The 60,948-nt window shown below is 33.6% G+C and overlaps 1 protein-coding gene and 1 non-coding gene across 2 annotated transcripts; both read left to right on the forward strand.

Annotated features, from left to right (window-relative positions):
* Nucleotides 1-23,778: 23,778 nt before the first annotated feature.
* LOC118347827 lies at nt 23,779-23,886 on the forward strand. The gene has a single exon (XR_004800974.1). It is a non-coding gene; the product is annotated as a small nucleolar RNA R71 (small nucleolar RNA).
* Nucleotides 23,887-40,988: 17,102 nt separating this feature from the next.
* On the forward strand, nt 40,989-43,057 carry LOC108994163 (homeobox-leucine zipper protein ATHB-21-like). The gene is made up of 3 exons (XM_018969282.2): nt 40,989-41,220; nt 41,330-41,649; nt 42,513-43,057. Exons 1-3 carry the CDS (start codon nt 41,127-41,129, stop codon nt 42,753-42,755), a joined length of 657 nt encoding a protein of 218 aa, XP_018824827.1. The 5' UTR covers nt 40,989-41,126; the 3' UTR covers nt 42,756-43,057.
* Nucleotides 43,058-60,948: the final 17,891 nt, after the last annotated feature.

The following is a 60,948-nucleotide window of genomic DNA, read 5'->3' on the forward strand; positions in this document are numbered from 1 at the left end:
TGTGTAAGGAATAGGCAAGCCAGCTCCCCAAAGCCATCTATGGGAGTGATGCCAATGACCCAAACCATACTCTCACCAGCCCCATCAAGGTCAGCGAGAAAGGCCTGCAGGCCACTTCTCTCGGGAAACCATGCAGAGTCATGTGTGCTCTGATAGTTTCCAAGCTTTCAAGGGGATCTTTAGTCCCTTTGTACATGTCCATGAGGGGCACATCCATTACCTCCTCGCTGTAAGGTAGGCCTGTCTTGTGAGCAATTAGTCTACTGATGACGATGTGCCCATCTTCCTTACCATCTTTTCATACTTTCCTTTGAGGTTACACAGCTCGTCCTGCATGTTTTTCCTTTCTTGCTCAGCATCACATCCTTATCCTGTGTTCCTAGATCCCACGTCCTCGTTGTTGATGGGTTCCATTTCATTTTTTGGCTTGTTGGTGGCTACTTTGAGCGTCTTGTTCTCCTTCCGGAGGGTCTCCAGCTCGATAGTTAGTTTTCCCACCAATTGTTCCATTGCAGTGAGCCTTGTTTCCATGTTTGTCGACGTCACTTCTTCTTGTCTCTGAGTTGTATGAGAACGAGTTGTCGCAGGCATACAAAGGACACGTGAAGTCTATAGAGATCACACAGACGAGCGTCACTGTTAACGTTGTGTTTTGCATGCCTTTGGGCCAGGTTCCAGCAACTCGGGTCTTCGGGAGGCCTTGGTGGTGGTCGGGGAGTCTCTGATGCCAAAATCTTTATATCTCTTTAATAGTTTATGCGTAAGTTTAGAGAGATAAGAGAGAGTTCTTTGTACCTGGGGATCGACTTTTGTACGAGATTCTCGGGTGGGGACTACCCATACGTGACTTTTAGGAACCTTTGTCCTTTTCACTGTTCATCTTGTCAGAATCCTTTAATGCGATGTAGCTTTCTGACTTGCTCTAACCTGCGAGCGTTCCATGTTATGCCTCTCCATGCATGTTGTCAGGAGATCGAGGATTCTCCAAATTTCTCGCCTACCTACCTGTGTAGGTTTTAGAGGACAGGTTGTCATCGGGATGGTGTGAGGGCGGCAAGTCCATTTGTCCCTACCGTTTGCTTTCTTTGCTTGTAGATTACTTCGAGGGTGAGTTTTTCTCGTGGGCCGTGTACTCTACAGAGAGACCCATTGACTCGTTTGGAGGAGGGTCTCAGGTCTCGATTGGGCCTGGTCAGGCTCTTCGTGGACTTGCTTTAAGGGCTGATAGGGAGAAAACCTCTTTACATCATGGTTTAATTAAAATTTAAAACCCATAAGAATTGAGAAAGAAGTACTAAAAGTCTAATCACATCCAACCATAAAATAATATAATATTTAATATAACATACAAATAGTATATCTAAGAAGAATAAATGTGAAATAGTAAGAGAGGAGGAGAGAAGAGGAGGAGATGGGGAAGAGTGGAGGAGAGAGGAGGAGGAGATGGGGAAGAGTGGAAGAGAGGAAGTTGGAGGGAGGAAGAGAGAAGAGGAGAGGAGGGAAAAAACAAGTACTAAAAAAAAATATAGAAAATATTCAGCTATTATATTACTTTTAGCAGTAATTGACAGTTAAAAAAAGTTCCTCATAATATGCATTGCAAAAATAATGTCACAAAAAACACAAAATAGATCAATAAAAAAATCTAAATACATTTACCAGGCTCTATAAAATATATAAACATAGCAATTATCTTTCGTTATCAATTTTTACAAACTTTGTTGCTACATGTCTAAAATCGCATCCGACATGGAAAACCTGAACTATTGGACAATCCTACCGAACCACAAATTTTCCAACTAATGGAATAGAATGATTAATCTACAAGTAAATAAAACAAATGTAGAGTTAATGAAGGAAACGTTTGAACTTCCACATTATCAAAACAATATAATGTAAAATAAATTGAAAAGTTCATGAAAACATTCCAATAAGAGACATAAAATACATGTTGATTCCTTGGACAGAATACCACAATTAGCTTGTCATAATATAGCTATTGAAGGCTGTCATTGAAGAATATATGTCATCAGTTAAAAAAGTAATAGTAGGAAATTAATCATGTAATCTATCATCAAACTATTTACTTTTTTTGTTTAAATGAGGAATATAATTTCGAATAGAAAACCTAGATCAACCTTTCTTCATCCCTTCATATTTGCACCATAATGAATGTGAATGAAGGGCTAAATAAATAGTATTTTATAAAAACAAAATGATGAGTACAAAATGTCATCTATAGACCTAGAGAACTTTTACCTCCATTGGATCATACATGAAGACCTCCTCAATAAATTAAGGTTTGCAAATTAAAATTTAAAACCCGTAAGAATTGATAAATAAATACTAGAAGTCTAATCACATCCAATCAAAAATAATATAAGATTTAAAAATATAATATATGAATAGAAGGAAGAAATGTGGAGCAGTAAGAGAGGAGAAGAAAAGGAGGAGGAGAGGAGGAGGAAGCGAGGAGGAGAATTAGTGGAGGAGAGGAAGAGAGGAGGAAGAGTTTGGAGGGAGGAAGAGAAGGAAGAATGAAAGAGAGGAAGGGTGGAGAAAGGAAGAGTGGGGGGAGGAAGAAAAAAGGAGAGGAGCAAAGGAAGAGTGGAGAAGATAAGGAAGAGGAGGAGGATGTGGACTAGGATGAGCATGAGCAAGGGAGGAGGAGGGAGGATGAAGAAACCTAGTAATAAAAAAAATATAGGAAATCTTCTGTTATTATATTACTTTTAGCAGTAATTGATTGTTAAAAAAATGTTTCTCATAACATGCTTTGGAAAAATAATATCTCAAAGAACACAAAATAATAAAAAAATCTGAATATGTTGACCTGACTCTATTAATACACAAACATAGTACATATCTCTTGTCATCAATCTTTATAAAGTTCGTTGCTACATTACTAAAATCGCATCAACCGGCATGGGAGAGAATCATACAAAACAACAAATTTTGCAACTAGGGCATAAAACTTCTAACATAACATACCTGTTATTCCTTGGGCAGAATTCTACAGTTAGATTAAAAAAATGTCATTAGATAAAAAAATTATAGAACATAATTAATCTTGTAATTTTCCATCAAGTTATTTTTAACTTTGCCGTCTAAATAGGGATTATAATTTCAAATAGAAAACGACAATATAAATACCTAAATCAATCTTTTTTTATCATTTCATCTTTGTATCAAAATGAAAGGTATTCCAGAATGAAGGGCTAAGACCTATAAATAGTATTTTATACAAACAAAATAATGAGTACAGAATGTCACTTATAGACCTAGAGAGCGTTGGCCTCCTGGGGATCGAAGCTAAAGGCCTCCTAAACAAATCCAACATACAACATACAAATCTAGGAGGAAGATATGTGGAGTGGTAAGAGAGGAAGAGTGAAGGAGAATGAGAGAGGACAAAGAGTGGGGGAGAAAGAGAGGATGAGAGAATGAAATGAACAGAGGAGGAAGAGAAGAGAATGAAGAGTGGAGGAGGAGGAGAGGATGAATAGTGGTGGGAGGAAGAACTATGGGGGGAGAGGAGGAAGTCTAATCACAACCAACAAAAAATAACATAATATTTAAAAATAAAACGTACAAACAGTATATCTAGGAGGAAGAATTGTGTAGTAGTAAGAGAGGAAGAGAGAATGAAGGAAGTGAGGAAGAGAGGGGGAGACGTAAAGTGGAGGGAGGAAGATAGGTGGAGGAGAGAGGAGGAAGAGAGGAGGAGAGGTGGAGAGGAAAAGTGGAGGAGAGGGAGAGAGGAGGAAGAGTGAAGGGAGGAAATAGAGGAGAAAAAGAGGAAAGGATGAGAGGAGGAAGAGAGGAGGAGAGAAAGAGTGGAGGGAGGAAGATAGGTGAATGAGAGGAAGAATAGAGGGAGAAAGTGAGGAAGAAAGGACGAGTAGAGGAGAAAATGAAGAGAAGAGTATAGGACAGTAGGATGAGGAGTAGGAGGATGAGGAAGGGAGGAGAGAAAAAACTAGTAGTAAAAAAAATATCGGAAATCTTTTGCTATAATATAAATTTTAGCAGTAATTGACTGTTCAAAAAAAGTTTCTCGTAAGTTCCTCACAATGCAAAAATAATGCCTCAAAGAACACAAAATAGCTCAATAAAAAAAAACCTAAATACGTTTTACCTGACTATAAAATACAAAATATAGCAAGTATCTTCCATAATCAATCTTTACAAAGTTCATTGCTACAAACTAAAACTGCATCAATCGGTTTGGAAAACGTACATTATTAGACAATCCTAAAGAATCACAAATTTTGCAACTAATGGAAAAGTATAATCTACAATGAAATATAATAAACTTAGAGTTAATGAAGGAAAATGTTTGAACTTCCACATTATAAAGACAATAAAATGTCAAAAAAAAAGAAGGGAAATCCTAGAAAAAAACCCAATAAGAGACTGCCTGCTGATTCTTTGGGCATAATACCATAGTTAACTTATTATAATATATTTATTGAAAACTATCAGTGTAAAGTGTGTAACTACCCTTCATCATTGAAGAATACGTCATCAGATAAAAAAATAATAGTACAAAATTAATCATGTCATCTACCATCAAACTCCTTTTACCTTTGCCGTCTAAATGAGGATTGTAATTTCGAATAGAAAATGACAATATACATCTAAATCAACTTTTTTTCATCCCTTCATCTTTGCATTAAAATTAAAGGTATTCCTGAATAAAGGGCTAAGACCTATAAATAGTATTTTATACAAACAAAATATACAAAATGCCATCTATAAACCTAGAGAGAATCTGCCTCCTTTGGATCAAAGTTGAAGGCTAGCCACTAGGTTTATCCAATCACAGTTGTACATGCCTAAAACCTCCCTCCTTAACAAATGTCAAAGTTTGGAAATTAAAATCTAAAACGTAAGAATTGAGAAAGAAATACTAAAATTCTAAAAACATTCAACAAAAAATAATATAATATTAAAAGTATAACATACAAATAGTATATCTAGGAGGAAGAAATGTCGAGGAGTAAGAGAGGAGGAGAGAAGGAGGAGGAGGAAGGGAGGAGGGGAGGAGGAAGAGTAGATGAGAGGAGAAAGAGAAGACAAGAGGAAGAGTGGAGAGAGGAAGACAGGTGGAAGAGAGGATGAGGATGAGGAGTGGAGGAGAGAGCAAGGGAGGAGGAAGAGTGGAGGGAGGAAGAGAAAACGAGGGAGGAGAAGGATGAGGAAGGGAGGAGGAGGATAGGAGGGGGGGGGACTAGTAGAAAAAAAAGGGAATCTTCTACTATGGTATTACTTTTAGCAATAATTGACAGTTTAAAAAAGTTCCTCATAATATGCATTGAAAAAATAACGTCTCAAACAACACAAAATAGATCAACAAAAAAATCTGAATACGTTTACTTGGCTCTATAAAATACAGAAACATAGCAAGTATCTTCCATCATCAATATTTACAAAGTTCATTACTACATTGCTAAAATCGCATCAACCGGTATGAAAAACCAGCACTATTAGACAACCCTATTGAGTTACAAATTTTGCAACTATTGAAAGAGTATGATTATTGAGTTACAAGTTGTCAATGTAAAGTGTGTAACTACCCTTCATCATCGAAGAATATATGTTATCAGATAAAAAAGTAATAGTATGGAATTAATCATGTTACCTGCCATCAAACTAGTTACCTTTGTCGTCTAAATGAGGAGCATAATTTCAAATAAGAAACGAAAATATCAATACCTAAATCAACATTTCTTCCTCCCTTCATATTTATATTAGAACGAAAGATATTCCTAAATAAAGGACTAAGACCTATAAAGAGTATTTTATATATAAAAAAATAATGAGTACAAAATGTCGTCTATAGACCTATATAGCGCCTGCCTCATTTGTATCAAAGCTGAAGGCACTACTAAATCTATCCAATCAAAGTTGTACATGCCTAAGGTCTCCTCAACAAATCTCAAGGTTTGGAAATTAAAATTTAAAACCCGCAATGATCGAGAAAGAAATACTAAAACTCTAATCACATTCAAGTAAAAATAATATAATATTTAAAAATATAACATACAAATAGTATATCTAGAAGGAAGGAATGTGTAGTAGTAAGAGAATAGGAGAAGAGAAGGAATATGAGGAAGAGGAAGAGATAAGGAGAAGAGGAAGAGGAGATGAGGAGAGGAAGAGTGGAGGTAGGAAGAGAGGTGGAGGAGAGGAGGAAGAGGAGTAAAGGAAGAGAAGAGGAAGAGTAGAGGAGGGAGAGATGAGGAATGGACGAGAGGACGGGAGAAAGAGTGCAAGGAGGAAGAGAGGTGGACGAGAGGAGGAATAAGAGGAGAGGAGAAAGAGTGGAGAGAGGATGAAAGGACGAGAGGAGGAAGAGTGGATGACAGGAAGAAGATAGGAAGGGAGGAGTGGAAGGAGGAAGAGAGGTGGAGGAGAGGAGAAGAGGAGGAAAGGAAGAGAGGAGTAAGTGTGGAGGAGAGAAGGAAGAGGAGAGAAGATAAGGAAAAGAGGAGAGGAGGAAAAGAGGAAAGGAGGAAGAGTGGAGGCGTGGAAGAAGCGTGGAGGAGAGGAAGAGTGGAGGGAGGAAGAGAGATGGAGGAAATGAAGAGTGGAGAAGAGGAGGAAAGGAAGAGAGAAGAATATGAGGAAAGGAAGAGAAGAGGAAGAGTGGAAGAGAGGAGGAAAATAGGAGAAGAGGAGGAGAAGAGTGGAGGGAGGAAGATAGATGGAGGAGAGGAGGAAGAATTGAGGAGTGGAAGAGTGGAGAAGTGGAGGAAATGAAGACAGAAGGAGAGGAGGAGGAGGAGGAGGAGAGAAAAAACTTGTAATAAAAAAAATTATAAGAAATTTTCTACTATGATATTACTTTTAGCAGTAATTGACTGTTAAAGAAAAGTTTCTCATAATATGCATTGCAAAAATAATGCCTCAAAGAACACAAAATAGATCAACAAAAAAACATTAATACGTTTACTCACTCTATAAAATACATAAACATAGCAAGTAGCTTCCGTCATCAATCTTTACGAAGTTCGTTGCTAAAATGCTAAAAACACATCAACGGGCATAAAAAACCTGCATTATTAGACAATCCTAAAGAACTACAAATTTTACAAATAATGGAAAAATATGATTAATCTACAAAGAAATATAGCAAATCTAGAGTTAATGAAAGAAAATGTTTGAAGTTCCACACTATCAAGGCAATATAATGTAAAATAAAATGGAAAGTTCCTGAAAACAATCCAATAAGAGACATAATGCTTCTAAGACAATATATCTATTGATTGTTTGAGCAAAATATCCCAGTTAGCTTGTCATAATATATTTATCAAAAGTTGTTAGCATAAAGTATGTAACTACCATTTATCACCGAAGAATATATGTTATCGGATAAAAAAAATAATAGTACAAAATTAATCATGTAATCTACCATCAAACTATTTATCTTTGCCGCCAAAGGAAGATTATAATTTCGAATAGAAAATGACAATATAAGTACCTAAATCAACCGTTCTTCATCACTTCATCTTTGCATCAAAATGATGTTTAAAGGATGAGCCAGAAGTTCTCACTGCTGAAAGATTCTAAAAAAGGGTTTAACAAAAATATGAAAGGATTAGAACACTTGTAATTAGTAGTTACCCGACAATTTATCTCTAGAAAATGGAATTAGTTTTTAACTGTATTGCTTTTTTGCATGACTACCTAACGTAAACAAAGTTCACTGAGCTTAGTGAGGCTCTTCACAAAAAAAAACAAAAGGAAATCATCTTTTAAAAATTAAGAGTCTCATATGGTTTCAACCAGAGGAGGCAAACGGCAAATATACTTGCAATTGACACACTTGCGCATGCAGAATATTTGGAGTTAAAAGACCATAAGCCCCCATCCTGTTCCAACTTAAGAGGAAAATTCCAAGGTGTCAAACGAGGAAGCCTATATAAATTTTCAAGCATATAGAATTATCCTATCAGATGAGGTCATGCACAATTACTAAAACTAGGTGTTTATTTGAGCAGTTGGTTTGATATGATGTACACTAATCAATGTATGCAGAGTTTGCAAAAGCAGACCCAAACCTGTCAACCAATGATTATATTCATTCAAATTTATATTCACATATCTCAAGCACACCCAACTGTTCAATAGCGTCATCTACATTTGAAAAAGTTAATAGATTGATTTCCAGGACCTATATAAAATAAAAGTGTTACAGTGGTTGAAAAGAGCAGCAACTATCCAAATGGAAGTTAGATAGCATTAACAAAGAAAGCGTGAATCAAAACCTTTGTTTGAAGGAAACTATGTTCAGGAAGATTTGGCTTCAAAACATCAAATAGAAAAGTCGTTGCCTCACCAATCAAGTTCTTCTGTTAAAACCACAAAGAAGAAGTTTTGGCTTCAACAAGATTTCTTATTTGCTCCAGTTTCAACTCGTTTGTTTTCACAGATGCGATGAGTTGAGATGAAAGTTTAAAGTTGAATAAAATATTCTTAAAATATATTTTTTTAATATTATTTTTATTTTTAGATTTAAAAAAATTGAATTGTTTATTTTATTTTATGTGAGAATTTGATAAAGTTGTAATAATTAGATGAGATTAGATGAAATGAGTTGAAAATAGTTGTAAACGAGTAATTACTAAAACAACAAAACATACAAACACGAAGAGATATAGTCCAATACCTGAGGATTTGAACGAAGGATTGTCTGTAGAAGGAATGGTTAATCAGGACTGTACCCAGCCTAAAGGAATAAAGAAACAATGACATGATCAGACCATGAAATAAGTATACAAAAATAAATGACAAATAATATAATAATAACTGCAATGCAATCAATCACAATAGCAACAATAAAGAAAAATATATCTTCACCTGTTTTGAATATATTAAAATTTTATCAAATCCCCTCTGTTCAGCAAAAGCAGCAACGACTTTTGAAGTTGCTCTGGCTTTAATGTATATTTTCAATGCGAGATCATTATCCAGTCTACAATGGAACATAATAGCATAAACACAACAAAAATAAATAAATAATTTCAAATACGGCAGCATTGGGATAAGGTAAATGAGTAACTCAATAAATTCGTTTCAGAAGTGTCTTTCATATATGTGAATCTCAAATTGCACATCAAACCTTCACGAGATCCCGTAGTTCCTCTCTGCATTCCAGCTTATCCTCTGCCAAGCAATTCTCCAAAAGATTCTTTTTGTTTTGGTTTACAACAAGGCACGATAATTCCAACGACTCAAAAGAATTGAGCGTTCCTTTTGTTAGAAGTGTCCCGAAATATTGCAACAGAGGTGGCGTCTGCTCAGCTTGGACAGGAACACTCTGCAACAGAGCAAGATACCAACTTTATATGCCGAGGTTCTTACAAGAAATGTTCCATTCAGGAAGGAAACATGAACAAAAAACTCTTGGCAAATACCAAGATTTCACCCGAGCTCAATTCAAATATTTGCCTGCTCGTTCACATATTTGCAAACAAGTAACATGCAACATAGATGTTTGCTCCTACAAGTATGTCTTATTCAGTAACTACCAAAAAATGCATAACTAAACGCCCTCAAGAAAGAGAAGCAATCCCTTTTTTTTTTCAACGGTAACAATCTTATGTAGCAACATTCAATTCCAGCAAAAGAAAGATCCAGATACACGATGAATGTCAAACTGGACAACAGAGACAGTGAGGAGAGATAAGGCCAATACAATCAGTGCTTACAGAGATCCTGAATGGCCAGAAATCAAATGAAGACAACTTGACGTGGATGAAGAACATTGAAGCTATGAAATATTAGCAGCTAACGAAATGTGTTTGATTGAAAAAATATTTTGAAAGGAAAGATGTGTTTGATTGGAGAATCAACATGTAAAACGTGGAGTTTGGCAACTGTGTCCAGTGTTCGGAGGATTCCTTGGGGGCTCGGCGGCAAGTTCTGCAGCTTCTTTGTACTTTGTTTGGGAAAATAGATCATGGAAACGTTGGACAACTTGAGACCCAAAACCCGAGCATCGCCGGATTTTCAGTATTATAAGAAGGCACAGAGCAATAAATAATTCAAACTCTAAGCATATATTCACATACTAGCAGTTAAAGAATAAAAACATGTAATTAAAAAGCATATTACCATTCAATATATGCATTACAAACATCATTTATACTATGATTGTGAGACCCCAGGTTCTAAAGCATAATGGCAATAATACACGTCCATATTCCCACATCCACATTGAATATGAGACAGGGATACACTATATTCCCAAGAATAGGGGTTCGCTAACCTCAGGAACCACAGCCCAAAGCATCATCTTTTTTATTCTTGGGATGTAATCATACTACACTTGTTAATCGTAACAAAAAGAGGGTCAACAGTAAACATCATTAATAAATCACATCAATCTCTGCTCTTATTAAAGGCTAGGCAGCACTGGTATGCCTAGGAAATCTACAAAAGTAATTAAAACTGTTCAATACTTTGCAGTGAAGGAGACTTTTTAGGAGAAACATGTATAAAGAGAGTGCCTTGATCATTAAAAAAACCAAATCTTTCAAGCATTATCAAATCACAAACTGCAACATGGTTGCATAACTGCATTAAATAACTATTGATTGATTTTAATTTTATCTGCTGAAAATTTTCAAACTAGCAGAATGGGTACTATAAGGTGGAAAAAGAATCAGCTTACAAGCTGCTCGGCTCCAGGAAGATTCCCTCTTTTGGCAAGATTGACAGCAAGCTCCAAATTGTTCAACTGTAAATGTAAATAGACCCCCATTTGTAAACAAAATAATTATTCTTCCATAATAAAACCAACAAAAATGCATGCTTGTGAGTATACCTGGCCACGACAAATGGTACAATTGTTTGATCATTTACTGTAGCCAATAACACCTGTCCATGTGTATTTGTGGGATATCTGTGAATTAAAAAGTTCATGACTATCAATTTTGCAGCAGTTTACTGAAACAAGTACCAAAAAGTAGAGACTTTGATACCTGCATTGCAACTGGAAAGTCTTTGGCAAAATCTGGGGGGAACAAAAGATCTGCTTGTTTCTTTCTAAAAGAAGGCTTCCCTACCATAAAAAATGTAAATTCATGTAGTTATTAAGGATGCAAGAAAAAAAAAATTTGGTTGTTAGGATGCAAGAAAGTTGCAGAAGGAGAAAATGTGAATACATATTAATGATAACCATAACTTCTGTAAACTAATACTCTGCCTCCAGGGTTCCCTATAGGTTTTGTAAATTAATACAGTCTACCTCCAGGAATCCCACTTGATACCAGAAATGTTTATGAATCTCAAGCTTACTTCCTATAGCCATAAATTTGAATACGCATTTGTTTTTTGTTTTTTTATACAATTGATCTTTTAGTGTAGGGCCTAGGCGACGTGTGGAGATCCAGTCCATCAGATTTTATGCAATTTATACTGAGTTTTACAACCAAGATACCTATTTCCAGTTTGCATGACAGAAAACCAAATCCATTACTGACTTTACATACATACATATATAAAGAACAAAAATTTCCCTGGAACAGAGAAATCTATAGGTATGTATATGGAATTTGGAATGTGGTCGTTAAAACCCATTCCAACCCATGTATACATTCGGTGATATCAATGTTCCTCTCTAAACATAGCTCTTCACCACTCCATGGAAATAGCACACGAAGAACATATCACATGTAATTTTACGGAAACCAGAACATTGAATAGACAGAGAAAATGAAGGCATTACTAGACAATTCTACCTATGTCACTAAATACAAAAGGAAGAGCAAACAACCAAAAGGTAATTGGAAGGAAATACCTGGCTGTGCACCATAGTCCAAGATAGCTTATAAGGTGTTATAAGAACGACAGGCAAAAGAGAGAGCGATTAAATTCATCAAGAATTTAGATAACAAGCATAAGTAGAGTAACACCCCGATTCCAGAGCCCTCCATGGCATGGTAAAAGGCTACTAGCAACTAGAGGATACGGGACATGCCTTCGATGATCACCCTGAGCATCAATAAATGTCATCCACAAAGAATAATGTAGCGAAAAGAGCTCCAAGAGGCCGACCTTAAGGTCTCCTTCACAGCCATTACAGTTGCCGTCTTTCTTGAGCCCAAACTAAAAGACTAAATATATAATAAATAAATAAAAGAATGAACTCAAAAATCAATGATAAAAATAAACGAAATTACAGAAGATTTGGTATTCAAAAGATTTTACACGAGGGAGTTAGAAACTTTTGTCTTCTCACTTGAGCAAGAATCGAAAAGAGAGCAGGGCCACATTTGGGATCAGGTCCAATTGTGAATCTCTTAGCCGAATCAATGAAAATTCCTTCGGCGAAGAATACGAATCGGACCAGCAACAGATTTACTACAATGCTTACAGTTCGGATCATCGGATGCGTCTTGATCGCCGTGAAAACCACCCTTCTCTCCATTGAAGCATAAGCCACACTAAACCACCACTCTCTCGAATGGCTACCAGTTTGTGTGAGGAATCCTGGAATAGTAAATATACAGGCGTGTGTGTGTATATCACATGCATGAACGTGGGAGGGGAAAGGGGAGACGTCTGTATCTTCTCGCGTTCTTTCACCTCTGGAAGATTAGAACGGCTATTTTTTAGATTTTGTTTAAAATTCAAATTAAAACCACGGCAACTAGCTTTACTAGAGCATCATTTTTGTATCATGCAGAGGTAAATGTAAAATTTCAATAATATCGCATGATTTTATATTTGGTTATTCCACTCAAAGTTGATTGGTTTAGATAGTGAGATGGGATAGTTTTTATCTGAAAAAAGATATTTATAATTATAAATTATATAACTGTTATGTAATCATTTTGAAAAAAATAAATAAAATATGAGATCTATATAAAAAAAAAATTAATTTTTTAAAAGTGAACTCCACTCTTTTTCAAAGTAATTGTGTGACGTTTACGTACTTTACAATTGTATGTAGAATTACTCTTAGATAAAAGTTGAAAGTTAAATAAAATATTGTTAACATATTTTTTTTAATATTATTATTATTTTGAGATTTGAAAAAATTGAATTGTTTATTATATTTTACGTGAAAATTTAAAAAAATTATAATGATGATATGAGATAAGATGAGATAAAATGAAACACTCTCTAAATCTAAACGAATCTTATTTTTATATTAAATTATCCATCTAACAGTCAAAATAATAATAAAATATTATCAATTTAATAAAAAATTTTAAATAATAGTGAGTGTGCGTTTTTATATCCCCATTCTTCCTAACTCTCTCTCTATCTCTACATTGTATCCTTTGTTCCCTGTTTGTGTTCCGAGAAAATAAAAAAGTAAAAACATTGTATTCTTCCTAACTCTCTTTCTTTGTTTTGTTTGTTTTTTGAAAGTTGGGTTTGGAAGACTTTGGTATTCGGCAACCCAACAATCTCTCTCATTGCAAATTTCGCTTCGATAATATTAACTTTTTCCCTGCGATTTTTCTGGACATTGCTTCATTTTCAAGTAACGCAAATTACTTGTGTTTTTTTTTCAAGATTTGGCTCTACAGAGGTGATCTGTTCGAGAGGTCCGGATTGGAATTCTTGCTTCTGATATTATTATTCTTGTTTTTGTCTTTTTTATCGTTTAGATATGCTTTCTGTTTGTTTATTTCGTGTGAATGAACTAATTGGTCTTTCAAGATTTTGCTTTCCATCGGAGTCGGAAGCATGATTTGCTTTTGAAGAGAGAAGAACTTTGCTTGCAGAGATGAAGAGGTCCAGAGACGACGTTTACATGGCCTCTCAACTTAAACGGCCTATGACGACGTTTACGTGTGCGACGGACCACGGAAACTAGAGAGAATCAGCCCACGAAATTGTGAGAGAGTCACAAACCAGAAGTAAAATTAGAGAAATAATCACAGACCTAGGACAATTTCTTGAAACAATCAGATATGAGAGAAATTTTCACACTTCATTTTTTGATATAGATTGAAGTGAAAATGGTTATTTGGAAGTGAAAATCTGGACGGAGAGAAGAGGGAAAAGGGAAAGGAAAGATCGAGCGAAAATGGTGAAGATGGATTTCCCAACAGTAGGTTGGGAACGAGAAATTTTCGAGGGAAATAAAACTGCATTGGACAAGATGTTTTATTGATTAAATTATTGTTTGAATTTTGCTATGTATAAGTAAGTTTACATATCAATCTGCATATTAATATTGTTGCCTTTATATTTTAAATTCAAATTAGTATTGTTTTCAATAAAATTTATTTTCTGACCAATCATATTGAATGGATGCGCATATTAATGCGTAGAATCGCTTATAATTAAATTTTTTTCCTTATTGTTTTGGCCTTTAAACAATGAAGAGTCAAATATGACTGGGGGATGTTTGTCACTGTAGCTAGAAGTCATATAATTTTGCATTTGGATAATCCAATGCATACATTTTTATGTAAAATAAATCAAATTATGCATTTCATTGGCATTTAGATAATCCAATACCAGTGCTCTTAGAGAAGGATAAATGACTGAAGTTAAGAGGATAAGGGTCAAAATGTTTATTTTTAGAAGTTAGGAAGTAATTTGTCGCCAAACTGAGCACTCTCATTGATTATACAAATGAAAATAAAATGAAGAGTTTGGCTAATAAAGTATAAAAATGTGTTGCATTGGATTATACAAATGTAAATAAATTAAAAAAAAAAAAAAAACTTTTAGCTATAGTAAGCCAACTCCTTGGTTAAGAAATTATATTGTTTTAGGATTAATTTTCTAAAACCATTTTTTAAAACCACTTCAATGTTCATCTCTATCTTTATGTTTCTCCATTTTCCTTTCAAAAGGCTACCGCCTTCATGCATATTTTACTTACTCACATATGTTAATTAGGATTTTTACAGTTTGTCTCTACCAATCATATCTTAGTTATAATCTGAATATTAATTAACATATGCTTGGTAGAAGTGTAAAACATGAAAAAAAAAAATTATAAAAAAAATAATATTATAATTAAATTACTAATATTTTATTATTACTTTGACTAATAGATGGATAATCCAATATGGAATTAAGTTTTGAATGGAATAGTCAAATACAAAATTATGTAATATTATACAAATTATGAGTTTGTATTTACATAATCCAATGGGGATGCTTAACTAGATCACACTTTGAATTATCACTCCTTGGGGCATTCCCAATGACTTATTGAACTTCGATTTACAACAGCTAATCCAACCTATTTTAGCAAATGACTTTTGCAATGTTGTATATATGTTATATGTACTTATCTATTCTTTTTCCATATCGTTTAAATGTTATTTCTTTATTTATTTGTAATATTTCCTATAACTTTTATTAAATTCATAATATTATCTGATCTAATATTTTTAATAATCCTATAAATGCTCGACCACCCTATTTGGAGTGTAATTGATGATCTCCAAATTATTACTCCCAAGAGCAAAAGTGGATCAGTTGTAATAAAAGGGAAAACTCAAGGTCATTTCCTCGAGGACAAGAGTGTCTCAAACAATTCAATGCCTTGAGAATTTAGAAGTCAAGATTAAAAGAAGTTGGATATCCAGTCAAGTGGAAAATCTCTATTGCAATGAAACTGAACATTAGATCAAGGGATTGTTACACACAATGAGCTATCTACAGTCATTGGAATGTATGGTTGTGCATGGAGGATTTCAGATTTAAAATTGTTGGAATGTTGGATTAAACAATAAAAGTTAAAGACTCAAGAAGATAAAGCAATCAAAGTAAATTAAATTGTAATTTAAACTTCACCAAATTAAGATCAGGAAAACATTTAGGTAAGACAAAAGAAAATACAGAGACAAATTATCAAATACTTGGGTTGCGGGTTAGGACTTCCTCTGATTCAACACTCCACAAGGATTTCTTGGTACTACTCCTGTATTACTAACCCAATCAAGGCATTAATAACATGAAATTTAAGAAATATACATTCAAAGTTTTGTACCAATACTTTGAAAATTCCTCACTATAGCATCAACCAGTTTATTTTAACATTCGGATTAAAGAAACCTTAATTAATTCAAGGTTCTGTTTTTCCTTATGTCAACAATAGAACAAGAGCAAGTGAATCCTTCAAACTCCCAATTTCAGAATCTGGTTTTCGACAAAGTGAAGCATGAAAATCAACAATTAAAGAAATCCAACAGACATTGAAAACAAATGGAAGCTTTTACCGCAACCCAAGCTTCGGAATTAGCCTAACTTCACTATTGTGAATATGGAAAATCAACAAAATAAAAAACCTAAAAAGTTTTGATATTTCTCCCCGGAACGTAAAAACATAAATCAAACTTTTGCTCCCAACCGACGCCCTTTCTCTGGTGCCTCCTCTCCTTTTTATACCCATTTCTAGGATCTCTTTCTCTCTCTGTGCCACTGATTTTCTTTCCTCCATGCTTTGCTCCCGTAACCGTTTCTCTCTCCCTCTTCTCTTGCTTTTCGTATCCTCTGTCTAGAATCTTTCCTTCTTTTCCTTTGAGTTAGTATACTTGGGTCTCAACCTACAATACACACATAAAGTCAACTCCTGATTTGATCAAGTCCTTAAAACTAAGCCCAATTCTGTTCATGTAATGGGTAAACAATCTTTTTACATGCCACCAGCCCAACTATTATACATTGTTTATTTAATAGTCTTTTTAACAAGTAAAACTCATTCAACAAGTATATTAAGAGTATCTATAACAACATAATTTCCCAATCAAAAACTCTATTTTCACCCAGGACGGGGACATCCCACGTACCCGGGGTTCCACATCCGCATTAGTTAAACGGTGCGTTTGCACCCTTTTAACTGAGCTTCTTTCCATTTTTCACCCGTCTCTCTCTAGACTTTGGCTCTCGACAACAACTTGAAAGCCCTAAATCCTAACCTCTTCTTCCATTCGTCACCTCTCTCTCTCTCTTTCCCCTAGCACGGTGAGCAATAATCATCCCTCTCTCTCTCTCTTGATTATATATATATATATATATATATGTGATTTGCTGAGTTGGTTTTGCGGGCTGGCCATTTGCAGTTGGGTTTTATGTTTTCAAAATCTCACACAATTTTTGTGATTTGCTATGTGTTCTTTGTTTTCTCTATGTTTTTTGATTTGCTCTGTGTTTTTTATTTGCTCTGGGTTTTTTTATTTGCTCTTGGTTTTATGCCTAATAAACTCCAGTCGAGTACTTTGTATTATATCACAAGTAAAAGGGTATAGTTTCAGAGTGGGTTTTCCCAAAGAGATTCTCAACCAACAGAGATAAAAATGCTTGAACACGCCATAACTCGTGGGAGTGCTTGCCTGAATACTGATAAAAGAAATATTGCTTGCATGTTGTCTTTTTGGTTTGAGAAAATCTGGTGTAGTATTTGGTGAGACAACAAAAACTCTGGGATGAGTTTGGCGCAAGATGGGTTTCTGAAATCTTGTCTACCCCCTTTTTTTTTATAATAATATAAAGGTGACGCGGCATTAGCCACGTTAGAGGATTCCACAATGGGTACCCAACGGCGGGTACCTGTAGTAGAATTGTTTCCCAATTATCACATCCCCAACTGACTTTTTGCTAGTTTCTAGCAAATAAAGTAATTGACAACGTAGAAGGGGTTGGTTACCATCTGATACTCCTCTAAATCCGAAACTTCATGCCACGAGTTAGACTTGTTTGAGTTTAAGAACACTAAAAATGAGTTGATCAGATGCTTAGTATCAACAACAAGGTTTATACATTGATTAGTCAATCAACCAGGGTGAGTACATGTAAGAACGTTTTGCTTTCCCTTGAGTACATGGGTGTGAGATCAGATTCCTAGAATTTACTACCAAGAGACATTAAAACTTCAACCAACATAGTTGATCAAAGACGACCACATGGTCTTACTCCAATTCAAAATTATTGTAGTGGTGACTTTCATGCTATTACAGTTTAAAAGGCTCATTCTTTCTTGTTGATGGGCCCCAGTAATAGGCAGTCTTTTCCAATACACAAAAGCAAAACTATGTACATTTTTTTTTGGTAGATCCCTGGCTTGTCCCTTTTCTCATTTGATTTATTACTTTTTCAAATTTCTTCCTAAACCATTAGAATATGGTTAATTAGAGTCCCAAACAACTGAAGTGATGATCAATAAATAATGACACAATGGTGTCAACCTAGGTACTCTGGGTATGTGTGTGTGTTCAGTAACTAGCAAAACTTTAACAAACTTCCCTTGGTTTGAGCAACTAAAGAAAATGCATAAACTCCCATTTTGACCTAATTTCTGAATTAGAGAGAAAAAATTTAAATTTTAGGTGTTCCATGACCCCAACAGATTAGCTCAAAGCATTCAAGTTCGAAAATAGGGATGCTAATTCTCTTTGACTCATTATCAAAACTCCTAGGGGTGGATCAAAATGTGTCTAAGGTATGGAAAACTAAATTCTCCCTCCCCTCCCCCTCCCCGTCCCCGGTATACACTAGCATTGTCCTCAATGATCCAGAAGAAATTAGAGTAATCTCAAAAAAGATAACACTCAGATGCTATATAAAGAGAAGAACATCAAAAGAAAAGTGAGAGAAGATGGAGTACCTAATTGGAGTTGAAATGATAAGTACAAGGGCAATCAGAAAAACAAAAGAAAAAAAAAACTGAGTAACAAAAACACAAAAAAACAAGAAAAAGAAACAAGAAACTTAATTAATTGGACTCCACTGTTGGATTGTTACTTGGATCAAGCAAATGAAAAGTAGATTCTTCAGTTGAGAAATTAGAAATGAAAGGCTTGAGCCTCTGACCATTTACTTTGAAAATGTTACCATTATGAGGGTTCAAGATTTCTACAGCACCATGGGGAGAGACGGTTTTGACCACATATGGACCACTCCATTGAGACCTCAATTTGCCAGGAAACAAGTGTAAACGAGAGTTGTATAACAACACTTGCTGATCAAGTTCAAAAGTTTTATGCGGACTATGTTTATCATGGAAGCTCTTCATCCGTTCCTTGGACAGTTTAGAGTTGTCATAACCATCCATTCGTAGCTAATCCAATTCAGCCATCTACAATTTTCTCACAATTCCAGTATGGTCAGTGTCAAAGTTGAGTTGTTTAATGGCCCAATACGCCCTATATTCTAACTTAACAGGCAAATGACAAGTCTTACCATACACTAATCTATATGAAAACATGCCCAAGATGGTTTTATAAACAATCTGTAGGCCCAAAAAGCATTGGATTAACGCAGTGACCAATCCTTTTTGTTAGGATTAACTATCTTCTTAATAATGTTCTTTATTTCCCTATTGGTGAGTTCAGCTTGTCCATTGGTTTAAGGATGATAGGGGTAAAACATTTATGATGGATGTCATATTTCTTCATTAAGGCTAAAAAAGGCTTGCTATAGAAATGGGTGTCATTATCACAGATTATGTCTCTTGGCATGCCAAACCTTGCAAAAATGTTTTCCTTTAAGAATTTTAAAACAATTTGATGGTCATTGTTTTTGCAATGGACTGTCTCAACCTACTTAGAAACATAATCAACAGCAAGTTGGACATACAAAAAGCCATAAGAAGAAGGAAATAAGCCCATGAAGTCTATTCCCCAACAATCAAAGGTCTCAATCACTAATATAGATTGCATAGGCATCATATTTCTCCTAGTGATTCCTCCTAATTTTTTATAGGATTCACAAGATTTACAAAAATTGTAATAATATTTTAACATAGTTGGCCAATAAAAACCACTTTGAAGAATTTCAACTACTGTTTTGTGAGCTGAAAAATACCTCCCACAAGCTTATGAATGGCAAATAGATAAAATATCAGAAATTTCATTATTAGGAACACACTTCCTAATTATCTGACCTGAGCAATACTAATTATCTGGTATGAGCAATAATTAAAGAGATGGGGACCATTATAGAAGAAATATTTAGCTTCAGCCTTTAGTCTCTTGATGTCCTGGGCAGTCCAGTGAGGAGGAGCTTGTCTTGTGACCAAGAAATTCACAAGGTCATCATACCATGGTAAAGTTTCAACTGAAAGTAACGACTCATCAGAAAAATAATCAGAGATTAAAGGGGACTGCTCAGAAGTTTCAGATGTAAGCCAAGATAAATGATCCACCACCACATTCTCCACCCCCTTTTTGTCCTTTATTGTGAGATCAAATTCTTGTAGCAGGAGTATCCATCTGATCAGCCTCGATTTTGTATCTTTTTTGGATAGTAAAAACTTAAGTGCTACATGGTCAGTGAATATGATAAGAGGTGAACCGAGCAAATATGATCTAAATTTATCCAAAGCAAATACAATAGCTAGTAGTTCTTTTTCTGTGGTGGAGTAATTCCTTTGGGCAGCATTCAAGGTTTTACTAACATAATATATGATATATGACAGCTTATTTTTTTGCTGCCCAAGTTCATATCCTACAACAAATTCACTAGTATCACACATTATTTTAAAAGGAAGTGTCCAATCAGGGACTGAATAATGGGTGCAGTGGTGAGAAAGGATTTTAACTTATCAAAACAGATATGGCAATCATTGGTCCATTCAAACTTGACATCATGCATCAAAAGTTGACAAAGAGGCTTTGAAATAGAGCTAAAGTTTTTTATAAATCTCCTATAAAAACCAGCATGGCCTAAAAAAATCTAATGGCTTTTACACTTTTAGGCACAAACAAATTTGAAATTAAGTCTATTTTAGCCTTATAAACCTCGATGCCTCGTGAAGACACAATGTGTCCAAGAACTATGCCCTGCTGAACCATAAAATGACATTTTTCCTAATTTAACAACAAATATTTTTCTTCAGACTTGATTAGAATAACTTGTAAGTTAGTCAAGCAAGAATCAAATGTTTTTCAAAAAATTGAAAAATCATCCATAAAAACTTCTACAATATCTTCAATCAAGTCATTGAAAATGCTTAGCATACATATTTGAAAAGTGGTTGGGGCATTTTTTTTTTAAGGAAGAAAACGGTGCCCCAATTTTATTAAAAACTCTCACTTATGACTGTGGCATTTCCACTTATGGCTGAGGCATTGCATAGCCCAAATGGCATTCTTTTGAAGGCAAAGGTACCAAAGGGACAAGTGAATGTAGTATTATCTTGATCCTTATAGGCAATTTCTAAATTTTCCTTCCTAGAGGCTGCATTTAGTTTCCTACAGTCAATACACATCCTCCAGCCTATTGGCACTCTTGCAGGCACTAATTCTCCCTTATCATTTTCTGCCATAGTTACGCCAGATTTTTTTGAAACAATTTGAATTGGGCTAACCCATTTGCTGTCTGCAATGAGATATATGATGCCTATGTCTAACAATTTTAGGACCTCACTCTTTACTACCTCTTTCATTGTAGGATTTAATCTCCTTTGCATCTCCCTAGAAGGTTTTGAGTCCTCTTCTAAATATATCTTATGTATGCAAATTAAAAGGCTTATACCTTTTATGTCGGCAATGGTCCATCCAATTGTAGCTTTATGCTGCGTCAACACAATTAGTAGCTTACTCTCTAGGTTAGAAGTCAGTTAAGTAGAAATTACTACAGGAAACGAGTTGTCAGATCCCAAGTAAGCATACTTTAGTTCTGATGGCAAGGGTTTTAATTCCAACACTGGAATCTTTTCTGTGGAAGGCTTTGATAATGCTAGCAGGGATGCTAGTGGCTCAAATTTGAGCTTCCACTCCACCTCAATGGAATTTCCTGTAGCAAAAAGAGTGGAGATATTATCAGCAGATTCAATAAAACTAAGGGAGTTTTCTAATTCTCCCCACTGCTCATCACAATTATAACTCAATAAAGGACTTTCAACAAGAAGATTTTCCAGTGCATTGACTTCTTGAACATCTTCTAATTCTTGAGGCTGCCTGCACAAAGTAAAAATGTTCAGTTTTAGAGTCATGTTTCCAAAATGTAGTTTGAAGACACCACTCTTAGGGCAAGTTTGGGGGCTAAAACAAAACACAAAATTCACATCTCATCTCATCTCATCTCATCATTACACCTTTTTCAAATTCCCATACAAAATATAATAAACAATTCAACTTTTTCAAATCCCAATACACCTTTTTCAAATTCCAAAACAATAATAATATTAAAACTTAATATTTTAAATTTCAAAACAAAATACAAAATTCTCATCTCACCCCCCAAACCTACTTACAATTAATTATGGCATTAGAAGTTTCGAGAAATGGTCTTCCTAAAATCACAGGTGCTGAAGAATTTGAGTGAGCTATTAGTTTCATTTCCAATACCACAAAGTCTACAAGGTAGTAGAATTTATCTACTTGGACCAAAACATCTTCAACAATATCCTTTGGTATTTTGATAGATCTATCAGCTAATCGTAAAATTATGGAAGTGAATTTTAACTCTCCTAACCCTAGTTGTTCATAAACATCATATGGCAGCAAGTTAACACTCAATCCTCAGTCTAGTAAAGCTTGGCCAATTTTTGAATTTCCAATGACACAAGAAATACTGGGTGACCCAGGATCCTTGTACTTAGGTGGTGTGTATTTTGAATAATTGCACTGACTTGCCCAATAAGGAAAGCCTTTTTTTGTACATTTAATTTGCATTTCACAGTGCATAAATCATTTAAAAACTTGGCATATGCATGAATTTGTTTAATAGCATCAAGAAGATGAATATTAATCCGGACTTGCTTAAAAATTTCTAGGATTTCAGCATGCTGTTTTTCTTTATGCAGAGAAAGCAATCGATGTGGGAATGAGGCAAGTATGAGATATGCATTTATATTAGACTTTAATGTACTTGGCTCACCTTTATCTAGAGGAGGGTTAGCATTCTTACCTGAGTTGCTTGCCCTATGCGCAAGGATGTCCACAACCTTACCACTTCTTAGAGTTGTGATGGCTTTTACAATTTTACTGCCTTCACATTACCTCCTTCAGCATTACTCTGAGTGTGTGGATTTTGTCATTGTGGGTTGGGTTTCGATTGAGCAGGGAATTTTCCTTTCTTGGGCACTCAAAGTAGTGGTCACTCTTGTAAGTGTTCCTCTTATGTCATTGATGGCTTATGAATTTTGATTGTTTATTGTGGTCAGACTTTGCATGAATTGTTGAAGGCTAACAGTTAACCATTGTATGTAGTCCTCAACACTTTTCTTCTGCATTGGGGGGGCGGGTTGACTGGTAAACTGTGAAGGTCCTTGCCCTTATGCTAAAAAAGGAATGTACCGTGCTGGTCCCTAGGTTGATGGTGCAGGTTATTCATTTCTCCAGCTGAAGTTTGGATGACTTCTCCAACCTACATCGTATGTGTTACAATAGGGTCCAGAAAAATTTTTGAAAATCATATTTACAACATTAGATTAATCTAGCAAAACCTCCTTAAAAGCAGGAATCGTCGGGCATGCACTCGTCACATGCCCTAGATCCTCACATATGTTCCATTTTTAAGAAGTTGGTGGTAAAACATGCATCTCATTGACTTTCTTAAGCTCAATAGACTCTAACTTCTTAGAAAATTAATGCATGGCTAGCATGTAAATCATAAGCTTCTTTCAAATGGTATTTACCACCCCCATTAACAAATTTTTTATTTTCAATTCTATCATATAATTCAGAAACATCCCAAGATTAAGAATTCTCAGCCAAGTAGTCGAAATATTCAAAAGCTTGTTTAGGTTCTTTGTTAAAAAATTCACTATTGCACATTGTTTCAACGAATTGCCTCATTTTTTTATGCAACCCCTCATAGAAAAAACTGATGAACCTCCAATTCTCATATCTATGATGAGGACATGCATTTATTAAGTCTTTAAATCGTTCCCAATAGTGGTAAAATGTTTCCACATCATTTTGACCAAAATTCATGATTTGCCTTTTTATGGCATTGGTCCTGTGCATTGGGAAAAAAAATTTAGAAACTCAGTTTGCATTTCCTGCCAAGTCCCTATAGATCTAGGACTTAATGAGTTCAACCAGGTTTTAGCCTTGTCTTTTAGAGAAAATGGAAACAGTTTTAACCTAATGACTTCTTTAGTGCATGTTCGATCCATGAAGGTAGAACATACTTCCTCAAATTCTTTGATATGCAAATAGGGATTTTCAGATTCTATGCTATGAAAATGTGGCAGCAATGGAATCATCCCAGGTTTGAAGCTAAAGTTGTTTGCATTAAAAGGTTGAATGATGCAAGAAGGTGGACTGCTCCTAACAGGCTGCAAATACTCTCTAAGTGTTTTATTTTGATTTACCATTTTTCCATCATGATGATCATTTTCAACCATGATACTATGAATGTCAGATGATGATTCAAGTGAGATGGATACAAAATTTGAAGATGTTAATGATTCTGCCCTAACCAGCTGAGATGTGTGGTCTAGTCCAACCAGACATACAAACAAGGGTAGAAAATAAGAGAAAAAGAAAAGCAAACAAATAAAATGGAAGAGAGCACATATCACCCAACCTATGAAGAGGTTCACAGCTCCACAAACATCCTCTCAGCAGTAAGAAAATGTTCTAATAACACCAATTGTCCCCGACAATGATGCCAAAAACTTGATGATCTCCAAAATATCACTCCCAAGTGTAGAAGTGGATCAACTGTAATAAAAGGCAACCCAAGGTCATTTCCTCAGGAACAAGAGTGTCTCAAACAATTCAATGCCTCAAGAATTTAGAAGTCAAGATTAAAAAAGAAGTTAGACATCCAGTCAAGTGGAAAATCTCTATTGGTACGAAAATGGACATTAGATCAAGGGATTGTTAGCAAAGAGCTATCTACTGTCATTGAAACGTATGGTTGTGCATGGAGGATTTCAGATTTAAAATTGTTGGATTAAACAGTAAAAGCTAAGACTCAAGAAGATAAAGCAATCAAAGTAAATTAAATTGTAATTTCAACTTCACCAAATTAAGATCATGAAAACATTTAAGTTTTGAAGACAAAAGAAAATACAGAGACAATTTATCAAACACTTGAGTTGCAGGTTAAGACTTCCTCTGATTCAACACTCCACAAGGACTTCTAGGTACTACTCGTCCATTACTAACCCAATCGAGGCATTAATAACATGGAATTTAACAAATATATGTTCAGTGTTTTGGGCCAATACTTTAAAAATTCCTCACAATAGCATCAACCAGTTTATTTTAACATTCGGCTGAAAGAAACCTTGATTAATTCAAGGTTTTGTTGTGCCTTATGTCAATAACAAAACAAGAGCAAGCGAATCCTTCGAACTCCCAATTTTAGAATCCGGTTTTTGACAAAGTGAAGCATGAAAATCAACAATTATAGAAATCCAGCAGACGTTGAAAACAAATGGAAGCTTTTACCGCAACCCAAACTTCGAAATTAGCCTAGTTTCGGAATTAGCCTAACTTCACCATTGCGAATATGGAAAATCAACAAAATAAAAACCTAAAAAGTTTTGATATTTCACCCCGTAATGTAAAAACAAAAATCAAACTTTTGCTCCCAACTGAGGCCCTTTCTCTGGTACCTCCTCCTTTTTATACCCATTTCCAAGATCTCTTTCTCTCTCTATGCCACTGATTTTCCTTCCTCCATGCTCTGCTCCGGTAACCATTTCTCTCTCCTTTTTCTCCCTCTTCTCTTGCTTTTCGTATCCTCTGTCTAGAATCTTCCCTTCTTTTCCTTTGAGTTAGCATACGTGGGCCTCAACATATAATACATACATAAAGTCAACTCCTGATTTGTTCAAGTCCTTAAAATTGAGCCCAATTCTATTCATTTAATGGGTAAATAGTCTTTTTACATGCCACTAGCCCAACTGTTATATATTGTTTATTAATACCCTTTTTAACAAGTAAAACTCATTCAACCAAGTATATTAAGAGTATCTATAACAACATAATTTCCCATTTATCAGTAATTGTCCAGTCTGAAGAAGTGTATATTTGAACTGGATCAAAAATTTTGGTCTACCCATTTTCCATCTCCAGATCGGACCGGTGGAACCTTTAGACCAGACCAGACCATTATCTATTGGTCCAATCAGTTCATTCAGTTTGGGTTTATGCAAAATGGGTGAATTTTTTTTGTTGAAGGTCCAAGTTACCAATAAACATTGTTAAATGCCCAACTTTCCATATTAACTAGCAAGATTTTTCTTCATTTTCTTTCTTAACAAATAAATTAAAGTATATAAATTATATAAAATAATAAAATTAAAATTAAGAGAGTTTTTTAATATGGATTATCTAACTAACTCATTAATAAAATCATTCATTATAATTATATTAATGATGTTAATAATTACTAACTTAGTACTCAATAGTGTGTGTATGAATTAATAATTATGATAGTTGATACATAATGACCTATATTAAAATTATAAATATTTTATATATGGTTAATGAATAATTGGTCCATGTATACTTCATACTTGTAACTTAGGTATTTTACAAAAAATATACCTAACTATTTTAATTAGGTGTAGATACTAGAGTATGTATCATTGCATATAATATAATGATTTATCATTTAATATATCAGTTAATTATTAATAGCATATTAGTTAAGAGTAATACTAGATACAGTCATTAGTTGTGCATGCACCACGTATTCCTTTAAAAAAAAAGTAGGGTGTACCATTAAAAATTTAATTTTTTCGTGTGGATCCCATATTTACTTATTTTTTTCAAAAGAAGTATGTAACGCTTCCGCATTTTATGACTGCAAATATCATTTGTCATTAATTAATAGTTAATAACATATTTAATATTTTGAGCTTTGCTACTCATCATCCCCACATATCACACTTATTTTTTTTAAAAAAAAATTGGTTTTATTATTTTTAAACTAATTAAGTTATTCTACTCATTATCCATACACTACACACTTGGTAAGAAAAATAAATAAATAAATTATGTGTGGTGTGTGATGTGAGGATGATGAGTAGAACTTTTCTTAACATTTTATATGGTCAATACTCATAGTTTAGATGAAAATTATACAATTAAGTATACAACTACTATATAAAATACTATATAAAAATTATTAAAAAATGACTATATATGTAGTTTGTTGGTCCAGTCTAGTCCAGGGTGAGAAAAACATACTCAAAGATCGAATCGAAAATTGAGAATTCTAACATTATGGGACCGAGATCGATCGGTAAGGTTATCGATCCTTGATCTCGGTCCAGTCCAACCAAAACCTTTCGATCCAGTTGGATTTTCTAGTCTAGACCGATAAACTTACACCCCTAATTGCCACTCCTTGCCTGTTCGTACTCGCTAAATGAACAAGTGCATTGTTGAACCCATCTTTCGGGAGTCACCCAATCAGAAGTAAATACAATCCATATAAAAATTAGGCAAAAGTGAATTGGAGATTAAGAATTGGTTTGTGTGCACCTGACTATAGGTTTGAGTGCATCTAGATGCACTCAAGGCTCGAGCATGGATCCCTGCACCTTGAGATCCATGACGAGAGAAAAAAGAACAAGAGGAAAAAAAGAAGGAGAGGAGAAGAATAGGAAGAAGAGAGGAGAAGAAGAGTAAGGGACCTTTATTTTCCTGATTGACTAGTTTCGTTTCTGCTTATATATTATCTATATACAAGAAAATTATACTTGGCCTCATGATCTTGCATCCTCAAAGTTACCATTCAGGTATTTTAACTTTTTTCTCTTAATGGTTAAAGAAATGATGATTAGTGAAATTGTGTAATTGTTTTTAAATGTTTAAAGATGTTTAAAAAATATTTGAAAGAAAAATAAGAAAAAAGTGCAATTGCACTAGTAGTAAGTTTGAGGGGTCAAAATCATGGGGTTAAGTAGCAGCACCCATATATACATATAAATATGGTGGACAAATTTATTATCAAGTGGATGGTTATTCCACTTGTAACTTGTCCGATTACTCAGAAATTTGTTTTAAATCCATCCTTCTAGCCCGTGATAGGGAGCGGGATGGGTTCAAGTGACCTGGTTTCTAGCCCTTTTTAAAGATATTAGATTTCTTATTTGAATGTTGAGATAAAATGAGATGAGAAATCTATTAACAATAGTTGAATGATTTGTAAATAATAATGAAATGATTTGAATTAAAATATTTTATGGAGTTTTAGGAAAGGAGAAAGTAAAAGTTGAATAAAAATATTTTAAAGTTATAATATTATTATAATATAATTTTTGTTTTGAAATTTGAAAAAGTTGAATTGTTTTTTGTGTTTTGTTTGAAAGTTTGAGAAAGTTGTAATTATTAGACAATGATTAGATGAAAAAATTAAAATTTTAAAATTAAAAAGTATTTATGTTTGAGTGATATTTGGACGTTCAGATGAGATGATATCATCTAAAATTAAAATCCTAGATTAATCTAAATGAGATGAGACTAGTCTAGAGAGCAAAATAGAACCCTAGATTAACTAGGGTGTATCAAAGATGGTGGATTTTTATATCTTCCAAGCATTTTTCTTCTCTTTCCCCAAAAATTCACCATAAAAAAACTGATGGTGCTAGGTAGAAGATACTATGATAAGCCAAGTATGGAAGGTCCTTGCCCTTGGCCTGTATATGAAAATCACTCAGCTTGGAGAAAGTCTTTACTCTTGTTGTTGCTACCATCACCATCAATTACATAAAAAAATAAATAAATAATAAAAACAAAAATTATTGTCCTTCAATTTTTAACCATTTTTTTCTTCAATATTAGCCACCTCCTCACTTAATGGTTGGGGCACGCAGGATTGTACTCTTGGATCACTATTCCTTTAATCTAATAAGAAAGAATTCCGAGGCTATTAAGACATGGAATAATGGAAATGCAGGTCTTTAATCAACAAAATCGATGTTTTTATTTAATCATTGCATACTCATTATAACTTTCCTAATTTTTCAAATAAAATATAAAAACTTATAATATTTTTAAATTTCAAAACAAAATAATATTAAAATTTATATTTAAACAATTTTTTAACTTTATAATATTTTTATTTAACTTTTTTTCTTTAATTTTTCAAATTTAATAAAATATCTTAACACAAATTATTTCATTACTATTCACAAACTATTAACATAATTCTTATAGAATTTTGTTACAAATCAGTAACTGTTCACATTACATACCCTATACATGATGTAAAAATTTATTTTTTATAAGATGTGAAAATATTTTTTATAAGATGTATAAATATTTTTTATAAGATGTGAAATATAAGATGATAAATAATAATTAATAAAAAAAAATTCCTTCTTATATCATTTCATTATACAAGCATGCCAAGCTGTCGGATAAAGAGCAAAGGATGTACAAAGTCTTATTAAATGATCTGCTGTATGCTTTTTCGACATTCAATGCAAGTTTCTTTAAGATACTCACTTTCTTGGGCTTTTCGTAGTTTCGATTGGGCTTGTATTGTAGCATTATTATTCATAAATTTCTCACACAATACACTATAATTTATTTTTTATTTTTTATTTTTTTAAGTTTTTTTTAATTTTTTTTGTTTTATTCTTCTTAAAAAAATTAAATTATTCTACTTATCATCTATATACTATATATTTAATAAAAGAAAAAAATTATAAAAAAGATGGTGTGTAGTATATAAAGCTTATGAATAGATTTTTTCTGATACGGCCCAACCCAATTAGCAATAACAGCAACCAAATCCTGAATTGAACGTACCAAACCCATTACCCACTGTGTCTCAGGGTACGTTTGGGTAATGAGAATACTTGAAAAGTGTTGAGAATGTTTGTGAATAGTTATGAGTAGAGATTGTAGTGAGTTTGTGGATCCCATTGAAAGTATTTTGAGTTGTTTGGATGTGTGAAGTATGTTGAGTTGTTGACTTTTGGGTAGATAGTTGAAAAATGTATGGATCTCATAAATATTATAGTGATTTTATTTTTAATAATAAATATTATAATGATTTTTTAATATTAATAAATATTGTAGTGATTTTATTTTATTTTTATATATAATAATGGTAAATATTATAATGATTTTATTTTTAATTTATATATAATAGTGATAAATATTATAATGATTTTATTTATATATATATAATAGTGATAAATATTATAGAAATGTTATTTTTATTTATATATTATAGTGATTTTATTTTTTATTTATATATTATAGTATTTTATTTTTTATTTATATATAATAGTGATTTTATTTTTTATTTATATATTTTAGTGATTTTATTTTTTATTTATATATTATAGCGATTTTATTTTTTTATTTATATATGATAGCGATTTTATTTTTTATTTATATATTATAGTGATTTTATTTTTTATTTATATATTATAGCGATTTTATTTTTTATTTATATAACAGTGATAAATATTTTTTATTTATATATTATAGTGATTTTATTTTTTATTTATATATTGTAGTGATTTTATTTTTTATTTATATATGATAGTGATTTTATTTTTTATTTATATATAATAGTGATAAATATTTTTTATTTATATATTATAGTGATTTTTTTTATTTATATTTAATAGTAATAAATATTATAGTGATTTTATTTTTTATTTATATATAATAGTGATAAGTATTATAGAATATTTGTGAATAGTTATAAGTAGAGATTGAAGTGAGTTTGTGGGTCCTATTGAAAGTATTTTAAGTTGTTTGACATGTGAACTATTTTTAAAAATACGAAAATACTTGAAAAGTATTGGGAAGACTTTGGTAGCCAAACATAACCTCAGACTCTCAGTGTTGTATATGTATTAATTTAGGCCTTATTGATTTGTGAACACGAAAAAAAAAAAAAAACATAATTAATAGTCTTTGGATGTAGGCCACCTGGTAGAGCAATCAGGAATCTAGTACGTACATGAATTCAAAAAACGAACAACAATAATATTAATGGTTACCATGTGCTAGCTTTTAAGCCATAGGAATTCTACAGAAGGGTGGAAAGATTCAAAAGATAGGCCGCCAGCTTGGAATCCTCAAAAACTGTGAAAGAAATTAGAAAATATATATGGAAGCAAAGGAGGAAGGAGTGCCACATCCCCCACTTGTCCACCATCCACGTTTCCTGCTCTGATCTCCCTCTTTACTCATAAATTATTCACTAATCAAACACTTTAATTTAATTCCCACATTAATTAATATTTAAACCCTGATCTTGAGAGATACCGACTTAGCTGCTGTTGGAAAGATCTTTTGCTTTAGATGGAGTATGGAGGATAACCCTACTACTTTATATCATGTTTTGTGTTGTAGGTTTGTTGGTCATGTGGATACTTTAACTAGCTTTAGAGAAAGTCAGAAAACTCATTTTAGTCTAATTATTTTATTAAAAAGAATTATTACAAAAATGAAAAGATTACACAAAATAAACTCACAAACTGATATAATTTTATAGAATCATTTGAATTTACTTTATAATAAAAGTAACTTTATAATTTGACATACCATATTAAATCACACCAGTTTATGAATTTATTTTTATAATATAATCTTTTGTATTAAAATATTTTTCTTTATTAAATATAAAGAATTAAAAACTATATATATATATACACACATCTTCTTTAAGTATTTGACCTACATGACTTTCTTTAATTTACCAATGAATTACGTTTTGTGGGGTGTTGTTACTAATTGTTACCCACAAAATTAGAAAGTTGCATGTGGGGTAGGTTAATCATGCAGTATCCTTTCTTCTAGCTAGCTTCTAAGAATCCCACGTGGCACCACACATATGGTGGTGGTGTATGAATTAATGGCACGTAGGGCTAGTGCAACCCTAGCTAAACCTTGGAGTTAGAGCTCCATATATATATATATATATATATATATGTATGTCATGTAGGACGCTTAGGTCATAATTCATGACCTTGATAATGCCCCTAATTAAGGCGTAATTTAAGGGTTGTGGAAATCAAAGTAAATTAATAAATTAAAAGAAAGCTAAATTAATTGATTAAATCATGTCGCACGTACAACCATGCCTGCATGCCTTTGGTTGGAATACTATGATCATATTATTGCATGGGTATGAACTTTTGTTAATTTAATTAGCACATACCTAGAGAAAAGCGTGAAGAGTTGGAAGTATGGGAGGAGGGAAACATGGAAGGATACTGTATACGGCTTATACAACACAAACAAAATTGACTTCAATCTAACAACAGAAAACCCATTAATAATTAATATTACATTTATATATATATATATATATATATAATCACACACATCCCTAGCTATATATGTGCTTGTATATATATATATTACTACTTATAATATAATATAATATGAAATAGAAATAATAATAATAATAATAATAATAAACTTGAGAAGGGGGGGCCTATCCATGATATATAGTCATATATATAGTGCACAGGGTCCTATACTAGTAGACAGTATTTTTTTATTTATTTTTTAAATTGATTGGTGGCATAGTCATGTAATATTAGCTGTCGGAAACATATTGTAGTTTAATGTTTTGCACTTTGGCTTTTATGTTTGTGAGAATTGATGCTTTATATTTACTTTTAGGGAAAGGCAATATTATTAATGGACCTACATTAAAAATATATACTTGTTATAAGTTTGTTTAGAGGAATATTAAATAGAACATGATAAACCCTAGCAGGCTCTGAAAAGGCCGGTTCTCAATTGCAATATTAAGAAAGGTATCAGACTGAGTATATAACCCCACTAATAATATTCTAAACCAAAAGAGGAAAATAATTTATCATGTACATGCAACCATGATGAATTCTAGCTAGCTAATTAATAGCATTAATTAAGAACATTTGAGATCATGTAATTAATTAACTGATCTAATAATTAAACGAGAATAATTATATCACGATATATATTTAGAGAGTAAATTATCTGATATGTCGGTACCGTGGTGTTGATTAATTAACATGGTTTTTCAAATCTTATAGTTAATTTATCATTAGATATCCCTAGGGTATATATTTACTCTATATATTCATGTTAATCTTCTAATTAGAAAAAGGTATTAAAATGGAAGTATATATAGGCCAGCCATTCAAGATGATGATCTGTAATATGAAACTAGGAAAACCAATTGTTAGTTAGATGTGGTACATTTGCATACCACATGCATGCTAAGGAAGATGATTCCAAATGTGCTTACATGATCATGTTCATCATGAAGGATTATTTAATTTATTTTTAGCATCTTCCTCATGAATCAAGGGAGGCAGATAGCTTTGATTAGCTAAACTAAGTGTGAAATCTTAATCTCCAATTAGCAGCTAGCTGTTCATCATCATCATCAACAACAACAATTAGCATCTAATTAAAGAGGAGTTGGAAGTTGGGAAACATGGGTTGGAAGTGTCGGGATAAAGATGACACCCATTAATTTATGCAGGCCAATTAATTAATTTGGGGTACTTGATTTATTTAATTAGTCAATTAGGACCACATTATATATATTAAAGTACTCCAAAACAACTCAAAAGGCAAATGAAAGAATCCCCTCCATGCCATGCGCATGATCTTGATCTTCATGATCAACCAACCTTTGCTCTTAATTTCTTCCCTTAAATATTCACAAAGATCATGACACGATTAAGTACTACTTTAGCTGCCAGCTTAACTCTGAGCTTTAATTAAAATAATCTCCCTCTCTCTCTCTCTCTCTCTCTCTCTCTAGTTTCATCCTTATCCACCCTTCATCCTTGCTATATATAAATTATAATATATATACTACCTATTGTCTTTACATTAATTAAACTTCGTTGGCTTGAAAAATACCTGGCTGGGTTCTTGAATTTGAAGCCTGCAGCTACATCAAACAGATCGCTATTGATGTAAAAGTCTAGCTGCCACATCAGTGACTCCTACATCAATTAATCAGCATAAACAAAACGTATTTTATAACTAGAATATTGGATCTTACAATAAATACTATTTTTAGATATGCACTAATTATAACTTATAAACAACAAAACTGATCATGATTCGAAATGGCTTACCCTTCAAGAGGAGTCGATCTAGCCAACTTCGTCTGAGCGCTCATGCCATGGCAAATTAAGCAAAGACAGCCTTTGGTATCAGTACTACTTTGTCCATTTCCCTGGTTGAAACGTCGACCCATATAGCAACTAAAAGCTCATAAATAAATATTGGACCACACGTACTAAACAACACAACACAAATATCAAACCCAATCAGTGCTCCAAACTTCTCTGACATCTTCCTCGCTCATACCCCACCACCTTTCCCATGACAACTCCAGGCCAGCAGCATTAGCTAGCTTTTCTCCTCGGGTACATTATCTGAACATCGAAAACTCTCCACGTGTAGCGATGGGATTCATAACCTATATGGACATAAAGAGCCTGCATACATATTGCTGTTTCAGTCCTACCCCAGTTTATGTGCTTACAATGATGAAAGAGAGAGAGAGAGAGTGAGTGACTCTCCTATAATTCAAGGGCTGGCAGAGCAGATGCATGCACTCACAGAATATAGCGCTAAAGCAAAGCTAGCAAATAATTGTACGTACAAACCTATGAGGCAATATTCTTCCAAGAACACCATAATGACTTCTTTTTTCTAGATAAAGCTGTATGCACAAGGAAAATGGGAATGACATGTTGATTACCGTATAACAAAGCTGGTTTGAAAACTCTCTCTCTTTTTATTTTTTTTCCCACCACCTTAAATGTGAGATAAAATCTTGTATATAATATTTGCCATTTTTAGAGAGTTTGTGAAGAAACATTATCAGTTGTCTTGGAGGAACAGATTTTTTTTTTTTTTTTTTTTTTTCTATCCCATTCATAAAGTTCAAATATGCTCATATAAAATTCTTAAAACCGTCCATTTTTGCTTTCTTATTTGACAGAAAGGGGTATATATGGCATGCATTATTAATGGTCCATTTAACACCACGTACATGAAGGACAACTTGTAATTGAAAGGGAAAAGTACAATATGATCACTTTACACCTTTGAACTATATATTTATAAGAGTTTTATACTTTATACTCAACCATCAAAACTCATTGCAACTTCAAACTATAACAAACTGATACTTTTGATCATGTCCCAATTGAATTATAGTCGTCGACGTTGATCGATCAGCTAGATGAAAGAAAAACTAGATCATGAACCAACACATGACTATATGTTGATCGTCAAATCTTAATAAAGAATGCAAAATGTCCATTTTTAATATATATATATAGTCTTAGGATTCAAATTGTCACTTATAATAGTTTCAGATCAAAATTGCAAAATAAGAGGACGTACACAGATTTTCTTTCTCATTGAAAATATAAATATTACGTACAAAGCTGGCCGATATATATATATGTAATATAGAAAACAAAATAGTATATATGTTTCATTTTCTCATGTCTCATCTAATTTGAAATGAAATGAAAATGACGTATGGAGTATGGAGTGAATGAGAGATGCATGGCGATCGACTTGGGTTAATTGGTGCATGAAGGGGCCCCCTGGCCCCGGATCGAGTGGTTAATTGGTGCATGAAGGGGCCCCCGGGCCACGGATGGAGTAGTCATAGCTCTGAGAGAGAGAGAGAGAGAGAGAGATCATGTAATTGGTGGGCAGGCGTGCCGTGCAAACTGTCTACCCCAAGCTTAACTCCACACGTGGATGGATAGAATATGTGGTCCAAAGGGAAACTTTGTGGGGGTGGTGACACGCGTACATTCTTTTGTTTTTTGTTTTTCCCATGTGTTGCTCCCCATGTGCCTCTTTCTTCCTCTTCCTTCTTTCCTTCCTTCCCCTCAGAACCTAACCTCATGTCTTTTTCACTCTTTCTCAATGCTTGGTTTTCTTCTTCTTCAGCTTGGTCCACCTCCCATGGACTTGGCTCTACTACTTTCAGCTTCCGACATTTCCCTCAACCACCTTTTGTCTTTTCTTTTGTTTATTCACCATTTCTAGCTTGTTTATATATATCGGCCTCTGGTACTTGCTAAATCATTTCGATCTACTTAGATGCAGATGATCTCCTATGTATATTAATATATATATATATATATATAATATGTTCTTCATTTCGTTTTTATTGATTCAATATTTTAATTAATTTTGGGGAGGATTAATTAATGATAATTTTACAATAATCACATGTTTGCGTTTGTCGGATTTGTATTTTTAAGTTTTCTAACTATCAAAATTCTGCAACGTACTTATTATAGCGAGAAAGATATAGATAGACGCATAAATAAATCTTACAATATTTAATAATGGATGTAAACGTCCCATCTCTCTAAAATTGGTGCAAATTAAACATGCAGCAAGAAGGTATATTACAAGAATAATGAATATTTATGATAGAATATTATTTGCGATAAGAATAACTATTTACGATGAAAATAAATTTATTTTAATAAAAAATCAAATAATTGATCATAAATAAATAATTTTTTTATAATACATAATTTGTATTACTATATACACCGATATGTCATTATAAGAAAAATAAGTTTTTGTAGTCATTTAATTGAGGTGAAAAGATTATTTGTAATCAAAATAGACTGATTTTAATTATAAATAATTATTTTGTTAGAATTAACTAATTATAAATAAATAATTTTTTTTATAGCGTGTAAAAGCTATGGACGCAGCCACGTACATAATATGCAAACAGAATCCTTTTAAGAAAAGAATCAATCAATAATTAATATTCCACTTCCAGTACTGAATTTTTTTAGTAGAAATATTATAAACAATTAGAAAAGCAAAACCTCCAAGACTTTCTACTTTTACGAGACCTGGGCCTTCAGTCTTTAATTTGTAATAATAATTAATATTAATTAATTTCTCCATAAATCTCTAGATCATCTGTCTCCCCCCATAATTCATCACCAGCTTGTCCAATTAATGCAGTTTATAATATATATGGTACTTACTAAGTTAGCTCTTTAATATATAATTAATTAAATCGTACGTGTGATCATATTTTGGGCAGGCCGTTGTGTCTATTAATTAGTTGTTTAATCTGGACCGTTTATATATATATATATATATATATATATATAATAAGATAGCCGCCCTTGGTCTACCAGATTAATTTTGACCATAGCTTGAATTGAAAAGTCTAACATGCCCAAATTTTGACCCAACCGGCTTAGACAGCTTGAAAGTTATTAGGCATGATACTTACTTTAGTCATAAAATTTCGTTGATTTTTAAATTATTCATATAAACATTAATTTTTAATAACATATATATATATAGCATTCTTATGATCACTCGCATCCATCCTTAAGAATCATTAATATCTCCTAAAATTTACCGACATGGCCCTATATATATATATATATTAATTACCTCATGGCCTTGTGTTTAAAAACAAAATTCGCATTGCCAAAGGCTTGTAGCTTGATTGACATAACTCACAACTTCCAAAAAGGAGGTTTGGAGTTCGAAATCCTCCTCTTACACTCAAAAAAAAAAAACAAAAACAAAAACAAAACAAAACATAAACAAAATTGGCACATTTTGTTTTGCTAGTTTTGTTTTTTCGATTTTGTGGTTTTTTTTTTCATTAATTATTTGCCCTTTCATGAGCTCCCAATTGCCTTTTCGTGAGTTCCATACAGATCGAAGCTTTAATTAATCACGCCTTTGTTTGTCGAAGTTGCTAGCTTGAATATTCCCGGAAAGTTAGTCAAGGCACACAAACCTCATGTCTAGATGGGACGAAAGGTGCTCGTGATGTTCTGTCATGGGCAGAAAACAAGGAAAAGTTGTGCTCAGTGTTGCACTTGTCATCCCTATATCTATCTCCTGAAATATAACCTAAAATGGAACTTGTCTCCTCTTGCTCTCATCCTTATCAATCCATGAGTTTTATTTTGTTAACAAAAAATTAAAAAAATTACATTATCATAAAGAATTAAATTTATATAATTACATCGATCATCATGAGTTTTATTACTTACAAGTTGATCGATATATATTATTATTGAGGAATAATCTCACATTGTCTATGGAAAAGGTCTTGGAGATATTTATAAAGAATAAACAATCATATCTTGTGGAACCGATTTTATGAGATGAATTAGGCCCGTGATACTTACCACATGACAAGTTTTAGAAAAAAAATACCGGTCTACACATGAGGGAGGGTGTAAAAGAATAATCTCACATTGTCTGTGGCATGGACAAGGTCTTAGGCAAGTTTATAAGGAATGAACAATTGTGAAACATGTTTTATGATATGAGTTAGACCTGTGAATTTCTTCATGTGATCTGATTGGCATAAACTCACAACCTCCAAAATAGAAGTCTTGAGTTCAAATCCTAACTCTACATTTTACCCATTTAATTAAATATTTCACGTGTTGGACCTACTCATTGAGGAAGAAACTAACACACACATGAGGGAGAGTGTAAGAATATAATACAAATAATAAAACCTATATTTTCTCATCAGCTTAAACTTTTGAGACAAGTGGTGATTTCATAAATATGAACACACATATATGCCATTTATTGTGGAACCCATCAAACATTAATACTATAATATTATAGTACCAACTAATTAATCTGAAAGATTTTTATATTACTCGCGTATTTGATATGTCAATAAACAAGCTTGTATATAGATTTTTTTTTTTTTTTTATAAATTATTGAAAACTTATTTCGGCTAACAAACTCATGATGTTTATCAGTACTATTTTTTCATATATAAATATATCTGTGGATGAGTGACGACACGGACATATTTCTTCATTCTAACTTCATTCCAATAGACATCCATCTTTGTCACATGATATGGATAACACATACTTTAGTTCAATGGATAAAACTTTGTACATTATAGGGAAAGTAGTACAAGTTTATCACAACCCAACTAATTATCCTACCATTGCGAAAACTGGGGAATCTGATCAGCAGTCATCATGTATCCAATAAGGGTAGAGTATATCACTTGCATTGTTTACACAAGAGGCTAAGTTATTTCCCAAATGGCATGGGTCTGATCGATCGAGCAGCCCAAAGGCATGTACGTCAACAATGACGATATTTGCACTGTCCTCATCATGTGCTCCAACACACCCTCAATATAATTTTTTTTTTCTTTTTATATGTCTTCTGTCTCTCTCATCACTCCATTATCTCCCTTCCTTTCTTTTCATCCTGTTTAACTAGGGTTTATATAATAATAGGTTCAGTACTGGGGTTTCCCGAATTAACTTGTTAAGAACGTCGTAGTAGTACTTCTTTTATATTATAATATATATTGTTTTTGAGGTTAAATACTTTTTACATTTTCTTCGCCCATCTCGAGCCACGCATGATCAGGACATATGAGATGGATAGAAATAGTGGAAAAGCCAGAGCATTAGCATTGGATTCATCATTTTTATCTTTAAAATTTGATGAAAAGTACATATTTTTCATAAATCCAAAATCTCTCTATCCATAATCTCATATTGGATTAACCATTAGATTCATCAAAATAATAATATAATATTATTTCGTTAATAATAATATTTTTAATTTATTTTTTTCATATTTGACAATTACACTAACTATATGTTAATTAATAATTTAATTTAATATTTAAATTATTATTTCCTAACTTAAATATATTGTGGCTCAAAATTGGAAAATAATAATTTAAATAAATAAAATAATGGTTATAGAGTGTGAATAGTGAGTCTTCAAATTTGAAGATGAAGATAAATGTACTGTAGCTAAAAGCTTGACATTTGAACATATGGTGAATCCAATGCCAGGATTTTAAAACTAAAATCATCAAATTTTAAAAATTGAACTCATTTGATGAGTCCAATACTAGTGCTCCCAAAGCTATATAGCTCATGATCTAAACGAGGACGGCTCGGCTGTAGAAAACATAGAAAGAGGAGAATACCACCCAATTGGACAACAAAAGTTGCTTGCAGCTTGTCCAAATCCACAGGCCAACCACCCATTTTGTTTACTGAATTCGAGGTGGTCAGGCTTGGGATCCCCACCCTCCATATAAATATATATATATATATATATCCAATATTTCCTAACAAGTTTGTGATAGTGATTCTTGTAGTTCTAGACTTCTGGGTTCATACCATAATGACCCTTTCCTTCTTACTTAATTACTTAATCAGGAAAGTCGATCTAATTAAACCCACACTGCCACACACTCTCTGGCATGGCCGGGGCTAGCAACATTTTTGTACGTCATGTGTTTGCAGAGTACTACTCCAATGTCCAGAGTACTGATCCAGGCCCCCCAACCTAGAAGATCGATCAACTATTTATAAGTAATCAGTGTCCCTTAATAATTAGGTCGACCATTTCTATTTGATCTGATGGTATCCGGCCGGAATGTTCGAATTCTTTACCTAATTAATTAACTGGTGTTTGTGTTTATAACAATCTCTTGCTGCATGTCTTGCATGCACCTCCATGCATCATGTCTTCCCTGCAGTCCTTCTCGGAACAGATTAATAATTTGGAACCATGAAATTTTTGAAAAACAACAAAAATAAACACATCAGATGGTGTTTTTATATATATATATATATATATATATATGTAAGTGCTTTATTAATAAATAAAAGTGACAAACTGTGACTGAAGGGAAGTAGTACTATTACATTTTATATATATTTTTTGACACAAATGTAGAGTAATATGGAAAACAAGGGCGATAATTCATCTTCTAAATCCGTTTAGATAGTAAAAATATTTTATCTCATTTTATTATTATATTTTTTTAAAATTTTTACATAAAATAAAATAAATAATTTAAATTTTTTAAACTTCAAAACAATAATAATATTCAAAAATAATATTATATCTAACAATATTTTATTTAATTTATATATATCTAAAATCAACTCACCTAAATTCACCTCACTGTTCAAACCGCACTGCATTCTACAAAAAAGAAAGGACATTTTGGTAATTAATAGAAGTTCTAAATGGGACACAGAAGTTGGGTAGCTAGCTATAGATAAGAATACACCTCGCTTATAAATATGGTGTGTCGTCGCTCCTAAGACATTCATCATTTCATGGAACAAACAGTATTGGCCATTTGGGTCTGATCATTAAGAACAAGAAAGAGAGAAAAAAGCTCATTTTTTGAGCGAGCCAGAGAAAGAAAAGGAGAGAGAGAGAAAGAGAGAGAGAGAGAGAGGATGCCAGCAAACATGAACCGTGAGGATGATCATATAGTACACTTCTCTCAATCATGCTATGCTGATGCATACACCCAAATGGTAACCCAACAAGGTTTGTTTAATTCTCTCTGAATTTAACTTAGGAAATCCATATTTTTTTATGCTGGTTTATGTGTAGTTTATATATGTATATATATCTATGCATGTTGAATAATTTACAGGTGATCAGACGTCAAAACCAATTCGACGACGCCGGAAGAAGAGTAAAGGAGGAAACGCCGGCGACGGAGGAGCGAAGAAGAGGAAGCTGAGTGAGAAGCAAGTGAATCTTCTTGAGGTTCACTTTGGAAATGAACATAAGTTGGAGTCGGAGAGAAAGGACAGGCTTGCTTCTGAACTGGGTCTTGAGCCTCGCCAAGTTGCCGTTTGGTTTCAGAACCGTAGGGCACGCTGGAAGAACAAGAAACTTGAGGAAGAGTACTCTGCTTTGAAGAAAGAACACGAAAGCACGATTTTTGAGAAATGCCAGCTTGAGTCTGAGGTCTCTCTCTGATCTCTCTCTCTCTATGTGCGTATCTGTTTTTTATCACTCATTTCTAGGCTTTAGTTTGTAAATTACGTACGTATCCCGTTTGCTTTCGGAGAAAAGGAAGATCACAAACTGAATTTGAAGCAATTAATATTTATATATATTTTTTCTTTGTTTTTGAGTTTGTGATGTGTGCAAAACAACCTTGCTCAAACCATTTACAAGATCAGGGACACTGTTTGGTTTCCGAGAAAAACAAAAGAAGAAAAAGGATTTCTAAGTCCGTTTTCTTTTTCTTTCTTTGACCTGTTTTCGAGTCTGTTTAGAATGCGAAACTCGAGCGTCGTCAAACCATTTGCAAGCTTAGTTCGGGTTTGTACTATAATTATGTATCTTTTTAAAAGTCCAAAACAAGGGGAGGGAGGCATACAAAAATAGTTATTTTTTTTTTGTTTTTGTTTTCCTTCTTGTTTCATTGTATCCAAACACATCCACTGAAAAAAACAAAAAGAACGAGATGATGACCCACTGTATAAGAACATGCATGAGCTCTTGGCTCGAAGAAAGCCATGCCACCCAGCTTTGTGAGTTAGGCTTTAGAAAAATCAACCAAACAAATACAGATAAGATAAGGAGAACAGCATAAGTAGTACTCCACCTCGCGAGACAACAAAAAAAGTCACAACATCCGACGTTGTCCGTACACTGTTGTTTAAGGTGGCTGCTGGGTGTTGGGCCTTCCCCAAGGCCCACTCACCACGTGATCGACGTACAGAATATTAATTAACTAACTTATTTTATGTTTTATTATATCACTCGCTAGATTCCTCTTACAGATCATGACACAATTAATCCCATAAATAAATTTGTTGCAGGTGTTGAAGCTGAAGGAACGGCTATCGGAGGCGGAGAAAGAGATTCAGCGGCTCTCCCAATTACCGGCCGAGACGGTTCCGAGTAACAGCACGAGTTCATCGCCGTCAGTGGACACCATGGCCGGCGCCGGCCAACCAGTTCTTGGGGAGTGTGAGATCATGGATACATACACCGATATTTTTAACACCACAACATTCTATTACGCTCATGCGGGCATGGATTGGATCAGCCAGTATATGTAGTATATATAGTTGATGATGCAGGATGCAGCTCTTTAATTTAGTATTTTGTAGATATTGACAATCTCTAATGTAATCATGATCATGACTTTAATTCCCCTCTTGATCTCAAGCTATCTATCTATCTATCTATCTAGCTAGTTAGTGTCTAATTCTCTGATCAGTGTATAATTAATAGGACTAGATGATGATTAGTACGTACGTTCTAGTACTGATCTTGATATGTTAATCAACTTATAATTTAGTAGTAGTTTGCTTGTTAACTGAAAGCTAGCAGATTTCTTAAATCGAGATTTCTTACAATCTTCTCATGCTTTAACGCTTTCTATATATAATTCAAATAGAGATCATATATAATACAGCATGCATGCATGCGAATCTCGCTGTATTAAATGTTATTCGATAATTGAAATATAAAAGAGATATTGTGACATGCACGGATCGGATCATAAGCATATTAATATATATGTTTGAAGATATGGTTCTCAATTAAGTTTATATATATATATATATATATATATATATAAACTCAATGAAACAAATTTTCTGCCACCAAGTAATTTAAGTAGTTTTTAGATGGCCGGGATGTTAAATTAATACATGCATCCACCAAAATCCATTTTGCACTCTATCTCGTTTGTAATTTAGATATTGAGACGTGAGATGAGATGAAATGAGATGAGATGAGATGAGAGAACGTTAAAAATTAATTAGATAAGACGTGTGGACTTTGCAATGGCTATGGATAAAGTTGTAGAGGGGCCTACTGATGGATGTTGAGGCCAATACAAAAGGATGACTTTCTGCATGCTACGAATTAAGAAGAGGATAAAAACAAACAAAAAATTAAGGACAGGAGCTAACTAGGGTTCGTTAACGTCAAAAGTCTCTCATCGATCTACGTCAAAAATATGCATGATATATATATGGATTGTCCCACATCGGCTAGTAGTGATCTTACTAGTGGCTTTATATTGAGAAAGACACCCTCTCATTCACAAGTGCTTTTGTGGGATAAGTTCTATATTGATATAATGTTATCATACCACTTTATTTTGTTCATTCATTTTAATTGTTTATACATTTAATTCTTTTTTAATTTTTTTTCTATTACTTTTTTTTTTCTCAGGAAAATAACTTGCATTAATAAATAGATATACTATTACAGACATATCATACATAGAAGCAAAGACATAAATAAAGCTAAACAAAGTGACTATTAGTGTATTAATATTTTTTTTTTTAAATATTTAAAAAATATTTGAAATTAAAAAAAAAGTACAATTCCAACTAGGCGACACACAGAGTGGGCACATGGAGACGACAGAGTAGCACCACTCTATATATATTTGGTCTCCCTCTTTTTCAAATGCATGCATGGTATATAAGATTGTGAAAACAATATCATATCACTATAAGAAATAAAGCTTTTATCGAGAAAAAAGTTTGCCGCTAAATATTGAATTTTCGTCGTAAATAGTTTTTTGCAAAGAAAAAAAACGTCACACATTTGTAAAAAATATCTCGTTGTTAAAAGTTATTAATGATGTGAAAAGCACACTGTTGCAAAAGATATAATATTTAGCGACGACAATTTCATCATAAGAAGGGTCTTATACTTGGTCCCAAAAAATCCCCATCAAACCAAAATTGTCGCAAAAACTAACGTAATTGTGACAAAAGATTTGGTTCTCATTAATATTAGACAATTAATGTCATCGCAGATACAAACATTATAGTGACCAAAATTACTGTCATTAATAGAAAATTATTTGCAAGGAAGTATTGTTGTCGTCAACCTAATTTTTGCTGTCAAAATTTATTTATAAAAAATAATACAATAAGAAGCTGGAGTCTAATATAGGTGCGAGTTAAATTCGTCGCTATTGTTTACTATTGGTGACGACTAACTCTTATTAGTACATACCATGATTTAGAATTGGTGACAAATATTTATCATCATAAATGGTGACATATATTTAGAATTAGTAACAAATATATTTCAGCATATATAATTGTACAATTCTTCATTTTTTATAAATAAAAGACCAAAAAAAAAAAAAAATCTAGTGATACAACAAAATGCATAAAATTAAAGTCATCATTTAAATCTAGTACCATTGTTCATAAAAATACTCAAATAAAGTTTGCTCTAATTTGCAAACTAAAATAGAAATGTGAAATTGGTTATCTCTTTAGGGCTTTCTATGAGTCTCTAATTGTGCGCCATAATTTATGAGAGGCGACAATCATATTTGCTTTGTTTCTTTATCATATTGTTGATATTTGATTGCATAGATTCTGCCATTTGCACCAACTGCTCCCATTTTTCCTTATAAACCTCTATCCCATTCTTGTATTTCTCTACTTGTTGAGTGAGTTGGATGACTTTAGATGAATGTGAAGATGTAGAGATGAAGGTAGGATTAATGTAGAGGGTGGTCCTAAGATATATAAAAATTTATATATAATAAGAATTAAAAAAATTATTTAAAACCGCGCATAAGTATATCGAAAGTTTCAAGTTTGAATGTAAAATAAAAATAAAAAATAAAAACATTTAACATGCCAATTGATCTCATTGTTCTTTCAACAAATAAATAGCATTAATTATCACATTCATTCTCAATATAGATCACTAACAGATATGTTATAAGAAATTCGTTATTTATTTTGCTTCAAAACATTATCCCAACAATATTAACAAATAAAAAAAGTTTGCTCAATTTGTTTTTATTTCGAAACCTGGTCTTAATAATGTTTATGACTTAAAGTTTTTGGTTTGTCTATATTGTTCAACTTAAATTTTCAAAATAAAAGGCAAAGAAAATTATCAATAAAAGATCATATTACAATATTCAAAACTAATTTAAACGTACATACAACATAATAAATAAAATTATAAAATTAGGATTTACATGATGAACCAATTGAAAAACCTCAATTATGGCATAAAACTTAAATATGTATTTCAATAGACCCCACCGCTAGGAGAAAAAAAGAAATGATGTGATCTCATTTTTTTTTTAATCCTATTAATTTTGAAAACACTTATTTTTATCATCTTTATAAATTTATGGCACAATTTAGGAAGAATTTGAACTATGTAATTGATATTTTATGCATTTTTACAGGAAAAATAGGAAAACTCACATTCAAATGTAAGTTAAATAATTTTGAATGTAAATTTCACTACAACAGAAGAGGCTTCTTGGGACAAAAAATTGTCCTAATATTAATGTCTCAAAAGGTATTTTGGGAGAAAAATTTTATTTTCGTCCAAAAATATATTTTCGCGATGAAATTGAGCAAAGCTGTTCGATAGAGTTCAAACGGAAAATGTTTTTTGGGACGATTTAGTTTCGTCCCAGATTTCCGGTCGGACGGTGAAGACATTACATTCGACTATGAATTATGTTTGAACGAATACTTCATGAGTGGTTGACGGAAACAAAATTCGTTCAAACGGAAATGCGTTTGAATGTTAACTTTGGTGGTCGAATAGACAACTATGTTTGAACACATTTGATGTCATTAGTAAGCATTCGAACATTTCTTACGTTCGAACAGTTTACGATTACTATTTGAACATCTATTATGGATTACAACCAAATGGTCTGTATCACTACTCGAATGGTTTGACTACTTCTGTTCGAACAGTTTTTAGTCGTTCAAACAATAACTAATTGATATTGCTCAATAATAAAAAATCAAATACACATACATAACATCTTAAAAAAATACATTACAAATTTGTTCAATACACATAAAAGTAGTCACATAAATGTGAACAAAATAAATAAAATAGTAATAGTGTTCATCGTACATAAACATATAATAAATCTGTACGTATAATGTAAATCAGTTGCTTGAAGGCTTGAATTGTTTTATAAGCATATGCATTTGGAGTTGTATCTCTCTTCTGAACTCCTCTTATTGTTATTCTTATTTCATTTGCATCTCCATGTCTGCTCGATGGGCCAATTGAGCCCCTAACTCATTCTGTCTTATCCTCAATTCCTCGATCTCAGACCTCACTTCCTCCAATGCTCTAAAATTGTTAGAAGCATTTTTGGATGATGAGGAAGAGCTAAAAAGCTTGATATAGAGACCCAAACTCCTCAAATATCTTGAATGTGGACCCAAAATTTTTGTAACAATTTTAACATCACTTGTTGAGGAATTTTGATTTGACGAAGAATCAGAACATAGGCAACCATTTTTTTCCTACACATAAGACAAAAAATTAATATTCTGACAAAAAATCTAAATATGTTTAATTAAAACAGATAATAATACTTACATAATTTTCACAGGCATCTGGATGAGTCCACTCTTCATTACGATCAATATGTGATGCAGCATATAATTTTGTTAGATCGTAATTGGTATCTAACTCATACTACATGAAACATATTTTATAGATATAAACTTATTACAATACATCCAAATAACAAACTATATAAAATGAAATATATATAATAACATTATCAATTTTTTAGAAAGGCAATAGAAAGATCTTAAGTCTGCATGATGATGAACCTTCAATTTTGATCTTTTTTTTTTTTTTTTTTTTAAAACTTCGTTGTTGCATAGAAATTGTAAATATTAGCAAGAGCAAATTATAAAATATGACTCGTAAAATAATTCATTTACCTTATATGTTGGATCCTCAAACATGTCAAAAAGTTCAATCAGAAGGTCAGACATCCTGAAAAGGATGTTGGCGTGCCTTGTCCTTACTCTCGAATTTATTATAATGCTCATAACATCTCGCTTTATATTTGTGAAATGCATTACACATAAGCTTATCAACAGTTTTACACTCCTCTTCGACCAAAATTTAGTTCAAAATCATTATTGAAAAAATATATACACAAAAAAATTATCATTTGCATATTTTATATTTTGCATACATATTAAATAATTTAGAAATCAATTAAACATTACCTAACAACGCTTCTTGATAAGTTTTTTCACATCTTGGAGGATTTTATGCCATGAACTCATAGCCAAATGTGCATAAGTCCGTGTAAGAGAGCACCCACATGTGATGCAAGCCAAGCTACTGGTTGTCCTTCACCTCTGATATGTTCGTCAAGAATGTTAATCTTAATATACCCATTTTACGATATTTTTCCAACGTTACGTCTCTAATAGTACCTCGATTTTGACGAGATTGTATGCTTAACTCTAAATAATATAATATTCGTTGTAAAAACGAAGTAAATGATGGTTAGAAATGAAGTAATATTTATAAATTACCTTAATTGAAACAAAATTATTATTAGATTTTTACCTTGTTATGGAGAGTTAATCTCTAGTGGTGAGTCAAACGGAGAATTATGAACAGGTGGAGATGGGATGCAAACTTCCTTTCTGTTCAGTGGCATATTTTCAAAGCACTGATACATGCATTACATAAAAAGATTTGGCATAAAGTTTCATGTGAATACAAATTAGTCAATCATCTATATCAATTTCAGTTGACCATTCGCCCTCACCATCTATAAATACTTTAGATTAGTTAATATTTTTCTCAACTATTGCATCAACAATTTCAACCTCAATATCTTCCCTATATAATGGAATTATATCATATTGGCTCAAATTCACAAACAAATTAAAGATATACTTCTTGAGTAGATAGATCATCTTCTTTTTCGACTTGTCCCTTTGTTTTGGGAATAACATCATATATATTTCTTAGAGAAAATTTTTCTACCACTCGCCGTTGATTTCCTAACTCAGGATTATCTAAGCAGAATACTTGAGATGCTTAGGAATCCAAAACAAAAGAATCATCTTCATACAATTTTTGCGATGTATTAATACTCAAGAAATATTCATCATCGCGCACTCCCCTTCGAGGATTACTTAAATCCCACCAATCACACTTAAACAAATATACCACAAGCTTCTCCAAATATCTCATTCCCATTATATCGACAGTAACTCATAGAAATAAATGTTTTTTCTGTCATGAATACCTTCGACTAAGACATTACTATTTTGTATTTTCATATAGTGTTCTTGATCTATTGTGTGATACCTACTTTATCAAAAAATATATGTAGAATATCGAGTAGTGCGTCTCAAGGGACCACGTGCCAATGCATACAATTTGTCCAAGATATCGTTTGGATTACTTGTATGCATTTGTATAACATACATATTGAATAAAGTATATACATACAAAAATAAACAATCATAATATTAATGTGGTCCATCAAACTCGCATTTGCAATGTCATTACCAGTTATTCAAATAATTTCAGGAACTCTTCTTCATATTTCTAGTTTATATCATTTACTCTCAATTCTTTGAATATGTTAACATGATCATTGATATTGAAGATTACCAAATAATTTATAATCTTATATTTTTTTAAGGAAATTAAAATATTAATTAACAAGCAATGACAATTTACTTGAAGTGGTTCTTTATCTCACAGCTATTGTGTAGCACGTACCACTGACATTTCTCGAACGCTCAATGATTCGATCGAATGGTATAACACAAAAAAATTTCTCATTATTTTAATTAATATATAATTTTGTAAAGGTTTATGTATCATATTTTATAAATAATTTTTTTAATTTTATTTCTTAAATTTCAGGTTGTCAATGTCTTAGGGGACGGAAGCGTGGCAGACCAGGGCAACCCTCCAGCAAAAAATTTTGAGATAGAACCATTTTATTGGGGTGTCAGAAGAAGATCTCTGACTTTCAAGATCTTCTCTGGGAGGATCGTTCCTTGACAACCGTCTTCATCGAGCGTGGTTGGACACCAATCCTTAACTAGAAGGACAAATGATGGCACCTTATTTCCTATATCGACATCATCTCTAAGTTTTATAGAGAGTTCGATGGTGCCAGACGAGATGAAGAGGCATACACGATCTCGGTTTGGGGAGCCTCAATTACATTTTCAACGAACAGACTCGGCCGATTTCATTGGTATCCCTTGATTGCGCACTGCATATCTAAACGTGGTGCTAATGAGTCTACAGCTTCTATGATGGGGAGACGGCTGAGGACGAGGCCTCTAATAGAAATAGACTCGATGGCCTCGATGATCACGAAGTGAGGCAATTGGTTGTTGGTGCAAATGCTTCTCCCTATGATGGGACAAAAAGCATCAAACATACTGATTTATTATGTTTCTCCAAGATTATTAACTTTATCATCGCCAATAATATTAATCCTTGGCAGCACAAGACTGAAGTTGGCATGGATCCAACGAGATTTATGATATGCGTCGCTTGTAGGGTACCTATCGACCTAGTGGGCTATATATTCACTAGGAATCAATTAGAAGCCCACTACATTACGACTAATATATTGCCATTTAGAATCCTGATCACACAATTTCTGCTACATGCTGGGGTCCTGCCAGATATTACTGAATGTGTTCAGGAGCCAATTGGACCGATCAACTCCTCCATCTTGTCATGAAACACAAGACAATTGAGATTTCGTCTTCATGCTCTTATTACAAAGCCGGTTGAGAGACTCAGGGAGATGCACACATGAGATCAGATCATGGAATATAGATTGGTAAGACATCCACACAAACGGCATAATGCACTGCTATTTGTGAGGAGATTGCAGATATAATGAGTGCAAAGATCCACTCACAAATATCATAGGTGATTGATGCAGTGTGTACAAAGATCCCAAGTGTCATCTCTGACTTACGTACAGAGATTACTGCTAGTATCTCTAACTTATATACAGAGATTGATACCATCTCTATGACTCAAGTCATGATCAGTACTCGGCTAACACACCTTGAGACAGGCCTAGATGGAGTCGAGGATGTGATTTTTATGATCAGTAGTAGTCTGTATCTTTTATTATTTTTATTTTGTTTTTTGTATGGACAATATTTTATGTTCTGTAAAATAAATTTACTTATCAATCGTCATTTTCTTTTCTAAATTAATTATTGATTTCTATTATATGTATTCTTTAATTGCTAAGTTATTTATAAATTAAATATTTCTCCATAATTAAGTAAGGTATCGTGTTGGCATCAAAACTTGTAAAAATTATGTTATCGTTAAAATGTAATATATAACCATTTGAATGTTTCTCCATTCCCGCCAGATATTTCTACAATAAATTTCCATTCTAACTCTTTGTTTTACATTTGAACATCGATTAACCTATTTATTCGAACGGTATAATAAGTTGTTCGAACAGTAAGTCAATGTCCCGCTAAATCTAGTGACTTAACCTGTCAATTTACCGTTTGAACAGATATTAAATATGTATTTTTTTATGTTTGAAAATATTTCTGCAATTAATCTCTGTACGAACTCTTTAATTTACATTTGAACATTGATTAATATATACGTTCAAACTATGTTGTAATATGTTGTTCGAATAGTAAGTCAATATTCTGCTAAATTTAGTCACTTAACGCGTCTAATTCTCATTCGACCATATATAGTATCCGTTTGAATATTTATTTTATTATATTCGAATGTTTTAGTAAGTGTTCGAACGATTATTTTATTTGGGACAAGACTTCTCGTCCCTGCATATATCGTTTGAAAAAAATATGTATTATTCGAAAGGTTAATGACTTACATCTATTTTTAGTGACGAAATTTGAATTTTGTCCCTACAACTCATTTTTTGGGACGATTTTCATGTTGTCCAAAAAAAGTCCCAAAATCTTATTTTTGTTGTAATGTTTTACATTAATTTGTTTAAATCGAATATTACATTTGAACATGCATTTCAATTCATTTCGAATGCTTAAACGTTCGAGCTAACAAAACCGACATTAGAATAGGCAATGCATTACATTCGAATGTAATCATGTCCATTCGAATGAAATTGTACTTTCATTCAAACATTGTCTTAATTTATATTCTAATGTAATCAGCACTAGAGTTCTAACATCACTTCCAGTACATCCTAGTGTTGTTTACACTCAGACTTTAGTGAATTATTGTTTGAACTAAAAGAAATCGAACGTAATTATTTTACATTAGAACGTATATGATACACACATTTTAACTTCAAAGTTGAACAATATAATTTTACAAACGAACATAGATTTGGTTATTGATAACTTGTAATTACAGTTATTAAAATTTGGTTACTTACTCCTTTTTTCATTTGACGATATATTTTTAAATTCTGAGTAAATGTATTCATCATTTTGATCTACTTTTGAAAAAGTATTTACCGACTTTTAAAATTATTGAGGGATCTCATGTATTTATACTACTTATAACGATAATAGATATACACTTCCTTTAGCCTTTAATTGTCTCTATTTTTAGTTAAATTTTATCTTTATTCTCAAAACATAGCAAACATGGTTGCATATGCATAAAAATCTAAACATGATTGTATATTTTGTTTTTACTAGGGTTGAAAGAAAATGTACGTGGACACGAGGCGTAAAAAATCTAAACGCTAACATGAGTTTGTACATGTCAGTTGTTCATGATCTCCGTTGAGGGATGACCATGAACTATCGGGCCATAATCCTACAATAATTGTTGATAAAATGACTTTTTCGTAGTTATCATCTTTCAGAAGTTTTCTCTAGTTAAATTGAGATATGTTAACCCCTAAGGGATTATATCATTTACTTTGCTTAACATTTAAGAGAATATTCATTCATGGTATTTTCTCTATTCTTCTACAAATTGTGTTGCAAATTCCTTTATCAAATTTGTAAACAAGATGATTGATCTTAGCTTCACTCTCTTGAACTACATTCACGTGGACTTTTAAGGAATTCCTTGCACATAATCTCATTAGGTTGAGGACAAAACAACTGAATATATCTTCCAAAAAAGTTGTATATGCAAGTTAAGGCCTTTTCCTGTACAACCTCCATGACTTCATCCATCTAAGCTTACATTTACGTGACTCGCAATTACAATTTTTCCAAGACTTTTGGCTTCGGTCTTTCCTTTAGGATATTTTGCTCTACTTACAAACTCTCGATCTTCACCAATTTGATGTTAGGATGATTCTTACTTCTTGATGTCCACAAGCTATTAAACGAAGATGTCATGCCTCTACTGAGGGTGAAATATTTAACTTAAAATCTACAATAACAATAATTTAAATAAAAAAAATCCTCTAACATCAATTATCTCAACAATTCTTCCAAAGAAAATAACTCGACACTAATAAATATTATCTAAAATCTCACAAATTATCCTATGTCACCTAACACTTATCGCACATTTCTCTTCTAATTCTAACACTTGTCATCTATTTCAACAGTCACAACCATCAAAATCATCTAAAAAATAGTGGAGATAAACAAGTCAGTTATCAACAACTCAGTAAATAACAAACGTATACTTGTGTATAAATATGACCTAGTTATAAAATGTATAACAAAACAGTCTAAAAAATAATAGTGGCATTTCAAAAGCATTTCATCCCAATAATATTATAAACAAAATATTTTTGGCATTAGCATAACTGAAATAGTATCATAAAATAGCATAGGCCATGTTTACCCTTGTGGCAAAGTTGTGCAAACCCCTACTGCCAATCGGGTAGAAACAAAAAGTTAAATGTGAGGGCCAAGCCTAATAAGAAAGAGGACAAACCATTCTTGTAGTTGAAGGAAAGGCGAAGATGAGGAACACTCCAATGGTCTAAAGAATCAACAGTGGGAAACACATAGTGTAGCTTGTCCAACATCTGAGCAAGCAAGCACCTTGTGAGCGGCCGGTTGAAATGTCCCAGAGTTAGATGGATATGAGTGTCTTGACCATGGATATCAAGCTAAAAACATTGCCTACTATGAGGACGAGGACGATGAGCTAAAGAGACTGATGAGCTCGGGTTAGATACGAACTACCCGTCCAAAGTGAGATGGGATTACTTGTCCAACAGGAGCAACGATCAAGGACTGACCCAAACCCACACTCCATCTGAAAGGCCACATCCGAATTGGCTTTGTAATGAAAGGTAAAGGCACGTCAAGTCGTGTTATTAGGACTCAAAAGTATGGCCCAACACCACGTGTAGAACCCTCGTTCAATGAAGGACTAATGAGTTGGCAAACCGATGGGGTGTGAGGACCATACCCTGGTCACTTGTCTTTATCAACTTGTAGCATGAAGAAACAAGGATGATGGACCCATATCCAAGCATACCTGGAGCCATAGATACGTCAAAAAAGACACTTGACAATCCCACTCTATTTAAAGGACTAAGGAGCTTGAGAAGATGATTGTTATTGCAAGCAAGGAGCAAAGAGGCAACAAGAAAGCTTCCGACATAGGAATATAAGTTAGCTTCTAAAAAAATATTTGGTAATATGGGTGAATATTGTGTGTAAGAGACATTGCATTATTTCTACAACTTCGCCCCCATTCTACAAGCATGAATAAATACTGCAAGTATTATGTTTCTATCTATATTTTCTCGTCGTTTTCAATGTTTCAAATGTTTTTCATATTTTAGTTGTTTTCCATACTTGGTACTGAGTCCCTGTGCAGGAACCCTGGATATCGGGGTGTGTGTGTGTGTGTGAGTAGTTGCCTCACCTAATACTCGGGATGTGGGACCTCTAGTGTATCACGTGCTGATGTCTTCGAGTTGGTTGGCTGAGTAGAGTAGCATCCTCAGTGCAACAAGTATCTGTGTATGTGTGTGTGCTTGCATAGCGGATGAATGCCTAAGTGTAAGCCTACGAGAAACTATGTATGTGATGACCAACTATGTGATGAAGAATGCTACTTGGCTGAAATAGGTTGAATACTAGTTTTTATAGGTTTTCTACTTCTATGGAGATGGGTCATTTATCATTATAATATTATTAATGTGTATGATCTATTTTGCATAAAGAGATGGCAATGTCCTGAGAGGATGATTCCTCGCCATGCCTATATATGTGTGTGTGTGTGTGTGTGTGTGTGTGTGTGTGTGTTTGTGTTTTCACTAAGAGGGTGATCCATCGTAAGGTTTTGAGGATGCACGTAGTTGTAAGACTGAGGGTGATTTCTCTCCATGCATATACGTGTTCTTCTAGTATTTACATGAAAATTTTTCATAGCATTTTTGTTAAAATTATCTCTCATTAGCAGTCTTGTCATAGTCACCCAACCTCTCTATAGTTTCATTATCAGGACCATAAATTTTGATGCAGGTACAAATCCTGACATGACACCCAAGTAAGAAGAGTCAATCTTGCCCGAGTCTTGATAACAGAGATTATGACACGTCTTGTGCCTTTTGTAGGATGTACAACACTAAGCCTAAAGCTCATTTGTAATTAGTCTGCCACTTATGGCGACTAATTTTATGTACTCTAGATGATGTAATGTTTTGAGGTTAATGAAGAGAAATAATCATCTTTTGCATAAACTTTAGCATTTTGGTTTTGGAATGATAATGTTGTTATTGCAACTTGTTGTATTAAATTTTGCTATGATATCATAAATCGAATATTTTACATGTGTACTTCCCTCTAGATTGCTACACGCCTAGATTTCCTCTAGGGTGTTGACCGATTAGTCAATATCCTTGGCATTACAAAACCTCACCTAGTCTTTCATGAGGGACGGGGTGCCACAACTTGGTATCAGAAAGCGTGTTTTATGAGAGACTCTGGACAACTCTTAGGAGTATAGGACAGTACCAGAAAATATAAATTGATTTAGTACGATAGGTTGAAATTTCTAGTGTTAAGCTTGAACTGTGCTTAGGATGGTGAGGTGGGATAGCATGTAATAGACTCGGGTTATGTTTTAGGATTTAAATATGGTGCAATCGAGAGTTCCATGAGGAGAGTGAACACCAAGTGGTCACAAGGAAGGATCAATTGATGGAGGAAGGGACGAGAACTAGCTAGACTGCTAAACTGAATATCGAATATGAACAACAATATGAGATGTATTCCTGTCACATGCAAGTTCTGTCGGTAGGAACCTCCATAGAGGAAGGAAGAGGATGTATGTACGAACGATTTTTGGCTCATCGCTACCCTAGATTCTTCGAAAATGCAGGACTGGCGAGGGTGGAAAAGTGGATATCCAATATAGAAAGGATGTTTGAGGTATGTGGATGCACCGAGGACTAGAATGTGCTATATGCAAGCTACCTATTCTAGGGAGAAGCTTCTTTGTGGTGGGATATTCAGAGGCAATTCCTTACCAGGGAACTAGGAGACAAGGGAAGGATTTCATGGGAAAGGTTCAAGAAAGGATTTGATGATCGGTACTTCCCTGAGATTATAAGGAATCAGAGGTCAAAAGACTTCGCTAACTTAAGAGAATATGACGGCGTAATAGTATACCGCCATATTTATGGAGTTGGGAAGGTTTTCCCCTCACTTTATTTCTACGGAAGCCATGAGGCTGGAACGATTTTAGGACGGGTTACAAACCAACATTAGAACGCAAGTATCTTGTTTGGAGATTATGGATTTTCATAAACTAGTTCATAAGGCATCCATAGTTGAGTGGGAGCAACAAAACTTGTTGGTCGTATCCCCAAATCTAAAGAAATGTATGCTAGTAGGCGAATGGAGGAGTTTAGAGCTCTACAGCAATTCGTGTCTAGAACCGTGAGCAACCACCAATCGTTCCAAGTTCACGAGCGGGCAGAAGGATGCCAGTATGTAATGTTTGTCATAGGACTCATGAATGGGACTATTGCCAAGCCCAGAATGCGTGCTATAGATGTGGACAGACGAGGCATTTCACTCGGGATTGTCCTCAGGCACCCTTGATACAGTGAATGATGAGAAGAGGAGGACGTGAAGGTCTAAGGCAGCCTGTGCAAGCCAGTGTATGCGCACTTACCCTAGGAGAAGTCGATGAGGACGCCATAAAGGCATAAGAAGCTTGCGTTATCATAAATATGAGGTTATTACCTGCCTTAGAGCACTCCGAATGGATTCTTCATCCTATCTTTTAAAATATATCATCAAAATCCACTTTTTCTATTTTACGTACTGACTTTTACAATATGTCATCCATCAGTTTATATATTTTTTCTTTATATCATTTAAATATTAAAATTTTTAAGATTTTTTATTCATTTCAAATATGTTCTCTAATTGCCAATAATATCTTCATATCTTTTGCTATTTGCAATACCTCCCCATATACAATGTTATATAATTATGTCTTATTTTAAATTAATCCAAATTTATAAACTAAACCAATATATAAATTAATTTAAAAAAATATTATATAATAAAAATATTCTCAAAGTATATACAATAGGGTTGTTACATGTTTACAAGGATATACAACCTGATTGGAGTCATATGCAGTTTTTTTTTTTATTATTATTATTCATGTGCAGCTTGCTTTTATATATATAGACCGATTATTGGAGTCACCCTAGCCAACACAGAGGAAAGCATGGGAACGAGAGAGAGAGAGAGAGAGAGGCCTGAAATTAAAATAGAAAATATGGAAGAAATGGGGAAAATCAACCACTGAAGAGAGAGAAATTAATTTAAAATGTCTACAGCCATGAATAGTGTCCTTTACATGTAGTAAAATTACTGTAGCAAAATCTAAAATAAAGATTATATAAAAGATCCATTGGACGTCACTTTTGTACAAATTTCTTTATATTTTAAAGGCAACTGTATTTTACAATATCTATTGGGAGTGCTCTTACTTAACTTTCTTTTTAGCAGTCCTTTACATATAGTAAGTAGTGGAGATCATCATAAGAAGAGTTAGAGTGTCGCAAGTTTACACAAGTGCCTTATTTGACAAGGGAGCTTCTCAGTTGTTTGCATCTTCCATGTTGGTTAGGATGGATGGCCTTCAGCCACAACCAATGAACCAAGGAGTCATAGTGGCTCTACCAAATGGAGAAATGGTATTTGTACCAAGTTAGTTATGGGATGCCCGTTGGAAATAGAGAGTTTGGTTGGAGGCCGATCTAATATATTCGGTAAGTTTGGATTTGATGTTATTTTGGGAATGGATTAATTGTTTAGACATTTTGCAAGTATAAATTGTCGTTCGAGAATGGTAACCTTTTAGGTACTATGAATGGAGGCTAGGATCTTTAGAGGAAGCAAATTGTACACCTTACCCCAAATTATCACCTCACTACAAGTTAAGAAAGAGTTGATAAAAGAGGTTGAAGTCTACCTAGTACACCTGACCTCGAGAAAATGGACATGTAAAAAGGTGGAAGACATGTCAGTAGTAAGATAATTTTTGTAAGTCTTTGAGGAATTGCCAAGGATGCCCCCTACCAAGGTGATTGAGTTCGCAATTGATTTAGAACTAGAGATGATCTGTTGGACACCCTATAAGATGACCCCAATGAAGTTGAAGGAACTGAAGAATCAATTGCAAGAGTTATTGGTAAAAGGGTTCATTAGACCCAGTATCTCACCTTGGGGAGCGCTGGTACTATTTGTGAAGAAGAAAGATGGAATCCTTGGAATGTGCATTGATTATCGAGAGTTGAACAATGTGACCATTTAAAGTAGGTACCCATTGCCTAGGGTAGATGATCTGTTTGATCACCTACAAGGAGTTGCAATCTTTTCTAAGGTCAATCTTAGATCTGGGTACCATCAACTGAGGATTAAGGAAGGTGGTGTATCTATGGTGGCTTTCTGGACTAGGTACGGTTACTATGAGTTCACCGTAATGCCTTTTAGGTTGGCGAACGCCCCAGTAGCCTTTATAGATCTCATGAATAGGGCATTCTAACCATTCTTGTATTTTTTCATAGTGGTGTTCATAGATGATATCTTAATATGCTCTCGAAATTTTGAGGAGCACGAAGATCACTTAAGGATAGTGCTAAGGACCTTCCAGAACTACCAATTGTACGCAAAACTCACCAAGTGTGAATTCTAGTTGGAGGAAATAAGATTTCTAGGCCATATAGTTTCTTAAAAGGAAATCATGGTGGACCTAGCAAGGTGGAGGGGGTGATGGATTGGAAATGAATCAACTCGGTACAGAAGATTAGAAGTTTCTTGGGGTTAGTCGGTTACTATCGTCGTTTCGTGGAAAGATTTTCTAAGTTGTCAAGCTCTCTCACGACATTGACCAGAAATGATACTAAGTTCATTTGGATTGATCTGTTCGAGCAGAGCTTTGAGAACTGAAGAGGTGGTTAACCACGACACCTGTTTAAGCCCTAACAGAGCCGAATAAACCATTCGTAGTATTTAGTGACAAATCAAAGTATAGTTTAGAATGTGTTCTGGTGTAAGAAAGCAAGGTGATAGCCTATACATCCAAATAGTTGAAAAACCATGAGAAGAATTACCCCACTCAGATATGGAATTAGCAGCAATAGTGTTTGCCCTGAAAATATGGCGACACTACCTATATGGGGAAGAGTGCAAGGTGTACACGGACCACAAGAGCTTAATGCACTTGCTTACTCAAAAGAACTTTATCGTGAGACAACAGAGATGGTTGGAGACCTTCAGCGATTAACAGTGTGAGATTAAGTACCACAAGGATAAGGCTAACTTAGTCGTTAATGCCATAAGTCATAAATCAAAGGCCAAGGACAAGCAAGAAACTTCGGAGGTAGATTTACTGTTAGAAGACATGATGCTTTTACTAGTAAAGGACAGGTCTTCAGAGGAGGTTCTTGCCGCTTTACAGTAGATGACGAAAAATTGGTGAAGGTGAAGGACCTTCCCAGTTTATCTTAGGCGAAGATGAGATCTTATAGTTCAGAGGGCAAAAAGCGATCCCAAATTACCCAGAGGTTATACAAAGAATTTTGACAAAAACTCCTTCATCACCATACATCATGCATCTAGGAGGAACGAGAATGTATTGAGATCTCAAGAACGGATATTAGTGGAAAGGAATGAAGACGAACATCGCTCATTTTATCGAGAGATATGATGCATGTAAAAGGGAAAAAGCAAAGCATTAGCAACCGGTAGGAAACCTACAGCCCTTACCCATTCCTAAATGGAAATAGGAAGACGTTGCAATGGATTTCGTGTTGGGATTACCTCGAACATTGAAGGTAAAGATGTGATATTGGTAGTAGTCGATCGATTGTAAGAGTTTTCACTTCTTACAAGTCATTATAGTGGATACAATGAGCAAACTCACCCAAATGTATATAAGGGAAGTGGTGAGGTTATGGAGTGCCCAAGACTACAAAGGGAGATGGGCACGAAATTGAAACTCAGTCGTGCCTACCACCCTAAGACGGATGAACAATCTACATTTATGCCCATAAAGTGCCTTATATGGGGTCATCTGGATAATCGCTTGATAACTATTATTGTATACAAACTCAATAAGGGGAATGTGCTGCTCCCAGGGTCCCTTAAAATCCAATATATAGGCCCTTAACATGTCCTCCAAAGTTTCCGATTGTCCATCTATCTACGGGTGATAGCCATTGTTGAACTTTAGTTTCGTGCACATTGCGCTTTGTAAGCTCTTCCAAAGATGAGATGTAAGCTTAGGGTCTTGAGTCGATACTATGGTTTTAGGGACTCCATGTAATCTTACTACTTCTCTTATATACAGTTGGTTGATCTTGTTTATCGTATTTGAAGTAGTGACCACAAGAAGTGAGCACTCTTGGTTAACTGATCAATCACAAACCATATTGCATCCTTACCTGTCGGAGTTCGGAGTAATCCTACTACGAAGTCCACAACGATATCTTCTCATTTCCATTCGAGAATGGGTAAAGGTTGCAGGTTCCATATTGGTCATTTATGTTCCGCCTTTACCCTTCTACACATATCACATTTCTCAACAAACTAATCGATGTCTTTCTTCATCCCTTCACACTAGTATCCTCTCTTGAGATCTCAGTACATCTTAGTTTCGCCTGGATGCATAGATTATGTAACAACCCTATCCTAAGTTTAGGCCATAAATATTATTATTATTATTATTTTTATCAGATTATTAGAGTTTTGGATTTGAATTTAAATCTTGTTTCTTCCTATCCCTACGACTTTAACGCAACAACTTGCATGGGAGATATACATTCTCAAACTCATGCACTTTCACTTCTCTTTTTTTCTAGGGTTTTCCTTTTTGGTTCTCAACCAGCTAGGCCTATAAATATCGATAGCCACTGCTGCCCAAGTTGTTTCCTCTTCGTAAATTACCATGGAAACCAAACCCGTACGTCACTCAGTTGATGAGTAGTTTCTCCTCTGCACGTCTCAGCCTTGCTTCACAGCAAACCTCCACCGCGGCAACTCCACTGTC

This window comes from Juglans regia, chromosome 2 (assembly GCF_001411555.2).
Source record: "Juglans regia cultivar Chandler chromosome 2, Walnut 2.0, whole genome shotgun sequence".
Lineage (NCBI taxonomy): Eukaryota > Viridiplantae > Streptophyta > Magnoliopsida > Fagales > Juglandaceae > Juglans > Juglans regia.

Coding starts and splice junctions, on each gene's coding strand:
- LOC108994163 (XM_018969282.2), top strand. CDS start 41,127: ATGCCAGCAAACATGAACCGTGAGGATGATCATATAGTACACTTCTCT. Junction 41,221..41,329: donor CCAAATGGTAACCCAACAAG/GTTTGTTTAATT, acceptor AATAATTTACAG/GTGATCAGACGTCAAAACCA. Junction 41,650..42,512: donor AATGCCAGCTTGAGTCTGAG/GTCTCTCTCTGA, acceptor AATTTGTTGCAG/GTGTTGAAGCTGAAGGAACG.